Genomic DNA, 72,089 nt, shown 5'->3' on the forward strand with positions numbered 1-72,089 from the left:
TTAAAGGCTTGATTTGGCCGAAAACCTGTTCCAGGGGGATTTCTGTAGGGTTTTGGGGGTGGATGGGCATTTTGCGGAGCTAGGTATGGACTTTGTGGAGTCGGCGCACGCCATTGTGCGTGAGCGAGAGGTTGGGTATAGGTTTGTGCGTGATGGACAGAAAAATAGGGATCGGGCGGTGGGTAGTAGTGTTGTGGTGGACTATATGGAGTGTGGGTGTAAGTTTGGTGGTAGGGTTGAGGCGTGTTTTAGTAACGTGGAATGTTCCTCGATCCAATCCAAAACTCCCGACTCAATTGTAGCAACATCCTCTTTCTTCTTGTTCCCGAGTACACCTCCAGTACCGTTTTGAATGGCCTGGGTGGTCACTTTGATTGCTGAATAACTCATGATTTTGTTGGACTTGAGTCCCTCCTCAACCATGCCTCCCATTTTTACAAATTCATTAAAGGACTTGCCTACTGCTGACACCAAGTGACCAAAATAAGTGGGTTCCAAAGCCTGCAAGAAATAATCAACCTTCTCACTTCTTTCATCGGAGGGTCAACCCTCGCTGCTTGCTCTCTCCAATGGAATTCATATTCCCTAAAGCTCTCACTGGGCTTCTTCTCAATCTTTGTCAATGACAGACGGTCTGGGATAATTTCAAGGTTGTACTGAAAATGGCAAGCAAAAGCTTGGGCCAAATCGTCCCATGTGTACCACCTTCTATGATCTTGTCTGGTATACCATTCTAATGTCGAGCCACTCAAACTTTGGCTGAAATATGCCATCATCAATTCATGTCTTCCACCTGCTCCTCTCATCTTGCTACAAAATCCTCTTAAGTGTGCAACTGGGTCACCATGCCCGCCGTACAGATCAAACTTGGGCATTTTGAACCCTGCTGGCAACTGAACATCTGGGAACAGACATAAATCTTTATAGGCCACACTTACTTGACCTCCCAATCCCCTCATATCTCTGAAAGATTGTTCTAAGCTTTTGACCTTTCTGATCATCTTTTCATGCTCGGGATTTTTGGGTGGCTTCTCGGTCTCTGCTAGGAGATCAAGATGAGGGGTGCAAGAATATGGTTCTAGAACTTTGAAGGTGGGTTCAGGGGGACAGTACTGGTTGTCATGAGTTTGGAACAGAGGTTCACTGGAAGATCGGTGTAGTGTAGCAGGTGGAGGTGCCACAAAGACAGGTGTAATTGGTGGGGGAGGGTATGGGACTTGTTTGGGTGGTGGAGCTTGAGAAGTATGGGAAGTGGCGTCATAGCATTGTTGGTAGAGAGGAAAGGCTAGAGATGAGTTCACAATGGGAGGCTCCGGAGGTTGGGCTAATGGTGGGATATAAGCAGTATTGGCGGGATAAACCGGTGGTGGATGCCCCTTGGCCCAGGCTTGGTACATTTCAACCATCTACTGCTTTAACTTATACATCTCTTCCTTCATTGCATTAACATCTAGTTCTTCCACCTCTTTTGACGGGTCAACAATACTTGTCTCCGGTTCTTGGTTGGTCATATTCAGCCTGTCTTTTGATCGGGTGTTGTATGAGTGAGTTGCCAGAATGCAAATCAACTAACCACCTGCCTGGACTCAATACATCAAACAACAACCTTGTTAGCGATTAGGCTTTAACAGATTGGTAACCGCACATTGGGCATGAATGCACCGAAACAGTTAACCATCTCTATTATGTATTTGATCGATTGCATGCGTCATCCCGGACTCTTTTCTTACTCTCAATTGCAAACTTCCCCCTTTTCTTTTTTCTTTTCCTTCCTTTCACTCTTGCCTCTGTTCTCTCTTTGTTTTTATTCTCTCTTGATTTCTTATTTTCTCTTTTTTCTTTCTTGTTTTTCCGCTCTTTTCTTTTCTTTACTCTCTTGTTTTTTCCTCTTATTTTCTTTATCTCTTTTTTATTTGGTTACGGTCGAATCCTATGGATACTGCCTACGTATCATGACCCCACATGAATTAGACCAAGTGTAGTTCTTGGAGATAAAAATAATAAAACATTTTTGGAATTTTCAAAAAAAAAATCATAATAAGACTCGGAAATAAACTTAAACAAAACTAACAGACTCTGATGAAGGACGAAATACAGACTCGAAAAACAAACAACCCACATACTCTGATAAAAGAAATACAGACTCCAAGACAAACTGGCAGACTTTAATAGAAAGAAAATACAGACTCAAGAAATCACGAATACATCAGTGCCTCAATTGGCCCCGGAACCCGCGGGGAATCATTCGGCCTCGTCGCGGGCCGACTCGCTAAATCCCCTTGGAGGTGGTAGAGATCTTCCATTACCCGGCGAACAAAAATCATCACAGTAGCGAAGAACATAGATCTAGTCATATCCTCAGAGCTACTGCACTTCATCACGATGTAGTTGGTGACCCTTTTGACTCGCTCTCTTATGACGCCCTTCTCTTGCAACAAACGCCCAATCTGTTCGGTTCTGGCTTCCAAAGTTTGTTCGGCTACCTGTTTCTGCTCTTGAAGTTGTTGCAAGTCTTTTTCTAGCCGTGCCATTAAGGCGTAAAAATGTTCTCTTTCAGCCTTAAAATTTTTGGCTTGTTTAGCCATTTCACCCTCGAGGTTGTCAATTGCCTTTTCCTAACCTGTGACCCTTTTTTCATATCTTTCTTTTATCTGTTGAACGAAAATTGCACGCCTTTCGGTGGTTTCAGCCAACCTTGTCTGTACTTTTGCTAGTTCAGACTCAGCTTTCTGCAGGTCATCTTCATAGTCACGTACCTTTTGAGTAAGGTTATAAATGAGCCTTTCATCTTTCCTGCTTCGGCCTGGGTTCTCGGCTTCAATTTTCAACTGTCGAACCTGAGCTCTGAGAGCTTCATTTTCTCGCACCAATCTTCTCCTCTCACCTTCGACCTCTTGTGCCTGTAAATCATTGTTGAAGGTGACATTTCTCAACTCTTCTCGTAGATTATGGATGGTGGCCTTATATTCCTTTTCCTTCTCCCCCTAGGCTAACCTCTCCTGAATTTTATCATCAAAGGCTTGAACATGAGGCCTTTTTAAGGGCCTCTCGAGATCTGGCTCGTTATTTACATAAGACATTTTTTCAAACCAAGCAGCATAATTTGGATCTACTTCCCCCTTGGTGATGTTTGGTACCTGGGTGCCATTTTTTAGATACCGGCAGCTATTCCAATCCTATTGAACTACAGCCTCGGGCAATGCAGCTTCTGGATGTAACTTTATGACCTGGGTGCTTAGATCTTCATCTTCAAGCACAATCGGATACCTTCCCAATTGCCTCAAGACCCTCTGCGGTGCATACGGCTGAATACTCCTTACGCTTATTAACCTCAGGTAGCCTTTGGTAGCAGTCATATAGATGGCTTCTGTCCTCGGGAGTCATCCTATAGTCTACTCGACCTGACCTGCGTTAAGAACTTTCAAGTGAGAGATCTGGTGTGTTGTAATCTTTTACCCTCTCCTCGTAACTAGTGATGAAGTTATTCGGGCTCGAACCATAACTCATGAATCTGGGATGATGGAGAAGGTGCTCGATCAACCACATTTGCAGAAGGATGCTGCAACCTTCAAAAAATTGAGCCCCTGTTTTGCATAAAGTCAATGCTCGATAAATATCTGCCAGCACCAACGAGACAAGTGTATGATCTTCCTTGGTAGTGAGGATTTGTACAATTCTAGCCATACGAATATCCGTCGTCCCTTTCTCATTTGGAAAAACCATTATCCCCAAGAATGCCACAATAAATGCGAACCGGCGATGAATTTGCCAAAGGCCCTTGTCTTGTTTGTTGCTCAGACACTTTTCATGCGTTTCAAAACCAGTAGAGTGCCCAAACCTGAAGTATAAGAAATAGAAAGCACAACACCCATTGCTCACACGTTCTTTATTTTTCTATTTACTGATATTCAGGAGGTCAAAGAACTTGTGCACCGATGGAGCCCTTGGAAATATAAGTTGTTGCTTCCTCAAATCTCGTCTGAATTCAATGTACCCAGCTATCTCCTCCAAAGTAGGGGTGATCTCAAAATTCGAGAAACGAAAGACATTGTGGACAGGATCCAAGAAAGTTACCAAAGCCTTGATCAGATCTTCCTTTGGTTTGATCTCAAAAATGTTTATAAGAGCACCCAATTGCTTTTTCACCCATTTCTGACCATCTTCATCTACATCATTCCACCACATACGCAAGTGCAACTAGGCATTTTCCCTGACCACTTCTGGCGGATCCTGGATGGTATTCATTCTGTTCCTGTGGAAGGTTAAGGTTAGGGTTAACTCGAGTGGATCATTTTGTAAACATGTTTTTAAAGAAGAAAAGAAAAAAAAAAGAGAGAAAAGAAAAGAAGAAAAGAAAAAAAACAAATCAAAGGCCCATGATTTCTTCCCCTATATGCCAATTTTAGTTGAGTGACTGTTTTTGCAAATGCGGCCCCTTCCCAATTTCACATGAATTTTGAGGGAGGGGGATTATTTTATGACCCTTCACAAACTTGTCCATTCTTTTACGAAAATAGCCTTTCGACAACTGAAAAATACTCTGAGGCTATCTCGGCAAGAACGGTTTAAGACATTGCCGAAGCTGGATCGGCTTATTTTGATCAAGAATCCATACTACATTCACTCGACCACCGACTTTCTTTTCTTTTTTTTCTTTCTTTTTTTTTCAAAAATAAGGCCGAACCTTATGTAGGTTGTCTATGTATCCAATATCCGGTGAGAATCAGACTTGCGTAATTTGGTCAGTTTTGACATATTTGAAAGAACACAGTGTTTGACTCTTTCTTTTCTGAAAAATGTTGGCAGAGCTTCGGGACGTTTTTTCAAATACCGGGGTTTTCTTTAGAATCGGGCTTTATTTCCTTCCCTACATCACTCTTGGTTTTTCTTTTTGCTTTATTTTCCCTAGCCGGTCAGCATGCAAGCCCAAACAAATAAATGTACACATAGCACATAGAATGCATCATGATGGTCTGTTGTTCCGGGCACACCTGTCCTAGACGGACCCAACCCCTGTGTTAAGTCCCCTAAGCCAAATGCACATGATGCATATAAACGCTCTTATTAGGGATTCGGCATGAAGCTGTATTTTTCTAGGTTTATCTCCTGGGGTTTTGGTCTAGACTTGGGTACCCGAGCGGACAACTGGGGCCGAAGAGGGGGCGACGTACCGGGAGCACTAAAGTCTACCCGGCCTTGTTGCTTGCCCAGCCTTGTTCTATTTGGTATAATTTCTACAGAAAAAGTGGGTCACGCGAACGTGTGCACCATTTTTAGAAGACTCAGAGAGGTGGCGTAAGAAAACATTTTTAAACAAATAACATTTAGCACAAAATATTCACAGAATACAGTAATATTAACAATAAATGAAGCCAAGTAAAAATCATTAACAAGCTCGAATTCTTGAACCCTAAACCAGAGATTCTGGGTTCGATCCCCAGCAGAGTCGCCAGAGCTATCACACCTCCTTTTACCTACCCCCGTAAAGGGGTATATAAGGCAGTTTTTTATCAAAATAAAGTGACAATCGAAACGGGATCGTTTTATTAAAAATCAGAGTCGCCACTTGGGATAATTTTATGGTGTCCCAAGTCACCGGTTTTAAATCCCGAATCGAGGAAAGTTGACTCTATTTACGGTCTACGAACACAGAAATCCAGGTAAGGAATTCTGTTAACCCGGGAGAAGGTGTTAGGCATTCCTGAGTTCCGTGGTTCTAGCACGGTCGCTTTGATTTTACTTGGCTTATTAAATTGTCTAATTACTCGTTTTAGAACATATGTGCACTTACCTCTTTTTAACCGCTTCTAATCACTTGATTTATTCGCAATTAAAGAATTGAGTTACACGTACGTATACTCCTTTCTTTTGGCGCGTCAGAAATCATGTCACGCGAACGTGTCCACAATTAATAACACTTGTTTATTTATTTAAGAAAAATTTGGTTGAAGTTGCGCGAACGCATACCTCGAGTCTTTTAAGAGTTTAATTTGCAATTATGTTACGCGAACGTATACATAATCGCAATACTAATCTAAATTGGGCCTAAAGCAAACTACGAGTGTTTGAGGTTATTTTATACTAAGTTAATATTAATGCAAGGGCCATGAAAATTTGCTAAATGGTGCACCTCGAATTCTAGGGGTCAAACGAAGCTAGTCAAAACGAGGACCGAGCAATTGTTGTTTGTTCGCACACCTCGACTTCCAATTTTAAAAAAGGGAATTTCAACTACACTTAAAGGGCCATAAACTATTTGATTTCGAATGGCATGTTTTCACTAATTAAATTAACTAAATAAGACTTAAGGGAATCATAGCTACTTGTTAAAACACAACTGAATTTAAATTGTGAATCTAAAGGAGCTAAGACTAAGTTAAAATTACTTCATTTTATTTCGAAGCTTGGGCTTGGCCTAACGTGAAGCCCAATTGAGCCAACAACTGACTTCAATCCAGGATGGGCCCGAAGGAGCCCAATTCTAAAAATAAAATTAGTGTGCCAAACTTGGGGACTCAAGATCAAGTCCATTCATAGCATCAGGCAGCATACATTCGGGGTTTAAAAACACCAGCTGACCCATGTCGGATTTTAATTCAAATAAAGCAGCGAAGGGTGAAGCATCGTCAAACCACAGCATCATTGGAAATAAAAATTGCTTAAATTCGGCTATTCCAATAACAGTAGATGCACAGTATTCCATTTTATTTAAAGATCAAACTAAATGACAACCAGCTATAAGCCCCCATTCTCCAGAACCAATAATTACACAAAATCGACTAAGTGCAAATCAAGCAACAACCTCATGAGACATGAAACTGAATTAATATTCTACTTCATTTCTGAATTCTGACTGTCTGAACACGTATCAATTAGCCAAGCATTTTGATAGTCTAAAACACTCTTTCCAACTTAAACATGCTCAAAAACATATCAAGAGTAAATCAGTGCAACCTTTACTCTTAGGCTCTTCTGTTCTTTCTTCATTCACAAAAACTGTGTATCAACCACAACATAAAGTTCATTCCACCATTCACTTTACAAACAAAATGCTATTTAACTAAACACTTATGGCAACAGTCTTAAAGAATCAACAGGTAGAAAAGTTCAGGTGCAGTACATTATCATTACACTATTTTATAAGGTTAGACTTACAAGTTCACTATCCTATGCATATTACCCAACAACTAGTTATGAGACATCCAATGGAAAATTGGATTCCCCTACTAATTTTAAACCAAATACAGCTCGCAACATGGTATTTGTCAACAGCTAACAGAATGCCACGTACCATAAAACTAGGAACTAAGCAAGTAAGCAAAGTAAACTAAGCTATGAACAAAATTAATTGTGACTAAAACTCAAAGCTCCAGATTTCCATTTCGATTCTAAATCAGGACCTACATTAGGTAGGTGCAGAAGTGTGTACCTGAATAACAGCAAAATAGACCAAACTTAGTCTGAAACTAAGAGGAAGCAGCAGTAACAACAAGCCAAATGAAACAGGAAAGTGACAGCAGAAATCAGCTCAAGATGAGCAATGGAACAGTGTTTCCCAGCAAAATCCAACCCAAAATTTTATAGAAAAAGAGACCCAAATTCAATCCATTTCAACCCCAGAAGAATCAGAATTCACTTCAAAAATCGAAAACCTCAAGAATTACAGAAGAAATTCAATGGAACAATGATTTTTTTTAATATTTCCAGTCGTTTCAGTTTTTCAATTTTTTTTATCTCTTCCAAACCTGACTTGAATATCAAGTAAGATGCCTTTATAGGTAAGGCACTAGGGCAGCCTAAAGAAATCAGATTTTTCATTTTGACCCTTTTCATATTTTCATTTTTGCTCAAAAGCCCTTAGTTTAAAACATCAGATTTTATATAAGTCCCCACCTCACTTTCCTAGAAGTTTCTGAATTCTATTACTCAAGATTCCTCCCACCTACAAATCCTAAATTACCCCTTTAAGACCTGTTTTTTACTCTGAAAACCAAACCCAAAAATGGGTCAGAATTGACCCAATAACCCAAACCAATTTGGACGGGTTGCTCTTTGCTAAATGGACCAAAGACAAACCAAAGCCCAAACGAACACTTATCTATTTGAAGAGGAAATCTGCTAGTCATGATAACATGAAATGATTTTAAAGCAAACCAACTAAACTACTGATCAATTAACACGACTAGGCAGAAAATTAACTAAGTTATTAATTCAGAAATAACCTAATTAAACTAATGAGGCTAACATAGAATGGGAGATACTCGGAGGGAACAGAACAATTCAAACATCAGAAAATCGGTGAAGTTTTCAACCAGAGAAAAGGAGAAGAAAAGAAGAAGGATGAAAAGTGAACTAAAACCACAAATAGACACCAAGATAGATAGAAACTCACCGATCGAACTCGAAGTTACACTTGATGCCCTGATTCACACGAAACCGATGCTAATCACTTGTTCTCTATTAAGAACAAACGAACAACTTCAGTTTTGCAATGAATCAACCTTTTAGTCATGAACAACGAAGGCTTGAGTCGATGCATGCCACCAGATTCAACAGGAATTGGTTTTGAACTTTTAGGGCTCGAACTCGAATTTAAGATTCGAGGAGCATTGAATAGATTCGAATGAAACCAACGGTGGATTAGGTGTGAGGGGGTATGGTGGTTATGCGGTATTGATTTGGAATCGATTGGGTGAGTTAGAGTTTTGGTCTTCCTCTTCGATTTAATATTCGAAGAGTTCCGCTAGGATTCGAGAGAGGGGTTTTGGAGATTTGGGAAGAGGAGAAGGAGAGGGTTCTAGGGTGTGAATTTTGGGTGGATTGGGGTGGTTTACGGCCGCGCCTCCACCGGATATAATGGTGGGTTTTTAGGGCGGCGGGATCTAGGGTTCGTTACTGAAAGAGACGAGGGAGACTGAGGAGGGGGTTTGGGAAGGGGGTGGTCTGTTTCGGACACCTTTATACGGGGGAAGGGCCAGTTCTGGTCCGTTGGATCTAGTTGATCCAACGGTTGGGATGAGATAGGGCGAAACGGCGTCGTTTGGCTTAGAGGGGGCAGGCCGGTTTTTGGAGTAGGTTTTGGGTCGGTTCTGGACGGGTAAGGGGTGTTTAAGACTTGGTCCTGGGGGAAATTTAATTATAACATCCCAAACTTGATTTTCTTTTATTTCTTTTCTTTTTCTTTTTCAATTTCAAATCCTTTTTCTTTTCAAATTAAAAATAACACCTAAATTAATTTTTAAACTAAATTAACCTACCCAATTAGGTTAATCATTCATCATGGCATTTACAATAATTAATTAAATCCTAAATTTAGAGAAAAACTATAAAATTCAAAATTAAAGAATTAAAATGCAAAATGAACTATTTTTGTGATTTTCATATCTTATAAAACAAACTAATTTACTAATTAATCTAAAAAAATGTAAAATTAAATCCTAAATGCAGATGCAGCATATTTTGTACTTTCATTAATTAAACAAAAATAAAAATGCACAGACCAATGCAAACAATTATTAGAAAATGCCACAAAATCCACAAGAATTGCAAATAATGAAAAGAAATTATTTTATTTTAAATTTATGGGATTAATTGATGTATAGGGCAAAAATCACGTGCTCACAGTACTATCCCTTCTTGTCTATATTTTCATTAATGTGGTGCTTATGCTTTCCTGATCCGACAGTCTATTTGAAACAGTCTCTCTATCCTCACAAGATAGGGGTAAGGTCTGCATACACACTACCCTTCTCAGATCCCACGGTGTGGGATAATATTGGGTATGTTGTTGTTATATACACTATCAGTATAAAACAAAATGGCACCATCAAATTGAGCTGACTTGAATTTCTTAACATATCTTTGAAGTTCTTCTTCATCTTCATCATTAATATAATCTTTAGTATGTTGATCCTCTAAGATGTTCAAAACTGCCAAAATATCCTCTAAAAGCGGGAGAATTCAGGGAGAAATTTAAAAATAGCCAGATTTACAACTGGTCGTTCAAAAATAGCCAGATTTACAAATGGTCGTTCAAAAATAGCCCAGTTTTAAAAGTAATTGAAATTTAGCCACTTTTCATGTAAAGATAAATCTGAGCGAAAACACTATTCAAAACCCGGAAAATACGCCAGTATATTATAAAGTATGCTGGAACTCCAGCATAATATGATGGAGTTCCAGCATAAGTACACTAGAACTCCAGCATAATATACTGGAGTTCCAGCAAGTATAATTGTCCAGTATAATATACTGGAGTTTGGAGCACCGGTGCTCCAGTCTCCAGTATATTATATTGGAGTCAGCAAAGTATACCGGTCCAGCATAATATGCTGGAGTTCATACACAGGTGCACCGAACTCCAGTATATTATGCTGGATCGGTCTCTATTGCAACAAAATAGTGGTTATTTTTCATTGACTTCGTAAATGCTGGCTATCTTTGAATGACCAGTCCGAAAACTGGCTATACCGTGCTATTTTTACGAGAATTCAACGATTCAGCCCAACTCGACACCGACCTTCACTTGAAAGGGCCTGAAAAATATTAGCCCAACTCATTTCTCCCCGGTTGGCTCGCAGCATTTTGTAAAAAAATTGAGTGAAAAAAGATTTCGAAAAGATATGATAAATATGGACGAGGTTTCAATTTCTTTACTGTTAGACAATTCATTCGAAGAGCTAGATCTGTCAAATTTCTCTTTAAAGACTCCCCAATTACAATACATTACTAAAAATTCTGATGAAGCAATGTACATATAGGGGCGGAGCTAGAGTGTCGAGAGCGGGTTCGGTCGAACCTAGTAGCTTTGGTTCGAACTGTTAAAAAATTTATTGAATATGTATAAATTATTAATTTAGAGCCTAGTAACTTAAGGCTATTAAACTTCCGAACTCATGAGCTTGAAATTTTGGCTCCGCCTCTTAATGTACAACATTTCTATTTGGTGAATCTAGAAACCAACACGTGAAATAGTAGCCCTCAATGGCGAGGTAAGTACCTAGAAATCTTCAAAATTTAGAAAAAAAATAGTATTAGACAATTTATAAATTCAAAGAAAAAGTATTATGAAATAGCGACTGATTAAGTTTTTATTTCAAAAGTCTAAATAAATTAAGACTAACTAGACAGTAGACAGTCGAAAGCATGATTTAAACCCAAAATAAATTTTCAAATCGATTTGGCACAACGAAATACATATAACTTAGAGATCCATGCATGGGGAAAATGACAAGCAAACTAATCATATTTTCTTGTCTCTATTATTTTACGGAATTAATTACATTAGTTATCTCTGTCTTTCTCAGCCCTTCCCCCACCCTAACGAACACACACCAAAACACACTAATTAATTAACAAACACAAAAATAGAGTAACTTAAATCCCAAGCAAGTCATGACCAGTCTTCATCGAAATCCAATTTGACTCTTTTATTTTGGTAAGGCGTCTACCAAACACATAACGAACTAGGCTAGCTACCTCTCTCAAACGTTTCTATCATTATATCTCAAGCAAATAACGAAAACCTTGCATTTTCAATTCAGTAGTGGCAATTGACACTCAATCAAATAAGAATTGAAGTTTATAAACGCCGGCTATTGGGTAAAGCCAATAAAGCACATGTTTTATGCCCCTAAAATTTTGGGGTGGGGGGTGGGGGAACTTTTTATCATTAGGGTTATATGTTTAATTAAAAAAAAGTACTTTCAATTTGTTGATAAAGATCACAGAAAATGTTACTTAATTAAGTGACTGAATAATTATTTTTCTATTTTAGTCCTAATTTTTTGTCTTTTGATGCTTCTTTTCTTCACTATCATGTATTTCTACAAGTTGATGAAGGATAAATTCTCTAAGAAAGCAAGTAACACAAGTAGATATTTACCAGAAATACGTGTAACACCATGCATGTCATTTTTCCTTAATTAGCACCCTTATGGATAAGTGATTAAACACAATTATATTCACTATTTTATATGCTTATTACTATATATTATGATTTTGGCTGACTTTGTAAATTGCTGAAGATTTACCTTGTCCGGACTTTTCGAAAATATCGTCAGATATGTATCGGATCTGTCAAAAATAGTATATTTTTGAAGAATCTAACAAAAATACGATAATATTTTGAAAAGTCCGCTGAACATAGCTGAAGATAAAAGCTAGGATGATGTTGGCATAGATCTCTTCGTTGAGTATCGTTGGAAGGAAGTGAAATTTAGAAAGAGATTTTCTGAGTTATTTTTATTAGTATTATTATCCTCCTTCCCCGCTAGCTGTCTATTTTTTTAGTCTCAAATGTATAGTTTTTCCGTCTCAAATAAAAGAAAAATGTGATTGGTTGAGAAGTAGAAGCAAGCTGGTTTTGATACTTCAACTATCTTCCTACTCCCTCTACAATTGTTGAAAAAACAAAACATATATAACAAGAACTGGTCCCTATCCTTAATCCTACTATTCAATATTCAAAGTCTTCTAATTAAGATATTTGAAGAGAAGATTACGATCAAATAGAATTAATTAAAATTTGGTTGTGACATACTTGAAGATGTCAACTAAGAAACCACCTTTTACTGTAAATAAAATATATAAATAATATTATTCCCGCTTATCATTTATAATATTATGAGTAGAAAAAAATACCACGTCAAAGTTTAAATTTTGAATGAAAATCATAATCAATATTATATACTAAATATTTTTGTATGTTCCAAAACATAAAATATTTTTTTACGGTCATTCCCGTGGGCATATGATTTGACCATCCATCAACCATATAATAATTTATCTTTCATTCTAGAACGGTGGAGTCCACACCAGGTAGTTTGCGTTTGCACATCAGATGATGACTAGTTCTAATTAAAAAGATTGACAAAACATAGAAATTGTCTAGTGCAGTGAATAATGCGTTTCAGGAATATAATTATGCACTGAATATGCATTTATAAAGTATAGTTTGGATATATGATTAGTTGCATGAAATGCAAAATACATGGATTTGTTAGCGACGAGATTAACATTCATTAAGGGCCTTACAAGTATATTCACAAGCCCTATATTTAAAATATCGTAAGAACTTATCCATATTCGATTTTTACTCCAAATCAACTAACTAATATATATTCTTATTTTAATTTGAAACTGCTAAAATTAAATTATGTGATTTAGATGTAAACATCGAATACAAGCAAATATTCCAGTATAATGGCATCTCTCCCTTCGTGAGGAAAAAAAAAAAAAAGAACAACGACGCAGAATGTGAAGTATTGCTAATACAAATTGTCAAATGTGTTAGGAAAAAATTAATTACTGTCAAATGTACGTAGTCCCTGACCAAGTAATCTAATTAGCTAAGTACTAGGCTGTAACTTGTAAACCCCATCGATAACTTACTGGTATCAAAGTCCTATTTTCCAATTAATAATTAAAGCTTGTCATTAGTTGGTTGGTACGTGTGAAATGGGATAATATTCATACAAAGTTTGATTACCTTAATCAAGAAAATTGCCATATTCATACGAGGATGAATAATGTACTTTAACTGTTAACATATATATAATATTTCATTTCTATTTAACCCAGGGGCGGCCAGATGAAGCCCTTACCTTAGCCCCCAAATATTAAGGGCCCCAAAATTATAAAATACTATTAGTATATTAGTATTACATATAACATATAATTTATATAATTATTATTAACAAAAGATTTCAATTTTTTATATTTTTTAAAATTTGCCTGAGGTTGTATGACTAAGTGAGTAAATAATTACAAATTTCCTGTCTTATTAAATTAAACGATTTATTTACCTTCCCATCAATTCTAAATTTTTTTATGTACACTTTTTTTCTTCATGTTTTTGACGATTTCACTCTTTAATTTCAACTCGCATTCTCTGAGTTAGCTATTTCTTTTTGTCATATTTGTTTGATCCATATATCATAAAGCAAGTTCTTTTATATATGTCTCATATTTTTTAGCTAAGAAATTCTTGAGGGCAGCGGCACAAAATTCAAATCGATGGATAATGAGTCTGCTCATCTGCCCTTTTTTACTTAAATACCATGCTATTGTCCACGAGAGAGTTCGAAATCGTGATGTGAGCCTAATCTCATCACGTGTTTCACTCTTACCACTAGATCAAAGTCACGTAGGTTTCTTTTATGTCTCACTATAATATGGAGTTTATGAAAATTTAAGGGCCTTTTAATATATTTTGGCTTTAGGCCACAAAATTCATTGAGCAGCCCTGATTTAACCCCTTCTGTTTATGCCACTGGATTATATATATATCAAATGACGCAGACTAAGCATAATGAAGCATTTGTAAGCAACAGAGTGAATAACACTTACTTCAATAAAAAAAATTATATTAAGTTAGTCTGGACTGAGTAAAAGTCCCTGCGCCTCTATTAGCAACAAAAGATCGATAACAGAAAAGAATACGTAGAATGCTAGCTAGTTACAAATGTCAATATAACCTCAACTACTTAACGACAATTGAAGCTACCTAATCTAAATAAAAGAAGCCTAAGAAACGACCGAGGAAAAAAACTTAGAAAAACAAATTAATAGACGAAACAGTTAAATGATGTTCCTCAATACAAGAAAAATCCTTTAAATTATATGTCTATAAGCTATAAAGTCTTATTCAGTTTAGTACTTATTTGATGGCCAACTCAAGCTGTTCTATAACGAACCTTTGCGAAATTATTAATTATCTACAAATAATTTTCAAAACACATTTTTCAATTGCATCACTTTGCCTTAAACAAAGTCTTTCACGCAATCGTGGAAAAGTTTGGCAAATAATTAGATAAATCAAGACTACATATGGAAAGCGAGATTAGGAAACTGAGATGAAATACGTAAAATTTAGCTAGCTAAGACATAGGATAAACAATTCCACAAAAAGAAGAAGAAATAATGAAGAAGAAAACAAATAATTGTATTACGTACATTTCTTAATTAGAAAATACTGCCGCCTGTGGCTTTTGTAGGTGTACAAACTCCTCCTTATATAAAGGCATTCATTTCTCATTTTCTCTTCACCAAATTCTTCAAGTTCTAGCCTTACAATTGAATTGTAGTATATTTCTTTTTTTTTAAAATCAAATGGCGCATCATCAGGTTTTCTTGTTTGTTTGCACTATAATAGCTCTTCTAGCTTCTTACTCCTCATTGGCTTCAGCTGCAGTTGTTGAGCATTCTTTTCATGTACGTAGTAATTATCTTCTTTATTTCCCATGCAAAATAGCTAGCTCGTCAACTCTTCATAGAACATTACCTTGTTTAATTTTGGGGCGGATCTAGAGGGCCGGTTATGGATTCGTATGAATTCAATAGCTTTTTCCTAGACCATATATGAAGTTCGGTGCACAAAGCAATCTCGCGTTCACGCAAGATCCGCCGGAAAAGGCTGCCACCAATTAAGGGGTGTAAGGTAGGCAGCATACGTTAATGCAAGAATTAGTGACTGATTCCACAGCTTGAACCAGTGACCTATAGGTCACACGGAGACAACTCCACCATTGTTCCAAAACTCCAGTTCCTCCTAGACCCCCGCATATATATATATATATATATATATATATATATATATATAATATTTACTGTGGACCCAGTTATTTTTATAGTACTTTATCTTGAGGTTACTGTACGAACTCATAAACTTCAAATTCTGGAAGAAATGCGTATAGCAATTCATTTTCTCTTGAACTCTTAGCTTAAACCCTACTTTAAACTATAGTATATCCTATTGCATTTTCAATATACATACTACTCCTACTAAATACTCCGCGCGCACACATACACATGCATATCGAGTGGAACTATTTGTTCTACTTGTTGCACCTCGTCTAATTTAAATAGTTATGAAAAGTGGCAAACGAGAATTACATTTACTAGAACTTCTATTTATTAATTGTGATTTTTTTTTATGATATTGGTTTTTTATAGGTGCAAAACCGTACTATAACGAGACTTTGTCGTAGACAAGTGATCACTGCTGTAAATGGAAGTCTTCCTGGTCCAACCATACGCGTAAACGAAGGGGACACCCTTGTTGTTCATGTCTTCAACCTTTCACCTTATAATCTCACTATTCATTGGTAAGTCCTTCAATATTTTAATAGAAAAAAAAAAAGTAAACACGCAGTTTGTTAACAAAAAATGAGAGAAAGAAATCAAACTAAGAATAAAACAAACCACTTTTTTTTTTGGTTTCATAATGTTACACTCGTGTAAAGTAGTTGATTTTCTTGTCTAAACAATCACAAAAATGCCGTTACGTTAACATAAAAAAAAGTCAATTCAAATATTCAATAATAGTAGTATAATTAATATATAGATAGTTAGTGATCTTTATTTAATATATCTGTGGAAACTATCGCTATCAGCACTATCACCCTCCAATTAGTTAAAGAAAAAGAGTTTAACAAAATTAGTAAAAGCAAAGGGGAGTTGAACGCTTATTAAATAATGTCATTACATATTCATGGAATGACGTGAAAAATAAAACTTAATTATTGCAAATTAATTGATTAATGCAGGCATGGAGTTTTTCAGCTACTGAGTGGGTGGGCTGATGGACCCGAATTTGCGACCCAGTGCCCGATCCGACCCGGACATAGCTACACCTACAAGTTTAACGTAACGGGTCAAGAAGGGACTCTTTGGTGGCATGCACATGTTTCATGGCTTAGAGCCACGGTTCATGGTGCACTCATTATTCGACCCAAAAAAGGAAACTCTTATCCTTTCCCTAAACCTTACAGAGAAGTCCCTATCCTCTTAGGTAATTTTACCTTCTTCAAATTAATTCTTCAATTTCTTAGTATTGTATAGAAATATGAGACTAGAAATATTTATAATTATGAGTTTACCTTGATATATAGTATTTCGTTTGTTCCACTTTATGTGATGCAATTATTAGTTGGAGAGTCAAAGGAATTTTATTTGACTTAGTTGGCGTTTGGACATAAAAATTATAATTTTTTTAAAAAAAATAAGTACTTCATTTGGAGTAAAGTTGACATGTGGGATTATACTGGGTTGTTATTATTGTTGTATTTGGAGTAAAATTGAAAAATGATATTTGAAATTTGAAATTATGTTTGAACATGCATTTAATTTTTTGAAAAGATATTGTAGTTTTGTGAGTAGGAAAAAATGTTTTTCCAAAAAATTGATTTTTTTTTTTTTTTGAAAAACTCATTTTCGAAAAATCTCCAAAAACATACAAAATTTTATGGACAAACGAGTCCTTAGTATTTCATTTGTTCCACTTTATGTGATGCAATTACTATTTGGAGTGTCAAAGAAATTTTTCTTTGACCACTTATTTTTGTATCAGTTAAATATTTTAAATTGTTAATTACTGTAATTCATAGTATTTTTTATGTAGTTTCTAAATATGTGATTCTTTTTTAAAAAAAAAACTTGAAAATTATGAATTTACACCCAAAATTAGATACGTCTGGCTTTTGCACTCTGGATCGCATCACGTAAAGTGGGACGGATGGAGTAGTAAATAGTAACTCATACAGATATTTTTGCTTATGTATTGAGTTACGTACTGCTACAAGAATTGACAAATATATGTAGTGAAATTTACCTATTTATAAAACTAGGAAATGAAGAAGTATGTTGATTTGTTAATGCAGGAGAATGGTGGAATGCCAATGTTGTGGACGTGGAGAATGAAGGGCTAGCTAGTGGTGGTGCACCTAATAACTCTGATGCTTACACCATTAATGGATGGCCGGGAGATCTTTACCCTTGCTCTGTTAATCGTAAGAATTACATACTAATCAGATTTTTAATTAATTTGTGATTTTGTTCTATTTTGTCTTCTTGCTAACTTGGATTTTCCTTTTTTATTTTTGTTTTTATTAGAAACATACAAGCTGACAGTGAAACATGGGAAAACATATCTCCTTCGTATCATCAATGCTGCACTCAATAACCAGCTCTTTTTTAAGATCGCAAACCATAAAATGAAAGTTGTCGCGGTTGATGCTGCTTACACTGATCCTTACGTTACGGACGTAGTCGTCACCGGACCAGGTCAGACGACCGACGTCCTCTTGACGGCCGATCAGGCACCGGCGTCGTACTACATGGCGGCTAACCCCTACGCTAGTGCAGCCGGGGTACCATTTGACAACACAACCACAAGAGGAATTATTATATATGAAGGTGCACAAACATCAACTCCATTAATGCCAATTTTACCAGCCTTTAATGACACACCAACAGCCCATAAATTCTTCACCAATTTAACTGGGCTTGTAACTGGGCCATTTTGGATCCCTCCACCTCGTAAAGTGGATGAGCACATGTTTATTACTATTGGGCTGGGCCTAACTGCTTGTAATAGACAAGGAAATGCAACATGTGGAGGCCCAAATGGACAAAGATTTGCTGCTAGTATGAACAATGCATCTTTCCAATTCCCTGACAAGATTTCAATGTTGGAGGCATTTTTCCACAATGTGAATGGAGTTTACACCACTGATTTCCCAAACCAACCACCACTGAAATTTGACTACACAAATGCTAATAATAGCATGAATCCTGCTATTATAATGACTACAAAGTCTACTAAAGTGAAGAAAGTTAAGTTCAATGCCACAGTTCAGATTGTGTTCCAAAATACTGCTTTGATTGGGATAGAAAACCATCCTATTCACTTGCATGGATTTAACTTCCATGTCTTGGCTCAAGGATTTGGAAATTATAACCCTGCGGTTGATCGGAAAAAATTTAACCTTTTCAATCCACAAGAACGTAACACTATTGGTGTTCCAGTTGGAGGATGGGCTGTCATTAGATTCCGAGCTAATAATCCAGGTACATATATAACACATTCATTAGCTTGATACTGAAAGTTATATTCTTGAGCCGAAGGTTTATCAGAAATATATTTTTTATACATACAAGGTAGCGGTGAAATCTCCGTACACCCTACCTTCCCCAGACCCCACTTGCGGACAGAGGCAAACCTACGATTTAAAGATCGGGGGTATACTTCTGGATTCAACCAAAATTTGTTTTGTATATAGGGTGTCAACTACTAATATATCACTATTTTCTAAAGACATATACATGAATACATGAAATTTTTGCCGAACTTTACGGGTGTTGGTGAACCTTCTCACTATAGCATAGGTCCGCCTCTGCTTGTGGGATTATGTTGTTAGTTGATGATTTATTGTTTTAATTGTTAATTTGGAAATTGCAGGTGTATGGTTGATGCATTGTCATTTGGATGTTCACTTGCCTTGGGGATTAGCCACATCATTTGTTGTTGAGAATGGGCCAACACCATCAACCAGGCTACCTCCTCCCCCACCAGATCTACCTAAATGCTAGATTATTTCCTTAATTTTTTATTTAGTTACGATTACTGAGTGTGATTATATGATTCTTGTTTTATTTCATTCATCCAATTGTATAAGCGAGTCATTTGTTTTTCTGGTCATTCTTTGACTTAGTTAAACAAACATGGTTGTATTTAGTTTTCATTCTTTAAGATTTATGTCAAGTGTAATGTATCATCCTTGTCTGAAATTGCTCTTTGATTATGAATAAAGTTACTGTGAGCCTGGTTGATAATCAAAAAAGAGTAATCCCAACAGAAGTTGTAAACAAGAATGGTTATGAACATTTGGCAATACTATGCAGCTAATCTGCACTCGTAATAATATCGGCAGAACAAAAAATTTTGCCATTGGGACTCATTTCGTCAGCAAAGGTAGGAATTTCTCCTCAACGGTGGGAAACAGATGCATCCTTTGGCAATGCTTCTGAACCAGTTAATAGATTTTCTGGCGATTTAGACCTTATTAGTGGTCGTCGTAAAAACCTGAGTGGCCATCTTTTAGAATTTATCTGTCCCAACAGTTTCATCTGCTCCCTTCTAAACTTTCTGTTTGCGTACCATTTTCCACCTCGCCAACCCAAGCCATACCTAAAAGCAAAGGCACAAAAAGCAAATCAAAGGGCGTATTGAAGCAGGTTTTGAGTTCTTAAGATTTTCTAGCTTCTTTCCACAAGTTATGAAAACTATACAGAGAAAGAATTAACAGCAGCATACACACACGCGCGCACACACAAAAAAAAATGGCGAGAGGAAACGTGACAGGCTACAGCTACTCATGGAGGAGAGGGATCACCAACATCAGTAGCATTCAGAAAGTAAAACAACAACAACAACACACTGTAATCCCACTAGTGGGGTCTAGGGAGGGTTGAGTGTACGCAAACCTTATAATGGCTACAAGAAGGCATTCAGCAAGTAAAAATTGGGTAATGTAATGGCTAATAAAACCAAATGTACAGGAAGTAGACAAAAAAATTCAACAGTTCACCATCATAAGACAAGAAATTAACCACCATCATACGACAAGAAATTAACACAAATTCCATCTTCTTTTCCCCAGGTAAGTTCTTTTGCTCTCATTAGAGGATATTCAGAAAGCGATTCTGTTTGTCAGACTATAGAATTCGACATTTTTCCGAAAACAATAAGAAAGTAACGAAAACTACTCATCAATAAAAACACCAAAAAAATAAAACTAGAATGGAGGCAGCAAAGACTACACGAAGCATGGCCATTTTTCTTGTAATTAACCAGCTGGGTAAAGGGAAGAAAAAAGAAAACAAAGCAAGAACAAGGTAACTGAAACAGAAAGAAAAATTCACAAACCCGATAATCAGTGTGGTTCCAGCAGTTGCAACACAAGCTGGAACAGTAACGGAACCAGACACAAGCTTCTTAAACTCAGGATCTTCAATTTGATAATTATTCTTCATCTGCCATATAGAAAAGGTCAAATCATATAGTATGCAATAAACAACAAAAGGATTAACAAAATTCAAAAGAATTGCTCGTGGCACGTAAGAAAACCAACGTGCTCCATGGAAACTGCTAAAAGAAGACCGAACATGTGTGAGGACCCAAATGACTTCTGCTCATATCAGCAGCTTCGAACACATGAGACGGTGAGAGGGCCCAAATGACTTCTGCTCATATCAGCCGCTCACACCAGCTGAAGCTTCTGAAACCTCTCCCATAACCTCCATTAGGTTTCACCCAGCCCCACATCCCCAAATTCTCTTTTGTTAGCACTTCTTTGCCCTTTTTCCATGTTCATGAAATATTAATATCTTGGTATACTCTATTGCCATTTGCCGAACACAAAGCCAAACCTTCAGAGTCCAGATAATAAACTTTCTTAAGCTAACCTATTAAAATCTTGGTATTCATATCTTGGTATACTCTATTGCCATTTGCCGAACACAAAGCCAAACCTTCAGAGTCCAGATAATGAACTTTCTTAAGCTAACCTATTAAAAGAACATTATTTAGCCAATCAAAAAGGAAACAGTGATTGTTTTGGAGCTGAATAATATGTTCACAAGGATACTTAGGGAAATGACATATATTGATGTTCAGCTACTCGAAAATCAATCATATCTTTTAGAGTTGGGATAATAAAAAAAACTGTGGGTTAGCCGGCAAATCTCACAGGTTTGATAACTCGTGCGAGCATGGGCCCGCCCCTCGCCCCTCTGCTCTCCTCCTACTTTAGTCAGCAGAGCCAAATTCGTGACATCTACCTACCACACATCCTGTATTGTATTTCTTTTAGCATGCAAAGAAATGGGGGCAATAATCTATGATAATTAGTTTGTGGATTTTTATTTTATTTTTTCATAGATAAGTACAATCAATTTGTAGAAGTTTAAAAAAAACCAAGTGGCGATGGTGGAGGATGTTGGAGAACGAGCGAGGGATCAAGAGAGGTAGGAGAACAAACTAGAAACAGATGAATGGAGAAATACTAGTCGCAGGGTGACAGAGAACAAGATTAGCGATTGAGCAGCAAGAAGAAGTGATCATTGAAAGAAAAAGAGATAGTCTTGATGGATCAAATCTTTGATATTGGTATCTTCCAGATTACTTTGGCCAGGCCAGCTCCCACTCACTACTTCTGCATGCCCACGCACTTACATTCCTATAAGAAGCGATGAGTTACTTATGCTAGGTTTTCTAGGAGGCAAGTTGCACCCTAGGCCGCTAGGGAGGTGAGTACACAAGCTGGGGAAGATATAAAATACTAATTCACTCCAGTCCGTACTCCACACCATGCTTAATAATAATTGAATCTTAAACAATGGACTCCATATCTATAGTTGTACAGAGAGGTCAAATTCCAATTCTTTTCTCTATATACACATTAACCAAAGAAGACACAACTGCGCCACATGCTCTCATTGCCCTGGGCTATAAAGGAAGTACTTTAAAGTTTAACAGAACACTCAATTATCAAATATTTCTAGGTGGTACTAATTTTTTTTTCAAACTTCATGTATTTAATTACATTAATTTGTAAGGGCATATTCTCGAAGAATTAATCCCAACAATTAACACCACATTTGCTACTAATACTCTATTCTAAACCAATTTACATCTTTTCTTTGCAGACGAAATTTTGTACTTTGTGATGCTGAGATGTCTTAACCAACATATCTGCAACAGGTGCTTTTGCGATTCCAAGCAATATCAGGACTAGAGGCTTAATTTAAAGAAGTGTGAGGTTATTCCAGTAGGAATAAGTAGACAGTATTGCACAATTAGCACATGTGTCTATTTGCAGAATGGGACACCACTGATGACTTATTAGGGTTGCCATTAGAGCATAACATAAAGACTGCAAATTTGAGACCAATAATAGAAAAGGATGAGAAGAGGCTAGCAAGGTAGCAAAAGAGGTACCTGTCATCAAAGAGAACCCCAACATATCACATGTCTCTTATGCATGCACTGTTTATTAAAATCTAAAAGTTTGAGAGGCTTTAAAGGAAGTTAATTTGGAACAACATGGGGGATAAGAAGACTTCAGTAGAAACATCAGTTTTAACGTTGGGAAGGGAAATTTGACTAGTGTTTGGAAGCACACGTAATGTGGCAACGACAAACTGAGAGTTATCTTCGCATATATCTATTAACATATCGAGCCAGAAGGAGATGACTACATCTATCACATCTACAGAGCAGAACATGCCTGAGTTCTTTGGAACTTGAGGTTCAAAAGGAATTTACAAGACAGGAGATAGTTATATTCTCAAACTTGATGGAATTACTCTATAAGCATGACAAAAGACGGGTATATTAGCACACTGGGAAGTGGAACAGAAAGGGAAGCGGATCTTTTCTGGAAAAGTGCTATTAGCATACAAAGTTCTTACATCTATCAATTTGGATCACAGAATATCCACAGAAGTATGCTTTTTCACGTGCATAATAACAAAGAAGGGGGCGATTCTAAAAGCTGAAACCTAAGGGAAAGGAAGACGACATGTGTCAACTGGTGCTTCATCTGCAAATGTTCAGGAGAAGATGTGGATCACTTGCAACTGGACTGTGAGGTAGTAAGTGGGTTGAACTGGTTAGAATACAGTGATGCATAGCTAGGTCTTCGTAGCTACAATAAACAGTCAAGAACTTGATGCATAGCTAGGTTTTCAGAAGAAGGAAGGAGACACAGAGCATGGGATGTCAACTCATTTGGCTCTTACATGGGTACCTAGGAGGAAAAAGAATGGAAGAACTTCTGAAGGAGTAGAAATTGAATCTGTAGGGTTCAGAGCCGGTTTTGCGTTTTGGCTAACTTTTGGTGCACCCATGAGATTCTTGCCAGATTGGTAATTTGGTAGCTTTCTTAGACAAAAATCATATCTCTGTGTATGTTCTTTACTTTTTTTGTATACCACTTGTATACGAGGTGTTCTCCCACATTAACAAATTATCGTATAATCTAAAAGAATTTACTCCATTCTAAAGTCTAGACTGGACCATTCCTCTCTACACAACCTATGCACCACAAGCTAACCTCTCCCTCCCCCACCCCCTCCTTCCTGTATAGCACTCCAACAAATCCCCTTGGGTAGCATGCATCTTATTCTTTTGAGCAGAAAAAGCTAGAAGAACAACCATGAGGCAACATTATTCTGCAGTTAAAACTTACAGCTTTCTCTATAGATTCAAGACGATGGTCAACTCTTGATTGATGAACGTGTCGTAAAGTATAACCTGCAAAAGTCCAAAAGAATCTATGGAAAGGAAAGCAGATATTATAAATATACAATGAACAAGAGATTAAGTGCATGCACTTCTAGCATGTTCTCAGCATATAATTCTAAAGAAAAATCCAATTTTTTCACCAAACACTTCACAATATAGCCAAGGGTTCGAACCCAGATAGACTGCACATCATATAAGCAGACAAGGGAGAAACTCTTGCGAAAAAACACAATTGACACCTTCAATGGAATGGTGCTCTGTGAATATATAAGAGAAGCATCAAGCCATCAAAGAAAAGCAAAGCCAGACACAATGAAGTTGGAGGCAAAAAGTTACTTTTACATATTCGAATCGATAGGTCATATGAGCATGTCTGACAACCAACCTTAAAATCTCATTCACTCAACAGTCAACTGATCAATTAATGCGAAATAACAATCTCCCAGATCGGCAGGATATCTAAACTTATTATTAAGCCATATTCAATGGATCAGCATTCTCGCATATTCGAGAAAACACTCAAGTATGCTCGCAGTCAGCTCGATTTATTAAAAATCAAAATTTTAACCGTGTTTATACAGTCAATAGACATATATTCATTTGTCAAGAAATGGAGAAATTATATGAGTTAATTAACAGATGAGCACGTTGGAAAGCAGAACGCATTTCAAGTTGCAAGCATAATGGTGGCATTATGCTTGCAACTTTACATTGGACGGTTAGCGTTTACTGTTTAAAATTAATAAGACATTGTAGTTGATACTATTAAGTAGCTGAAGTTCTTCTCGTTAATCAATCTATTCCAGTTGGTAGATCAGTCAATAGATAATTCTGGCCACAAAAACAGACAGTTATACGCATTGCAAGTTGCGATACTTTGTACATAACTCGAGGCTCAAGCAGTGTGTATTATGCATAGAATGAATTACTCTCCAAACTTCCCTCTAGCTCTTTCTTCATTTTCTCTATAAATGATTTGATTTTGCATATGAGTACAAGGAATTTTGTCAATAACACCTTATAAGATAAAGAATAACTATTCTCTTACACATCAAAACCTTTTCAGGTGGCAATTCATTATACAGAATGGAAAACAATACAGAATTTCATAACTGAAATAAATACCCAAATCTCCAACAAGAATTGGCAAGCAAGTCAATGAAAATCTGTGAGGACAAAAAAACATACAATAGACATACCGAACCATGCTGTAGCAACTGATGCTATAGACGTGGAGATTGTAAATACCACTTTATGCCTCTCGAATATATCCTATTTCCCAATAATATCATACAAAAAAAAAAAAAATTATACTTCCGTGATTAAATGTGTTTATGAAAAAAGAAACAACTTTAACAAAACTTCAAAAGAATGATTGTACCTTTGTTGAATAATAAGTGTCTTGAATAGCAGACCAAGAATTAGAAGCTTTTCTTTTCAACTGAGGCACAGTAAGACGGTTAATAATTGAGGAGCCAGAGGTTCTAAACCGCTGCAAACCTCTGTACATATACATGGCTTCCACCAAAAATTGGAATTTTACTTTGCAAATTTTAGGAGAAATGGGTTTTATTTCTTCGTACTCACTTTGGCGGGTGGGAATTTGGGACACAATTTATTAATGTTAATTGCGTAGAGTTGTCTTCACTCTACAGCAGCTTAACAATGAGTGATTAACTTGCGGAAAGGGAAAAGTCCATTTGAATAAGAGCCGTCAATTTAGGGTTTGGCTGAGGATATTGCATCTGGGCCGTATATTTCAGCTTCTCGATTTGGCTTCATCTTTTTCGCATACTTTTCTTCTTTTAAATTAGGATTGTGGGAAAAATAACAAAAATCGAATTGTTTATTAGTGAAAATTGTACTCATGCCACTAAGATTTATTGATTTCTCATTAAGAAGGATTTCATTTGTGTATAATTAACAATAAACTTTTGCATATACTAAACAAACTTTTGCGCATTTGCTATTACCTTGGAGTCATTTGTAATTATTAATAAACGAGTCTTAGGGTACGCACGTTGCGCGGGTACCCATATTACAATCAAAATCTTTATAAAAATCACATAAATATTATTAATCTTGATATAGAATTTAAACTAAAGGAAATCGTTAACTTCCTAAAAATATGAATGTTAATTTTGTTTAACTAATTCTATAAGAAAAGAAACGTCGCCCCACAAAGTCCTGATATATTTTATTGGATTTCGATACATGAGCTTTGTATTTAGTTTACAAGCTCAAAATAAGCACAATGTGTTAATTTGTATTAGCAATAATCTCTAAATTTCTTTATAGGAAACAACTTAAAAGGTTAAAGTGAATGTAACAAGCTTGTATTATTCTAAAAAAATGAACAATAAAGAGGATACCACAATTATATAAGGAGACATGAATATGCTATAGTTTTATTTATTATTCATTATTAAACAACTTTATATTTTTGTATGTATAATATTTTGACGAAATAGTACATCATTGACGAGTATTATGATCTATTAACATTATAAAAAGATATGTGCATCCATAAATAATTATTGTGTTATAATATTCTTACTTTTGGAGATAAAGACACATTAACTATAATTTTATAAAGAAGCAAGGATGGTTCGTTTCTTACATTGAATTATATGAACTTGACACTTTCCAAAAATAATTTATATATATGTTCAATATAAAAACATAACATTTTTTAAAAATAAAATGTTAGGAATAATTAAAAAGGTAAATAAACCATCCTTAAGTTTTTGTTTGATAAGTAGCAAAGTTGCCGAGAATTTGGAATGGCAAAAAAATTGATTTCTCCTTGAAAAGATATTTTTCTCTTTTATTTACCTAGATTTTAGAAATTAAAGACAAATTGATTCCTTCTTGAAAACTATTTTTCTCATTTATTTATGGTAGGAGTTCTAGGGTATCTTTTACCTTCTTTTTTTATTTATATTAGAATTTAACCATGTAAATCAAAGTATATTTCATAATTTATTTTAGAAAAAATTGTAATTATACTCAAGATATTTCTTTTTTATATAAATTAGGAATTGTTAAATACTTTAAAGACAACTTTGTTCCTTCTTAAAGAGATAATTTTCTTGTTTATTTACATTTAGGATACTTTTTTTCTAAAAAATTATTTCAAAGGAATCAAATTGATAATAAAATTTGCTAGAGATCCTTGGCTGCTGCGTGGTTGTCAGAAACGAGCATCTTTCAAAGGCGAAAGTAGATACAATTTCCTTCCTACGCATTTTGAATAGTTTAATTCAAATTAATTTTTTTCTTTTTCTAATTTTGAAGTACGTTGTTTTTTATGGGTAAAAGGATCTAGAAATGTCAAAGTTGTTAATTTATAGTAAATTTCAATACTTCTAAATATTATGAGCTTCTACATAGTTCAAATAAGGAAAGATTTAATAAACAAAATTTTATTTAATTTTAAAATCTTGTATATTAGGAGAATAATTAAATTACAATTTTGTCTATTGTGAAAACTATTTTTAAAGGATAAAAAAGACGAACGAAATTTTGCTAAAGGCATTCGTATAATATAAATATGTTCAATTATTGGTAAGTATAATCTCTTGAAAAGGCTCAATACATATTTTATACCCCAACTTCAACTTGTACCAAGGTCTATTATTAAAAATCAAGACAATAATGCTCCTGTTATTGATTTAGAAATCTTGGATAAACTTTTAGCTTTGGAAGAGATGGTGCAATTTTTTCATTTAAAACCTTCAAGGCATCTGGTCCGGATGGAATTCATTCTTTTTTTTATCAAAGGTATTGGAACATAGTTGGTGATTCTATTATTAAATTATGTCACACGGTTTTTGAATTTCAATCCTTTCCTTTGGATATTAATAACACTTACTTATGCCTCATACCCAAATTTAATAATGCTACTGATCTAAAAAACTTTAAGCCTATTGGTCTTTGTAACACGACTTACAATATTATCAAATTTATTGTCAATAGGCTAAAACAATTTCTTCCTAGCCTAATTAGTCCAACGCAAACTAGTTTTATAAAAAATAGGAGAGCTAGCGATAATGCTATCGTTATTCAAGAACTTATCAACAATATGCGGATCTCTAATAGCTCAAAATATGATATGTTATTGAAAATCGACCTTGAGAAGGCGTTTGACAAATTGAAATGGGATTTTATCCATAAAACCTTTATCTTCTTCAACTTTCCCCCAAAAATTTCCAAACTTATTATGCATTGCATCAAGCCATATTGGAATTCTAGTTAATAGAACCAAGACCAAGTACTTCAGTCCTAGTAGAGGAATTTGCCAAAGAGATCCTATGTCTCCTTACATATTTATATTATGTATGGAACTTATGTCTAGAATAATAGAAAATCAAGTAGATACCATGCTCTGGGATCTTGTTAGAATTAGCCCTAGGGGATCCTCCTTCTCTCATCTATTCTTTGCGTATGATCTAACCCTAGTTGGTAAAGCTAATCAGAAAACGAGTAACTGTATTAAGCGTTGCCTAAATCTGTTTATAAAATAAACTGGCTTGTCTATTAACTTTGCTAAATCCAGGCTTGTCTTCTCAAAAAAAATGTCATCCAGATATTACTTCTTATTTTGCAAACTTATTCAATATAAAATTAAACTTTGAGTTTGGAAAATGCCTTGGATTTTCCATTTTAAATCAAAAACCAAAGCCCAAGGATTTTCAATTTGTAATTGATAAAATGAGTAATAAACTCTCCCTCTGGAAATCTAATCTTCTAAACATAGTTGGTAGGTTAACATTAGCAACCTCCAGTCTTGGTTCCATACTTTCTCATTTAATGCAATATACCATGCTCCCTGCAAACATCTTGAGTCAAATAGATGAAATACAAACAGATTTCATATGGGGTATCATTAATACTAAGAAAAAGCTTCACTTAGTAAATTGGAAGGTTGTTACTAAAGATAAATTAGAAGGAGGGCTAGGGATCCGCTCAGCTTTCAAAAAAAAATATGGTTATGTTCGCTAGCCTAACATGGAGACTTATTAATTATCCGAACAATCCTTAGGTTTAATTAATTTCTAGTAAATATACCCAAAAAAATCACTATAAATTCTTCGTTTATCTGGCAACCCTAATAAAAGGTTGAAAAATCTACATGCAAGGGACCTTGTGGCAACTTAGCAGAAAATCTAACATTAATGTTTGGATCTCTAGATGGATCCACAATGCCCCTAGCCTTAGAAATAGTATTGAAGGCCCCCACCACCTATCGGATTATAGTATCACTCTACAACACCTCATAAATGTTGATAACTGAGATTTTTTTTTTTAAAATCTCATTTGATCTCCCCAGCTCCTTAATTAAAACAAATTAAAGCCACCCCTATCCCTAGCGACTTAAATGGTAGTAAGAATTATATGACTTGGGATATGAGTAGTAGTGGTTTGTTTACCTCTAAGTCGTGTTATAAGCTCCTACAAGAAAATTACTCGATCAATCCAGAAAAGAAGCTGATTACAAATGGATTTGGAATCTCCAGTGCCCTAATAAAATTAAGTTCTTTATCTGGCAGTGCATACACAATAAAATACCATGTAGATCATACCTCCACCATATTGAAATCAATATCGATGCCAAATGCCCCATTTGCAAAGAAGGGCCAGAAGATGCCACTCATATCTTCATTAATTGTCCTATAGCTACTCGTTTCTGGTTAAATCTTGGATTAATTCTGGAAAAAACCGATGATGATACTCATTGGCTAATTACCCTAAAGAACTCTAACCTACAAGGCAGTAACCAACATTGTCAATGGATAAATATTTTTCCTTTTGCTATTTGGAACCTTTGGGAAAATAGAAATAGTAATAATGTGAACAACCATGATCTAGATCTTAATGTGAATCTAGTTCTTTATCAATCATGGGAATATAACTTCTTTATTGAAAAACCTCCCTCCAACAATCAAAAATCAAAATATACATTCATTGGTCAAACCCCCCCACTATCAAGCTTAATATTGATGGTACTTTTTAAAGGACAAATTTACATGCAGGTATAGGAGGAGCCTTTCGTAATAATAATGACAATTGGATTATGGGATTTTACAAATCTTGTTATGCAACATGTCCTTTGCAGGCAGAGTTACTAGCATTGGAGCAAGGCCTTAAAATATCTTTGGATATGTCATTCCCTACATTAGAAATTGAATCGGATTCCTCAGAAATGATTAAAATGATTAACGAAGACAATGCCCTTACTAACAATACTTTACTTAATTGCAGGTTATTGATGCACCAGTTAAAAATACCAATGATCAGACATAACTTCAGGGAAGGCAATACAGTAGCAGATCGACTAGCAAAGGAAGCTATCAAGAACTTCAATCCTAATAGATGTTTTTACCTTGCTCGTCCACCTCTTTTTGTTGAAGCTGTTTTGGAAAAGGACAAGGTCTTTGTTTTGGATCAAAACTTTTAAGTACGAATGTTTGTAACATCCTAGTAGTTTTGAACAATAGTAATGTCCTTAGAAACTATATAGTAACTATGTAAGTCTTTTACTCTATTATTAATATAAGCTTCCTTATCGATAAAAATAAAATAAAAATTGTACCCAAGTCTCTTTGATACATCCTCCTCCATGTAATAATATGACACACAAAAATTTCCCAATTAGTTTTTTTGTATTTCATTAGTGCTTGATTAATTTTCCGAACAATAAATTAACATATCCAGTGTGACATGTTTTATTTTATTAACTTAAAGAAATAAAAATAGTCGCGATTGCTAAAACTTTTTTAATCTAAAACAGTAAGAGTTTGTTAAATATTTAATGAGTATCAAAACTATTCACTTTTGGTAAAATTAAAGAACCAAAATTATTCAAGCGTATATTTAGGGGACTATTTTTAACTTACTCCAAAACATAAGTGATCATTTTTGTCATTTTACTTTTTAGCTTCTCCAACATGTTGTTTCCCCACATTTTCAGATGCCGCTGAAATTGAATTGTATTTGTTGAAGACGAAGAAGAATAGGAGAGAAAGATGAATGCTCCAGATCGTTACGAACGATTTGTCGTTCCTGAGGGCGTTAAGAAGTAACTACTCTATTTTCTCACTTTATAGTGTGTGTTAGTTGAACAATGGGTTAACGATTTTCTTAAATTTAATTAGGGTTTCGTACGAGAGAGACACAAAGATCATAAATGCAGCAACATTCACCATTGAAAGAGAGGAACACACTATCGGAAACATTCTTCGCATGTAAGTAAAAACAACTTGAATTGCTCATTTTTCTCTTTTTCTGTTAAAGTTTCATTCTTTTTTCTTCGAACATTCCTGCACCATTGTAAAGACCCTGATTTTTTGGTAATATTCACATGATTATTTTGAACATAACAGGCAACTGCATAGGGATGAGAATGTATTATTTGCTGGTTACAAGTTGCCTCATCCTCTTCAGTACAAAATCTTGCTCAGGGTTAGTATTAATCCTGTATATTTTCTTGTTTGTGCCTCTTTCTTCAGTTTTTTTTTTTTGTGTTTTTTTGCTCGTATAATTGCAATGCATTTAAGTGCTCGTTTGATTGGTTGGTATGGGGAATTAATCACGCTATAAAACTCCGCATTGTTTGGTTACTAGTTTGTTTTCCCTCATAAATAAATAATACTTGTATAAATTATGCGGGAAGGTATGTATTTTTTTATGTGGGATAGGATGTGAAATAACAATACGGGTATTAGCAATACATAGATTAAACGGCAAAGGGCCAAATATATCCATGTACTTTCGAAAATGGTTTAAGAATATCCTTCGTTATATTATTGGGCTATCTATGCCCCTGCCGTCATACTTTGGAAAAAAATACCCTTATTTTGGATGGAATGTCATGTGGCAGCACCGGATTAATATGACTCATTTCTTTTTTTACCCGATTCCTTTAAAAGAAACCCACTACCGGACCCAAATTTCAAGAGTTGTGGACTGGTTGTTGTGCACGTTTCCATATCTCTATTCTAGCATTTCACAACCATTTCAACTGATACGTATTTACAGAATAAAACCAAAAGAAAAGCCAAAACAAATCCATGCTAAGGAAATAAATATTGGCCAACTAATAATTTGCACGTCAATTTCTCTAACATGCTTTCTAAATAGAAATAGACTAGGTACGAGAAAAATAAAATTGGAAAACTGCAACTAACATATATATGCAAATCTGGATAATTAGCCAAAAGTAAAACTGGAAATCAAAGACTAACGCACTTACATAATGTACCAAAACTACATCACACAAAAGGACGTAATTTTGTATCTTCTTTGTAATACCTATTAACTCTTTTTTCATCTCACTAAAACCAACACAAAATAGTTAAGAACTATAACTAAAATACTGGAGAACACAATTCAAACAAGGCTGCATATTTCAGCGCATTGAACCCCATAAAGGTACACTAAAAACGGCAAAAAACAAGTCCAAAACTAAGAAAACAACTGCAGCAAAAAGTCCACACTCTTGAAAACAGTCCACAACTCTTGAAATTTGGGTCAGGTGGTGGGTTTCTTTTAAATGGATAGGGTAAAAAAATAAAAGAAATGAGTCATTTTAATCTGGTGCTGCCACGTGGCACTCCATCCAAAATAAGGGTATTTTTGTTCCAAAGTATGACGGCAGGGGCATAAATAGCCGAATAGTACAACGAGGGGTATTCTTAAGCCATTTTCTAAAGTATAGGGGTATATTTGGTATTAACCCAGGATAATCTCATAAAAAGGGGAATTTCTCTGTGCTCAAGATGTTTTCTGTGCGGGGAAAATGCTGAAACTGTCACACATTTGTTTCTACATTGCAAGATTACAGACCAACTATGGAAAATCTTTATTAGTCTTAGGGGTATTTCATGGTCAATGCCATACAGGCTTAAAGATGTCCTTTATAGCTGGGAAGAAGCTGGAGCTGAAGCAACTAGTAGAGATAGATGGAGGACTGTCCCGGCTTGTATCTGGTGGACAGTTTGGAGGGAAAGGAACAATAGATGTTTTGAAGATAGAAGCAATCCAGTGCAGAAGATCAAACTCAATTGTATTCTTCTTTTTTGTTTTTGGTGCAAACAGATTTACATAGAAGATACATTGACAATCATAGACATACTAAGATCTTGCTAGGTCTCGAATTAGAACATCTACTAATCCTCTCCATGTAAATCTGGTTTTCAGTGCAACCTATGTACTGATGTTTTTAATATATACAATAGTTACCAATTAAAAAAAAAAACTAATTCCTAATTCCTGCATAACTTCTCTTTGAACCAAACAACCCCTTAAAGTAAGACAAATGTGTATATTTTTTTATGTGATAATTGTGAGTGCGAAAAAAAAAAAAAAGATGGCTTGGAGCAACTAGGAAATGTCGTAGCTTGTTGTATTGCTCACAAAGGATAGCAAGATGCACGAGTCAAGCTAGTTATGTTCTAAAGGTGCACGTAACAGAAAGAAGGGCAGTGAGTATTCACAAACAAGGATGAATACGGGAAAGATAGGATTGTATTCACTAGATAAAACCTGTTCCTATTACTTATAAGAGTAGTTGAAGAATCTGAATTGATTGGGATGGGAAAATAAAGCTATGGAAGCTGGAAAGATGTGTCATGCATTTAGTATAGTAAATTAGAAGGGTAATTTCAGTGCCCCGAAAGCAAAGTAATACGGTTACATTTTCAGTGCTTGCTAAGTGCAGATAGCTAGTGTATGGTTTTCCAGCTAGTTGATCGCTTCGGTGGATATTCCTCTGCAGAAATGACCAATTTAGATTTCAAACTGAGAAGTGAGTAGCAAAAAAAAATCAATTATTGACAGTTAAAAAGATTCTTTGACTCCTTTTCTTCATTCCTGTAGAAGCTTTCACGCTTCAAGACTTTCCTTATGCTATCTTGCACCTTGAATATGACTTTAACAATTAATAAAAGAGGTGTTAAATTTAAATGGAATATTTTGAGCGGGTCGTAGGTGACAGTGGAATAAACTACAAAAATCATGTATTACATGTGACAAGACAAGATTTAACGTTGTAGGTCGGTCATAACTCAAACGAAAATAATGATTTGTTGGTTTTTGAATTACTCACATAAACACTGATGAGTAAAACAGTTGTAAAGCTACAATCTGGTGAAATATACAAAGGAAACAGAAAAAGAAAATCACTAGAATATCCTTATATTTATAAAAAAAACAATATACTGTCTCCTATTGCATACGAAGTCTACTAGAGCCAACCAGCAAAGCCGCTCCTGATAGACCATACAAAATCGGGGCAAATCACTTCCTCCCACGCCAAATCATACTATATAACATGCCACTGCTTCTTTTGCTAGAGGGCGACTAGAGCAGTTACCTTACTGAATTAACCACCTCCATTTATTACAGTGTGCTGTCCACTATTTGTTTAATTTTAAGCATATTAATGGAATGGTAGGAATTAGTTGTCTGGTGATTAGATAATAGGTTGTTAGTCTTGCAGTCCTGGTGGTTGAGTTTTTTATATGTTAGTTTTATTGTAGTTTTTGTTAGTAGCTTATTTGATTTGTTAGGTCTTCACTATATACTCATTTTTCAGAGTTTCTGCGTTATAAGATTCCAAGGTTGTATTTTCTTCCGTAGTGTAGGAAGAATAGAATCTTTCTTTTTTTGAGAATGAAAAAAATTGTGAATATTTTCCCTGTTCAGGGGTGTACGTCCTGAAATGGTTGCTGCCAAAGCAGTCATGTCTTCTGCATTATTGTTTCCGCTGTATTTCTTGTGGATTTGTATAGAATCTCTTTAGGTTCTAATTTGTCTGTTGGATACTATGATGTTTTACTGCAATCTTCTTTGTTTTTATGCACTTAGATCTTGTGGATTTGACCTATTGCTTTGTTTGATTTGTAGATTCAAACAACAAGCCAGTCCTCACCTATGCAGGCATATAACCAGGCTATAAACGATCTTGATAAGGAACTTGATCATCTAAAGAATCAGTTTGAGGTACAGTTATCTTTTAATTTCTCTAGCTTGTTTCAAGTAGATGTTGTCTATGTACTATAATATGTTACCAGCATCAATGCAGGCATCATTTTTGGCTTCGGATTTCAAGATGTTCAATAATGTTTAATTGTCATAAGAAGAAAAAAAATCAAAAGAGTTAAAATATGTACTTAGGAAGTTTTAAATATTTCGAAAATCTAAATAGATAATCCAGCTTTACTTTTGCAAGGTTACCTTTTACTTGAAAAAGTGTATGGTTCTTTAGTACTTATTTCCTTTTCTTTTTTTTGGTTGGATTAGTTATGGTTCTCGCTCTTCAGTACTTAAGATGAAGCATTAATTAAAAATCTTTTATGTGGTGTTTTCTTTATTTTTTATATGAAATACTATGGTTCTACACGGGATGGACACAAAGTGTTGAAAGCATCTAGAGTTTAAGCTTCTTTACCTTCTTCTTGGGATACAAAAAATGGTACGGAAGATAACCTGTTAGATAAGCTCTTACAGTTTCTTGTCTCGAACTTGACACTGATTTAAAACTCAATTTAAAAACTGAAATGAGAGATGTTATAGTGATGGCTATTCTTCTAGAGTTCCTTAATACTTCTCAAAATGGACAGTTAGATCCTATGACAATTCTCCTGGTTGAAAATTCTTGAGGGGACAGCTTGCGCTCAAAGAATTTCCCTACTTTTTCCTTTCCTTCTCAAGCACCGTGATGCTCAGTTTAGTCTCGCCATGATTGTCTTCCCTTTTGCCACCTAATGATCCAAAAAGTTATAAACCCTTGAGCAAAAAAAAAAAAGATACCAGTTACCTTTTTCTCCTTTCCTCATTGCTATTAAAGGGGGACTCCACTTATTTGCTAACAGTGAGCCTGTCCATAAGCTGCTCAATTACCCCTGGGAAAAGCCCCATAGGTCTTGAAACTTTGAGAACTGAAAAGCGGTGACCATGGACTGGATTGTCGTTCTCCAACCACTTGCTTTACTTGTTGGTCATTGATGTCATAGGAAAGACAAACAATATTTATAGACTCCATTGCAGAACATACGAAAAGGTCAAAATGATGAAAGAGGAGAGGTGAAAAAATCCTCTTTGTTGGCCACCTTTTTCTTTTTCTAAAACATTTAACTATGAGAATCTTCAAAATCTAGCCGTATAAACAGGAAGATTGAACAAAACGATCATTTTATCACCATATAAACAGGAAGATTGAACAAAAAGATCATTTTATCTCTAGATCTAATATGACAACAGTTAGACAGAAGAGAGCTTATTGAATCTAGTTGCAGGAGAGAGCTGAAATAGAGGGTGAATGAGAGCTGTTGCCAGGGGAAGATCCGCTGGCTAGTCTGATGCTAACCTAAGCCTTCTAACTCGGGGGAGTTTCTAGAGAGAGAAAGTAGAGAGAGGTGACTTAAGACGCGTCCTTGGCTATTAAGCTATGATTCAACCATGTGAGAGGTTCTTGACATGTGATTTGAGAGGACTAGTGAAGAATTTGCTTTGTGAAGTTTGGATATTAGAAGAAAGAAAACAAAAGTTAAATTAATTCTTTACCTTTTATCTTTGATTCTCTAATCACAAACTGTTTGTTGATTAAAAAAACATGAGCAGGGTGAAAGCTAGATAATGAACATGAGTGAACCCTAACCCTGTTATCGCTAATTAGAATAGGAATCTCATCCACAAACAATCCTAGGGAAGCTTCAAAACAAGCCAAAAATTATCTTTAGATATGGTCTAGTCTCCTCAGCTCAGTTATGGAGAGGGATTTCTTATTCACTTCTCTAGCTGATTCTTTTGCAGAATCAGACACCATCGTCAGGGGATGTATCTTCCTTTTCCTTTTCTTTTTTCTTTGTGTTTTTTCCATATCACCCTTTTGCTTTTGTAATAGCCTGGTCCATCTGGTCATTGCATGGGAAAGTATTGCTTCATATATTTGACCTACTTAATATTTGGAGAGTCGAATTCTTAGGGAAGAAGAAGCTTTATAAATGGGCTAAAAAACTTCCTAACAGGTAGGAGTGTCCAGCTCATAAGTTTTGAAGTCGCTCTATTGGCTTTATCAGATTTTGCATCTTCATTTTCGCATGGTGACAAGTGAATGATTTTTACTTGAAACATTTCTCTGTTCGTTCATATTATGATGTTTAGTTTGTTCTCTTGACTGTAGGGCGAATTGGCCAAGCACTTGAGGAACTTATAAGCCATTCGACAGTGATTTTTGGTTCTAAACAATGGTGCCTCGTACAGTTCCTAGTTCTATGTAGGTTAAGGAGTTTGTTTATTCAAGTCTTCATCTGTATGTATGTTCAACCAGCAAATACAGTTTGGCTCGGCAGTAGCCCAGGCTTCGATTTAAACTATTTGCTTTCAATATTGGCAAGCTGTACTTTGAAAGTCTGCTGTATGCCTCAAGTCTATTTCTGGGGGTCTTGAGAAGTACCTTCTTTGTCTTGGATCTTTTCTTTAACATTATCTTTTGCATCAGACTCAATGTTTATCGATATAAAAAGTACAGGTAAAGTCAAGTTGCTTCTCTTCGTCTTCATATTTTTCTCTCTAATCTTGTGTCGTGTAAACCAACAAGGTAATCTTATAGGTGATCAGCAAGGCTGATATCAGGACCTTTGGCAGGCTTTTTGTATCTTTTTGGTTTAGTTTGATTTTTAATTATCTTATAAATATTAAATTTTAATCAAGTTTCAAATTTTTACAATCAAAAGGAGGTATTGTAGAATACCTCTTTTTCTTCTGCTCATTCTCCTTCCCCTACCAGCCTTGAACTCTTGACCTAGTGGAATTGAGAGGACTCTCTCAACCATTAGGACAAGAATGGCCGGTGTCTTCCTAACAACAAGCAAAATTATTTATTTAATCTCGTAATATAAAATGGGCCAAGCCAACAAGTTTGAGAATGGTCCATATTCATGAAAAAAAGTCCAATATTGAGTGAGCAGTGTCTTTGCGTCATTGGGCAAATTATTAAGGCCCAAACAGCTAGGCCCACAAGGTAGTGAACACCTCATGTTTTGGGTAATTTGCACAAATAGGACGCTACGATGTCACTATTAATTTTTTAACCCCTCTTGTCTCATGGGCAGAACTTTATGTTTAACAAGTGTTGCTCCTCGCTTGCTCCATAGGCAAAACTTTTGACTTTTGACATTAAAAATTTGCCTGTGGGGCAAGCGGGTCAAAAATCAAAACCATCAACTTTAAGGTCATTGGGTGTAATTTTCTGTCAAGTTTATCTAAACAATATTTCAGATGAAGTAGATGTCATCTTTATATCCTATCTTTTTGGTTCGTAGTTAGCATGTAATTTGTTTGAATATATAGGTACTTGGTAGTTTATAAATTAAAGAGTTATGAAATCATCTTAGTTGATGAAAAAAAAAGGAAATCATCTTAGTCGGTAATTATTCAAAATTTAACCCTTCTTGCTAATGTAGCCATCTTATAGTCCATACTCAACTCAAACTTGGAGAAATTTGAAATTTATTGCGCAGCCTTTTCTTATAACCAAGTTCTTTAATTGACTAGTAAATTCCAGAACTTTAGTGTTAGTTCTGGTTTTTTTTAAACTTTTAGCCCGCGTCAAAAATTATTTACGTTCGGTAGCCAAAAAAGTATATAAAATTTGTATAATTTTTATATATAACATATAGAATGTATGTGTGTGTATATATACACACACAAAAACTATATATTTTTTCAGCTATTATTTTAAAAGAGGTTATACAACGTCATTTTCCCTTAATTCTTTCTATTCATGTCCTCTATAGCAATGTTCATTTTTCAATGGTCGCTGATCTTACCAAACATTGCAACCATGCACATTTCATACCACGTGTTGCGGGTAAATTGGAAATCGTAAGAAACTAACAATTATTGTACTTAAATGTTTAAATGATTTATTTCATAATTTCTTTTTACATCTATTTTTGAAGTTGCTCTAATAATACTACCCATATTTCTTTTCATCAGAACTAACAAGAAGGGTGTAAAGATTCTTTTTTTTTTTAACACAACACTTGGATATTTTATATATATAATAAAAAGGGTGTAAAGATTCAATTGTAACAATAGTAATCAAGGGATTATGGTGATTTGAAAACAAATTAAGTGAAAAAGAGAAGTTTACCCCCAAACTATTGAAGTTTTAGTAATTTATTTCATATTAAAGCTTACTAACTGGATCATATTTTAATGAATTCTACGTTACTTCAAGATGAATGGAAATGGATATCAATATAAGTTTAGAGATATATTCATAAGCAATCAAATTATATAAAAATAACACAATCACAACATTTACTCGATATTGAAAAATAAGAGGAGTAAACAAATTGTCGATCAATGTTCCATATGATCTTAGTACCCACGAATACTGGAATTTCTTGTAACCCATATGATCTTAAATATCACTTTTGATTTTTACTTTCCGTTCATTTGACTCGATAGGTGCCACTTTTTTATGGAGTGTTTACAATATTTTAGTGAGATTGTTGTTACAAGATCATTTCTTCTTCAAGTTATTATGCTTAAGTTGAAGTTTTCTCCCTTATTTCCTCAGCTAGTCTTTCGTGGTAGTACGTAGGGGAGATCCTCTGACTCTTGTAAAGGTGCGAGCTTATTACATCCTATACCTGACGGAATTTTTGATGTTCTTGCTCGTCTATAATTATCCCTATTTACTTACCTCTGCGCCCTTGTGCTCGTAAGGTTGCTTCTGAACTGAAATTTTTGACTGTCTTCCCAGTGGCACCGTCTTTTATTTTCATAACACTTATATGGTACCTTTAACAATCCCAACTCCTATCTGAATATTTCTCAAGGATGACGATGTCATTATATATGCGAGACTGAATTCTCTATGTTGGGTTTCACTACGTTTATCTTGCACGATCTGTTGATTTATATGTATCTTCTTGTCTAGCCATAACTAGACTCCTCCCGATCAACCACTAACTACTCGTTGGTCCATTCTCATATCTATATTATGTGTAATCTTTCTTAGGTTATTTCCTTTGTCTTAAGTTACCTCTCGTAGTGGCTCCTTATGTATCAAGTGTTGATTCGCAACATTTATCAATATCATCTGGTGCGGGAACCCTTACTGCCTCTCCCCGTCATCGTGCTTGTATAATGTTCTAAAGTTGTAACATATCTATAGGGTCTAAATAAATGCAATCTCATTCCTTTCACCTTTTTACTGAATTCTTCCTTTTCTGTTCCATAGTTACCTCATTATCTTTGGCGTCTTTTTACATCTTCAATGACATCTTACTCGCCTTGTGGTAACCCTTATGTGGCAAGGATAATTGAATATCTTACGCACTACGATGACACCTAGTGTAACTAGCACACTTAGTCCCTTAAGCTTAACTCTGCTCACAGTTCTTGCTTTAGATAAGCGTCTTCTTAAATGACCTTTAAAGGTTATTCGTCTGTTGTCCATTCTATTATTGTTGAAATACTATCTCTGTAATTCTCATGATGCCGACTATTACCAATTCTTTCGATCCCTAATTCATGTTTGATTTTTTTAATCTTGTTTACTATCCCATACTAATTTCTACTACTCCGGGGTCTAACTTTTTCTTCTGGTAATCACGTTGGATTCACCAACTCATTTCTCGAAATGAGAATATGAATTTAGGGCTTATATTTTTATTGTCTCGAGGCATATCTCCTCTTGTCTTTTCCTTCACTTGACTATAGACTGTCATTCTGTCATATTTTATTTTACTGTTGTCACGACCCACATCTACGTGACCGGCGCCCGACACACTATCCGACCCGAGTGAACCAATCCATATGATGCACCCAAATCATGTGCATGAAAACCAATTTAACTGCGGAAGCTCCTCGAAAACCATATACATTTTCAAGTTAAATGATAAAATATTTTCCAATTCAAAATCACACATGACACCCTTTCATTATAATAACAATGAGAGTAAGTAAAATAAATATACTTCCATGAATGTCATGTACAACCCCGTTATACAACCTTTCACAACCATCTATGGAGCCTCTATAACAAAGAATAGAACCAACGGTTGGAGAAATTCCAACAAAATAAAATAAGGAAGAACATGATAGCTACCACAAAATAAAAGTGGTGCTTCATAATACCTTGGAAAGAGAGTCATTCTGGCCTGACCGTATGCTATGTATCATACATCATCCTGAAATATGTAAAGTCAGCAGGGCCCTACAGGGCCCCCCTAAGGGTTGAGTATACCACAACGGTACTCAATAAGTGTCATAGACTCTCTCTAACTTAAGTTCTTGGGACAAACTTTATAAAAATAATGCACCAATATTTGAAATAAAACGATAAGAATTTCTATCAATTCATGACCCTTGTCGTTTTGAACCAAAGCCAAGTGAAATATAACCCACAATATAAACTTTTAAAATGCTTACACCAATCCAAGATTTTGGATAAAATCATACAAATTCATTTTATTTGCTTAAATCATTGAAATCACTTTCGGCTCCTTATGCCTAAACATAAGAAAATCATCCTTACCTTTCGCTGGGAATACCATACCATCACCGACATAAGAAGGTCAACTAGGTTATGTACCTAACGGCAAGTATCATATACCCTACTTGATCAGGTCGTCTCATCGTAGTGCCGTACGAATCGACTCAGCCATGCTAATAATAGCACAAAATAGTACTCTCTCGAGGGAGAGCACTCTGCCGTAGTCTATACCACAAAGTGGCCATCTACGCCTACATCGGCACGTGTAATTTTATGACGACGAACACAATATATCCGAAGTCAATCTCGGTGAACACAAGTAACTCCCAAAACATTAGATATTTCAAAAATAGATTCATAGCATAGTAGCTTCAAAGGATCTATTTTTATCAAATCATAGCATTAATATAAAATCTAAATCATTTGAATAAAAATTAAATAAACAACCTTTTACATGCAAAAGCCTTTAATAATTTAACATCAATCTTTAAAAGATACCACAAGGGCTATTCTGCATATCAATTTCCAAAAGAAATACTTTCCATGGAAACTTTTCTTTAACACTCAAATATGTATACTCTTGTCAATACATAAATTTTGATAAAAACTATAACATTTACCTTGAGTGTCATTTAGCCAACAAGATTTAAAATAAAATTTTACAAACAGCATGACACTACATATGCAACATAATATTTTAGTACATGAAGACATCCGTACTTGTTTGTCCCCACAAATATGAAAGCACATTTGCAAACAACTTAAGTATTAACTTGAAACATGCTTTTAGAGAAAGTCCCTCGAGAAGAGTAAGTTTTAATCAACTTACCTCGCTTTCGCTTTATTAATATTACAAGCTTTCAATCCTCTTCTATCATTCCAATGTTGATTAAAAAGCTCAACATCACCAACAAGTTGATATCTACAATTAGATATCTTGATTACATCAAAATATGATCTAAGATATTAAGCAATATGTCACAACCCGGATTTCCCACCTTCGGGAGTCGTGATGGTGCCTACTGATGTGAGCTAGGCAAGCCAATTATTGAACAAATTACTTTTATTTTTACCTATTTTATACACTTTAACATTTATAAAACAATAACGTGTAAACAACAGGAATTTAGGATAAGCGGAAGAAAAGCAATAAAATATCTGAACATGTAACTAATGCAACTGTTTAAGCCCTAACCACTCAGAACTGGTGTCACAGTACCACAGACGATCTAAGAGTGCTAAATACAGTTTGAAAATAAAGATACATTGTTTCCGAATCAAAGAAATGAAACAATAAATAAAGGATAGAGGAGACGCTAGGGCCTGCGGACGCTTGCATGTCTACCTTGGATATCCGCGTGGACTGAAGGTAGCCACCCAATCTACGGTCCAAAAGCTGCTCCGGGATCTGCACATTGTGTAGAGTGTAGTATCAGCACAAACGATCCCATGTGCTGGTAAGTGCCTAGCCTAATCTCGGCGAAGTAGTGACGAGGCTAGGACCAAACTACCAAACAACATGTGCAATTCAACTATATACAGAGGAAAAGAAGAACAAAAATAAACAGTCAAATATGAGGGGGGAGAGGGTTGCATGCTGCGGGGGAGATATCAATTCAGAATAGAAAGACAACAGGTAATTGAAAGAAACAACATATCTCGGATATCAACAAAGAACCAGAATCAATAAGTGCATGACATCACCTCTCATCCTCACCAAAGCAATCAAGTGATGAAAATGTGAACGGCTTCACCCTTCGTGCTTTTACTCTCGCCCTCACCGTATAATCAATATAATCGTCACGAAATGGTACATCGTGCGGCATGACATCACTTTTCTTGCTTTACACTCTTTCCTCACAAATCATACACGGCATCACCCTTCGTGCTTTAACACACTTCCTCACCCAAACAACAATCACAAATAATAGAGCAAAGGAATAAATGAAATTATAATAAGAATCCCGGCAAGGGAACAATAGATCAACAATCAAGTCCCAGCAAGGGAATGATATCAAAAGAAGCATCAACATCCTGGCTAGGGAGATAATCATCAAAAACAACAAATTCCCGGCAAGGGAGATAATATAATGATTCTCCTATCTTTTTCACTTTCACTCCAAAACTCACTTCACAACTTTGAGCCAATGCTCTAAAAGGTTCAATTTCCACTTATACTTTCACATTTCATTGTACAACTTGAGCCAACGCTCCTCAATACTCAAATGTCACAATTACTTCCACAAACTTTGCCCAACAATAGAAATCATCATCAAAGCAAGAATAATACAACGAAGCCATCATAATCACAATATAAGACTCACGGGCATGCTTGACACTAACGTATAGATACTCGTCACCATGCCTATACATCGTACTCGACAGATACTACATAGCAAATAGGACTCGACTCCTAATCCCTCAAGATAAGGTTATATCAAACACTTACCTCGATGCAACGAACACAATTCACGTCTCAATTATCGCTTTACCCTTTGATTCCACCACCAATACGCTTGTATCCAGGCACAAGTTACTTAATTGCATCAATAAACGCTAAATGAATCAACTCCAACACATGAAAATGAGTTTTCCAAGGTATTACCCAAAAAATCAGAAATCGCCCCCGGTCCTACATGGTCAAAACCCAAGGTTTGAACCAAAACCCGATTACACATTCCCCCACGAACCTAAATATATAATTTATTTGAAATCGGACCTCAAATCGAGGTCCAAATCCCCATTTTGGATACCTAGGTTCTACCCAAAACACCCAATTTCCCCCATGAAAATCATTGATTTTGAGTTGAAATCATGTTAAAAAATGTTAATGATTGAAGGAAACGAGTTGAAATTGACTTACAATCGATTTGGAAGAAGAGTTGTCTTTGAAAAATTGCCCAAGAGTGTTTTGGTTTTGAAAGAGTGTGAAAAATAGGAGTTTTTCGGCTAAGTATAGAAATTGTAGGTTGTAGCTATGGGAATTGCGATCAGGGTTCACAATTGCGAACCCCGACCTCTGCTATGTTGGGAATTGTGAACAACCTCTCGCATTTGCGAGATGGGGATTGTGAAGATTGAATCGCATTTGCGACTACTAGCTAGGAGGGGAGGCATCACATTTCCGATGGATTTCCTTGCAATTGCGAGGTAGCTGGCCTGGGCCAATGTTCGCTTTTGTGACAAGGCCTTCGCATTTGCGAGCCAGGCTTCGCAAATGCGAAGCCTGCAGGCCTGCAATGCACAACTGAAAGTTTGCAATTCCTCAAGTCCAAAATCCACCCCGTGGCCTATTCGAAACTCATCCGAGCCCTCGGGGCTCCAAACCAAACATGCACACCAACCTAAAAATATCATACAGACTCGCTCGTGCATTCAAATCACTAAAATAATATCAACAACTATGAATTTAGTATCAAAATCGTGAAATTTTCTTAAGAACTTCAATTTTCCAATTTTCTCAAAAACGATCCAATTCACGTCGTTTCAAGTCCGTTTCTTACCAAATTTAACAGATTTATCTTAAATCACATATAAGACCTGTACCGGGTGTTGGAACCAAAATACAGGCCCGATACCATCAAGGTTTAATCACATTCATTTCTAAAACTCATAAACAATTTCAGAAAATAATTTTCTTTGAAAATTCATTTCTCGGGCTTGGGACCTTGGAATTCGATTCCCGGCATACGCCCAAGTCCCATATTTTCCTACGGACCCTTCGGGACCGTCAAATCACGGGTCCGGGTCCGTTTACCCAAAATGTTGACCAAAGTCAAATTAATTCATTTTATAGTCAAAATTTATCATTTTTCACTGATTTTCACAAAATGGCTTTCCGGCTACGCGCCCGGACTGCGCATGCAAATCGAGGTGATGCCAAAAGAGGTTTTTAAGGCCTCAAAATGCAGAATTCACTTTTAAAATAAATGATGACCTACATCCTCCACCTCTAAAACAACTGTTCATCCTCGAACGGACAGAAGAAGGAAGTACCTGAGTTGGGGAAAAGATGGGGATAACAGCCCTGCATATCAGATTCGGACTCCCAGGTCGATGCCTGAGCAGGCTGACCTCTCCACTGAATACGAACAGAAGGAAAACTCTTCGATCTCAACTGACGAACCTGCCGGTCTAGAATAGCTACCGGCTCCTCCTCATAAGACAAGTCCTTGTCCAACTGGACAGTGCTGAAATCTAACAAGTGGGATGGATTGCCGTGATATTTTTGAAGCATAGACACATGAAACACTGGATGCACGACTGATAAGCTTGGTGGCAATGCAAGTCTGTAAGCCACATCTCCCACTCGATCAAGAATCTCAAATGGGCCAATAAACCTAGGGCTAAGCTTGCCCTTCTTCTTGAATCTCATCACGCCCTTCATAGGAGACACTCGAAGCAATACCTGCTCACCGACCATGAATGCCAAATCATGAACCTTGCGGTCGGCATAACTCTTTTGCCTCGATTGAGCTGTACAAAGCCTATACTGAATAATCCTGACCTTGTCCAAGGCATCCTGAACCAGATCCGTACCCAACAATCAAGCCTCTCCTGACTCAAACTACCCAACCGGCGACCGACACCGCCTACCATACAAAGCCTCATACGGAGCCATCTGGATACTCGACTGGTAGTTGTTGTTGTAGGCAAACTTTGCTAAAGGCAAAGACTGATCCCACGAGCCTCCAAAGTCAATGACACAAGCTTGGAGCATATCCTCCAAAATCTGAATAGTCTGCTCGGACTGCCCGTCCGTCTGAGGATGAAACGTTGTGCTCAACTCAACCCGTGTGCCCAATTCTCGCTGAACTGCTCTCCAGAAATGGGAGTTAAACTGCGTACCTCGATCCGAAATGATAGACTCGGGCACACTATGAAGACAAACAATCTCCGGATATAGATTTCAGATAACCTCTCGGAAGAGTAGGAGACTGCCACATGAATGAAATGTGCTGACTTGGTCAGCCTATCAACAATAACCCACACTGCATCGAACTTCCTCTGAGTTCGTGGGAGTCCATCAACGAAGTCCATAGTGATATGCTCCCACTTCCACTAAGGAATCTCAATCTTCTAGAACAAACCACCGGGCCTATGATGCTCGTACTTAACCTGCTGACAATTTAAACACCGAGCCACATATGCAATGATATCCTTCTTCATTCTCCTCCACGAATAATGCTGCCGCAAATCTTTATACATCTTCGCGGCACCCAAATGAATAGAGTATCAGGAACTATGGGCCTCTTCTAAAATCAACTCTCAGAGTCCATCCACACCATGCATACAAATTCGACCCTACAAACTCAAAACTCCATCATCACCTAAGGTAACCTGCTTGGCACCTCCGTGCTGCACCGTGTCTCTAAGGATACACAAATGAGTATCATCATACTGCCAATCTCGGATACGCTCCAATAAAGAGGAACGAGCGACTATGCAAGCTAGCACACGGCTGGGCTCAGAAAATCCAACCTCACGAACTGATTGGCCAAAGCCTGAACATCCAAAGCAAGCGGTCTCTCACCGATCGAAATATAAGAAAGACTGCCCATACTGGCTGACTTTCTACTCAAAGCATCGGCCACCACATTGGCCTTTCCCGGATGATATAAGATGGTGATATCATAGTCTTTCAACAACTCCAACCACCTTCTTTGCCTTAAATTCAACTCCTTTTGCTTGAACAAATACTGCAGACTCTTGTGATCCATGAACACCTCACATGTCACGCCATATAGATAATGCCTCCAAATCTTCAACGCATAAACACTGGCTGCCAACTCCAAATCATGAACCAGATAGTTCTTCTCATGAATCTTCAACTGCCGTGAAGCATAGGCAATGACCTTGCCATCCTGCATCAACACCGCACCGAGTCCAATAGGAGATGCATTATAATAAACTGTATAAGGCCTCGAACCTGTGGGAAAAACCAACACCGGTGTCGTAGTCAGAGCTGTCTTGAGCTTTTGAAAGCTCGCCTCACACTCATCCAACCATCTGAACTGGGCACCCTTCTGGGTCAACCTGGTCATCGGGGCTGCGATAGATGAAAACCCCTTCACGAACTAACGATGGTAGCCTACCAATCCCAAGAAACTCCGAATCTCTGTAGTTGATGCTGGTCTAGGCCAGTTCTTGACTGCCTCAATCTTCTTCGGTTCAACCTGAATACCCTCTGCTGATACAACATGACCCAGGAATGCAACTGAACTCAACCAGAAGTCACACTTCGAAAACTTAGCATACAACTGACTATCCCTCAAGGTCTGAAGAACCACTCTAAGATGCTGCTCGTGCTCCTCCTGGCTACGGGAATAGATCAATATATCATCAATGAAGACTATCACGAACGAATCCAAGTAAGGCCTGAACACCTGGTTCATCAAATCCATAAAAAGCTGCTGGGGCATTTGTCACCCCGAATGACATCACCAAGAACTCATAATGCCCGTACCAAGTGCAGAAAGCTGTCTTAGGGACATCAGATGCCCTAATCCTCAACTGATAGTAGCCAGATCTCAAGTCAATCTTCAAAAATACCTTGGCACCCTGAAGTTGATCAAACAAATCATCAATCCTCGATAATGGATACTTATTCTTGATTTTAACCTTGTTCAACTGCCGGTAATCAATACACATTCTCATCGATTCGTCTTTCTTCTTAATAAACAACACCAGCGCACCCCAAGGTGAAATACTAGGTCTAATAAAACCCTTTTCAAGCAAGTTTTGCAACTGCTCCTTCAACTCTTTCAACTCAAGCGGGGCTATACGATACGACGGGATAGAAATGGGCTGGGTGCCTGGAGCCAAATCAATATGAAATTCAATATCCCTGTCGGGTGGCATACCCGACAGGTCTGAAGGGAATACCTTAAAGAACTCATGAACAACTGGCACAGAATCAATAGAAGGAACCTCATCACTAGAATCACGAACATAGGCCAAATAGGTCAAGCACCCCTTCTCGACCATACGTCGAGCCTTCATATAAGAAATAACACTATAGGTAGAGTGACCGAGAGTCCCTCTCCACTATAAACGAGGTAAACCCGGCAAGGATAAGGTTACAGTCTTGGCATAACAGTCCAAGATAGCGTGATAAGGTGATAACCAGTCCATCCCTAATATGACATCGAAATCAACCATGTCCAGAAGAAGCAAATCTACACGATTCTCAAGACCCCCAATCACAACTACACATGAACGATGGACTCGATCTACCATAATAGAATCACTTACCGGTGTAGACACATAAATAGGAGCACTCAAAGAATCACTAGGCATGACCAGATATGGTGCAAAATAAGATGACATATAGGAGTACGTAGATCTTGGATCAAATAAAACTGAGCATCTCTACTACAAACCAGAACAGTACCTATGATAACTGCATCGGAAGCCTCAGCCTCAGGCTTGACTGGAAGAGCATAACATCAGGGCTAGGCCCCACCACTCTGAACTGCATATCTGGGATGGCGTGATACTGGTTGGCCTCCACCTCTAGCAGCCTGGGCTCCACCTCTAATACCTTTACTTCCACCTCTAGCACCTCTACCCCCACCTCTAGCTGGCTGGGCAGACTGTGGAACACTCGGTGCCTGAACTATGGCACGGGAACCTTGATGCTGAGAGCTGCTCGGTGCTCGAGGGCAAAACCTAGCAATGTGACCCATATCACCACAAGTTTAACAAGCCCTCGGCTGCTGAGACTGCTGAGACTGACGACCTGAATGACCATCCCGAAAACTCTGAAGCAGCGGTGCACTGATAGGAGCTGGTGGTGTACTATAGGACTACTGATCAAAATATTGTGTATGGGAACCACGACCACCTGCAACACCGTGAGAGACCTGGAAAGTCTTGGGAGGATAGCCTCTACCATACGAATCTCTACCTCCAGATGAGGTACCACTGAATCAGCCTGAATGACGAGGCCTCTTGTCAGACCCCTGACCACCTCCCTGCGACAGAACTATCTCCATTCTCCTGGCCACATTGGTTGCCTCCTGGAAGGAAATCTCACTCCCTGTCTCCCTAGCCATCTGAAGACGAATCGACTGAATAAGTCCCTCAATGATCTTCCTCACCCTCTCTCTCTCAATGGGAAGTATGATAAGAGCATGACGAGCCAAGTCGATGAATATGGTCTCATACTGGGTAACAGTCATAGAACCCTATTAGAGACGTTCAAACTGCCTCCGATAGATCTCTCTCTGAGTAATAGGGAAAAATTTCTCCAGAAATAACTGAGTAAACTGCTCCCAAGTCAAAGTTGGTGATCCGGCTAGTCTAGCCCATCAATAATCTCTCCACCAAGTCTTGGCGGATCCAGACAAGCAAAAAGTAGCAAAATCGACCTCATTGGTCTCAACTATCCCCATGTTCCTGAGAACCTCATGACAATTGTCTAGATAATCCTGGGGATCCTCGAAAGATGCAATGCTGAAAGTAGTAGTGAAGAGCTTGGTGAACCTATCCAACCTCCACAAAGCATTGGCAGACATAGTTGCTCCATCACCGGTCTGAGCTACCAAACTCGGCTGAATTGCTCCAACTGGCTGAACTGCTGGAGTCTGAAACTGGGGAGATACCTACTCTGGAGTGCGAGTAACAGGAGTCTGGGCTCCTACTCCAGCCTGAGAGACGACTGGTGCTACAGGAAGCAAGCCTGCCCGGGTGACACTCTCCATAAGGCCCACTAGACGGACCAGAGCATCCTGGAGTACTAGGGTAGCAATAAACCCCTCTGGGACCTGAGCTGGGCCTACAGGAACTGTTTGGGCTGGAACCTCATCAGCAAAGTCAACCTGAGGTTCCGTCGCTGGTGCTGTTGCTCTGGGCTGAGCTCTGCCCCTACCTCGGCCTCTAGCACGACCTCGCCCTCGCCCTCTGCCCCTCGTGGGAGCTACTGCTGGGGTCTCGGGCTATTGTTCAGTGGATGAGGAAGTGCGTGTTCTCGCCATCTGCGAAAGAATAGAGTAGAAATTCAATTAGAATTGAGAAACCAAACTGCACGATAGGAGAGAATAAATGTGAAGTTTTTTCTAACTTTGTAGCCTTTGGGGGATAAATACAAATGTCTCCGTACCGATCCCTCAGACTCTACTAAGCTTGTATATGAACTGTGAGACCCATGTAACCTAGAGCTCTGATACCAACTTGTCAAGACCCGGATTTCCCATCCTTGGGAGTCGTGATGGTGCCTATTGATGTGAGTTAGGCAAGCCAATTATTGAACAAATTACCTTTTTTGACCCATTTTATACACTTTAACATTTATAAAACAATAACGTGTAAACAACGAGAATTTAGAATAAGCGAAAGAAAAACAATAAAATATCTTAACATGTAACTAATACAACTATTTAAGCCTTAACCACCCAGAACTGGTGTTACAGTACCACAGGCGATCTAAGAGTGCTAAATACAAAGTCTGAAAATAAAGATACACAGTTTCCGAATTAAAGAAATAAAACAGGAAATAAAGGATAGAGGAGACGCCAGGGCCTGCAGATGCATGCAGGTCTACCTTGGATCTCCGCATGGACTAAAGGTAGCCACCTAATCTACGGTCCAAAAGCTGCTCCGGGATCTGCACATTGTGTAGAGTGTAGTATCAGCACAAACGATCCCATGTGCTGGTAAGTGCCTAGCCTAACCTCGACAAAGTAGTGACGAGGCTAGGACCAGACTACCAAACAACCTGTGCAATTCAACTATATACAGCGGAAAAGAAGAACATAAATAAATAGTCAAATATGTCGGGGGGGAGCATGCTGCGGGGGAGATATCGATTCAGAATAGAAAAACAACATGTAATTGAAAGAAACAACATATCTCGAATGTCAACAAAGAACCAGAATCAATAAGTTCACGGCATCACCATTCGTGCTTTTACTCTAGTCCTCACCAAAGCAATCAAGTAATGAAAATGTGCACGGCATCACCCTTCGTGCTTTACACTCTTTCCTCACAAATTATACACGACACCACCCTTCGTGCTTTAACACTCTCTCACCAAAACAATACACGGCATCACCCTTCGTGCTTTAACACTCTTCCTCACCCAAACAACAATCACAAATAATAGGGCAAGGGAATAAATGAAATTACAATAAGAATCCCAGCAAGGGAACAATAGTTCAACAATCAAGTCCCGGCAAGAGAATAACATCAAAAGAAGCATCAACATCCCGGCTAGGGAGGTAATCATAAAAAACAACAAATTCCCGGCAAGGGAGATAATATGATGATTCTCTTCTCTTTTTCACTTTTACTTCACAACTCACTTCATAACTTTGAGCCAATGCTCTAAAAGGTTCAATTTCCACTTATACTTTCACATTTCATTGTACAACTTGAGCCAACGCTCCTCAATACTCAAATGTCACAATTACTTCCACAAACTTTGCCCAACAATAGAAATCATCATCAAAGCATGAATAATACAACGAAGCCATAATAATACAATATAAGACTCACGGGCATGCTTGAAACCAACGTATAGATACTCGTCACCATGCCTATACGTCGTACTCGACAAATACTACATAGAAAATAGGACTCGACTCCTAATCCCTCAAGCTAAGGTTAGACCAAACACTTACCTCGATGCAACGAACACAATTCACGTCTCAATTATCACTTCACCCCTTGATTCCACCACCAATTCACTTGTATCTAGGCACAAGTTACTTAATTACATCAATAAATGCTAAATGAATCAACTCCAATACATGAAAATGAGTATTCCAAAGTATTACCCAAAAAGTCAGAAATCGCCTCCAGACCCACATGGTCAAAACCCGAGGTTCGAACCAAAACCCGATTACACATTCCCTCACGAACCCAAATATATAATTTGTTTTGAAATCGGACTTCAAATCGAGGTCCAAATCCCCATTTTTTGAAACCTAGGTTCTACCCAAAACACCCAATTTCCCCCATAAAAATTATTGATTTTGAGTTGAAATCATGTTAAAAGAAGTAAATGATTGAAGGAAACGAGTTGAAATTGACTTACAATCGATTTGGAAGAAGAGTTGTCTTTGAAAAATTGTCCGAAAGTGTTTTGGTTTTGAAAGAGTGTGAAAAATGGGAGTTTTTCAGCTAAGTATAAAAATTGCAGGTTGTAGATATGGGAATTGCGACCAGGGTTCGCAATTGCGAACCCCGACCTCTGCTATATTGGGAATTGCAAACAACCTCTCGCATTTGCGAGATAGGAACTGCGAAGATTGCATCACATTTGCGACTATTGGCTAGGAGGGGAGGCATCGCATTTGCGATGGATTTCCTCGCAATTGCGAGATAGCTGGCCTAAGCTAATGTTCGCATTTGCGACAAGACCTTCGCATTTGCGACAAGACCTTCCGAAGCCTGCAGGCCTGCAATGCATAGCTGAAAGTCTGCAATTCCTCAAGTCCAAAATCCACCCCGTAGCCTATCCGAAATTCATCCGAGCCCTCGGGGCTCCAAACCAAACATGCACACCAACCTAAAAACATCATATGGACTCACTCGTGCATTCAAATCATTAAAATGACATCAACAACTATGAATTTAGTATCAAAATCATTAAATTTTCTTAAGAACTTCAAATTTCCAATTTTCTCAAAAACGATTTGATTCACGTCGTTTCAAGTCCGTTTCTTACCAAATTTCACATACTTATCTTAAATCACACATAAGACCTATACCGGGTGTCGGAACCAAAATACGGGCCCGATACCATCAAGTTTTAATCAAAATTCATTTCTAAAACTCATAAACAATTTTAGAAAATAATTTTCTTTAAAAATTCATTTCTCGGGCTTGGGACCTCGAAATTCGATTCCGGGCATACGCCCAAGTCCCATATTTTCCTACGAGTCCGGGTTCGTTTATCGAAAATATTGACTGAAGTCAAATTAATTCATTTTATAGTCAAAATTTATCATTTTTCACAGATTTTGACAAAATGGCTTTTTGGCTATGCGCCCGGACAACGCACACAAATCGAGGTGATGCCGAAAGAGATTTTTAAGGCCTCAGAATGTAGAATTCACTTTTAAAACAAGTGATGACCCAAATCGCCAAATAAATTTATAAGCTAGACCATTCAACTTCATCCTTATATTTAAATACCTATTCGAAGTCATTAATGTTACTACATCCATTGTCCAATGCCACTAAGTTACTATTCATCATCTTCCATAATCAAAACTTGCACCATATATAATTCGGATGATTATTTAGTTGATCACTTCCATATTTTGCTTACAAATAATTTCATAGGTTCATTGTATTCAATCAATTTCATTTCCAAGATTCACCATTCATCTTCTCTCTTATTTCCTTAAAAGTACTATTCATGCCATGAATTAGATATTTATATTCCAATCTTTCAATCAATAAAACTTGTAACGAATACTTCAAATACTTCTAACTACTTATAATAAACAAGTTTGAAGCATTGGAATTACCTATAGTAGATCAATCTTGAAAAATCACAACTTTGGTGATTTTTGTGTTCTTGAGGATTTGATGATGAAATATAGAATTTGGATGTTAGAATGATGTTAGAACTCATGTATATTGAGTAATATAAACCCAAAACATCATTAAAAACTTACCTCGGTTGATTGGACTTGATTTGAGCTCAAAATCGCCCCTTCACCTCAAGAACCCTAACCCCCAATACTCAAAATACTCTCTCCCCCGACTTGGTATTTATAGGCCCGGATTTCTGGGCTTCGGACGTGACCTTGGACGCTATGGCAGCACTTCACTACCAGTCATTCTTTCGGACGCGGCTCTGGATGCTTCGCATCCGCAGGCTCCTCTGCCAGCCTTTGATAATTTGGTCTTAACTTCTTGTAAGAATATCCAAATTACAAACGGTTTGAAGCGTTAGAAACTAGACTCAAATACTTTTCATTTGATAGGTTGTCCATCATATAACTCTTTATACATATGTAGATATACTCGTCCAAATTTAGGTTTTGTGCGTACTTATTTGGAACTTTAGTCTACCATGTAATTTCCAACTTGACTTGGACTTAGGGCTATCCTTAGACCCCACATCACTTATAATATACCTCGTACACTTATTATCATATTCAATTAATATCCATCATATTTGTTGATACCCAATTTTTTCCTATATATTTTCAAACTAGCATATGTGTGCATATATGAGCACCCCAAAAGATTTTGGCATTTTAAATAATTTTTAAGACCAATTTATGGCCTATTGTGCACTATAAAATCCATTAATTATTCCCAAAACTTGCAATTTTGGTAAATAATTTATTTCACTCTCACATTTACGTCAAAATATAATTTACATGATTTTTGCATAATTTTACAAGTCCATTGGGTATTTTTGAACTAAAATTGCATGAAATTGCAATTTTAGCCTACTTCTAGATTTAATAGCAATTTTTATTACAAAATCAATCATAATATTTTTAAATTAATACCTACATATTGTTTATCAACCCAGTATTTTTAATTTGATTTTTAACATCTTTTACTATTTTTATAAATTCAAAAGGGTAAAATGGCTATTTCAATTTTAGCCTCTTTTTGATTTAAATTACAGCCTAATTCTACCCCCACCCCAATTCCCAACCCAATTTCATTTCTACCCGACCCAGACCCAATTAAACGAACCCGCCCGGATCCCATTTTAAAATCGTGGCCGTTGATTGTTTTAATCAACGGCCCCCGTTTGCCCTTTCCTTTTTAACCTAACGACCCCCAATCCCCTCTCATTCACTCACTCGTCTCTATCTCTCTATCTCTCACTCTCTCTGGAACCTTCCACCTCCTCGCCTCTCCGATGAGCTCCCTTCACCTTCTCCGGCCATCTCCGGCTCATCTCCGGCGTGTCTTAGCCTTATGAGTCCATCCCGACTCGGACCAGCCCCTTTTCTAGGCCTTTCTCATTTTCTAGGGTTTCTCTGAAACCCTATGACATTTCGAGGTTTTCTTGTTTCTCTCTAGATCTACTTTAAATCTGTGCTATTTCTGAGGTTTTTAAAATATTTCTTACATCATTTCAAGTTTTTGCTTTCAAAACTGTTCGTCTTCTCGAACCTAGGGTTTCCTTGATTTTTACTTGTTCTACTGTGATTTCTTACCGTATTTTACTTTGCTGTAACTCCTAAGTGTTTTCACTATGGTTTCTATGTATTTTTCTTTTACTGTATTTCCTCCTAGGGTTTGCTAGTGATTTCCTTTACTGTGTTTTCTTTCATTATGATTTCATGAAATGTTTATGTTCCTTGGATTTTCTGAGTTTACTTTGCCTGATTTTCTGCGCTTTCGTCTTTACATTTAATCTATGGAGGAAACCCTAGATTTTGGGGGTTTTCAAAACACTTGTGTGCGATTGTTTGCTTCCTGTGTCTAAACTTGTTTGATTTCAAAAACCCTAATTTCTAAGTTCGTCTCATGTTCTCTAATTCTTGCTAAGCTTTGCAAGAACTTCTGATTTCTCTTATGCTATCTGACACTCTCTTCTAGCTATGTTCTTCTACTCTTGATTGCATGACCACTCTGTTTGTTTAATTCCAGCCTCGCATGTTTAAAGCTATGCACTCTTTATAGTCAGACCTTTCCCTCTCGAAATAACCCTAATTTTGGGGATTGATTTCAGACTACCATTATGTGAGCTTGTTTGATTCTTTCTTTGTCTAATTTGGACCTTTTTCTGACTTGGTTCATTATTGATTTCGAATCCTTGATTCCTTGATTTACTATGTACTAGTTGATTTACTTCTTACCTTATTTACCTAACCGTGTATTTTTAAACTTCCCTTATGTATTTACCCTTCATTGCCCAATGTGTTACTTGATTTTCTTTCCTTAAATAAAACTCTGCCCTTTTACCGTTCAAATTTGGACTCCTTAATTAAAGGAATCCCCTTCTCCTGATTGATTCTAATTGATACTGAATTATTCTTTGCCTTGCTTACTTGCCTGGTTTTTAAACTATAAATACCCTGCTCTTTTTTCTTTAAACACACGAACAATAGAGTTCAAAAACACACACACACTAAAAGCTCTCTTCTCTTTACCACTATTAGTACTACTGCTGTATCTAGTCGGCTGAAAGCCAAGGCTAGACTATAGAATCTCGCTTGCTTTTCTCAAGTGTTTGCTGAGGCTTGAGTGGACTCTCTGGTTGTTTTCTTGCTTTGTTTGTTCTGCTGTTTGAAAGTTGCAACTGATATGTCTCCATAAGTTAAATAACATTCTCCAAAACTATGTGTTTACTTCTCCCTTTCACATGTCCCTCAATATATATTTGTATTGTGCTTTCCTGCATTCTGTAGCTATACTTTAGTCTGTTATGTTCTTTCTTCATGTTTCTGCACCTTTAAGTTCTGTTATGCTTCCTTGTCCTTCCTTGATGTTTTTCTATACATGTTTTCCATGTGAACCCTTTCCCTTTGACCCCTTATGTGTGAGTACTGTTCTAGGTTAGGGTAGCATCCCATTGCTATCCATGAACTGGGACCAGGTTCTCTTGAACCTTACTCAAATCAGTCCCATTCTCTTCTTCCCCCTTTTTGTGCTGAGCCTTGACTAGAGTCTGGTAGTGTCCTAATCACCATCCAGGCTCAAGTCTAATTTTAAAAAGTCTGCTCTTTATTTGTTAGGATCAAATAAAGGGTCAGGGATGTGCCAGCCTATACTCCTAGTATCTTAAGTTTTGCCCCCCTTTGGTAAGCCATGCTTTGGGACCCTTGAGCTCCCTCTGAACTTGGATGCCTGAGGGCTGGCATTTCCACACTGCACTACTCTGTTGCTATTATAATTACTCAGAGTGTTAAGCATTGCTGGAGTTCTTAAGACTCCTTGGAACTTTGAAAACATTCTGAGTAAGGAGAAGGCCTTGGATCTGGAATCCAGGTTGGTGAAACACATGTTATTGGATATTAAGATTGAATTAGGCTGCTCGGATCTGGCTGTAGGCTGTGATGTATTTTTAATTATTTTCCTTTCTTTCTTCTGGTTCTGTAATATTTTTGTAAAAAGAACTTGGGAGTATTAGTAAAGGGTGTGGGAGGGGTTTATGTTGCCTGCATAAATCAAAAGGTATAGATCATGCCTATAGGTCTTTTGTGCTTTAAATTTTACTAGAAATCCTGCCTATAGGTTTGTTTAATGTTCTTAATTCAGTCACCTAGATACCATACCTATAGGGTTTAACATTTAATCATATTGCAAATCACTAGAGATCCTGCCTATAGGATTCTAACATTCATGTAATCAATTGCATATAGAAACCATGCCTATAGGAAATGCATATGTGTTAGGCAAACCGTAGGGTAATCAAATACTCATTTCCTTAACGTTTAAAACAGTAACGAGTCTTAAAAAATCAAGGTATAGATATCCTGCCTATAGGGTTTCAGACTCGCCTAAATCTGCGTAAGTGATAACCAGGCCATTGGCTTCAGCGTTTTCAAACAAAGCTTGTCCAAACTTGTCTGCAATTTTCCTAAACTTGCATTTTCTTTTTTTTTTTTGAAATATTTTCAACTATCTACCTGAATTTTTATTCATCTCATGAAGCTCTCTTTAAAAACAACTTTCAAACTCACTCTTCTTTTAAAAGCATTCTTACTTCTGAAAACTCTACTTTACAATTTCACCGTACTTCTACTTAAACAATTCTGCTGATTTTTCAAGTCATCTCTGAATTCCTACAATTTTCAAGCTTCTGTCTTAAACTCTTCTGCATTAGGTGCTTAATCAGTAACTTGTTTAAAATACCTCAACTGCTGACAATTGGATCCGGTGTTGAACCAATCTGTCCGCTGTTTAATTTTTTAAAGACCAAATCAGTACACGCAAGACATGCTAAACTAGTTGCTATGTGATTTATGGGGATTATATGAGCCTTTTGTGTGTTTGTTTCATTCCCTATTCATTTGCTATTTGTTTTGATTGACGCCCTAGTATTTTATCCTTTTGCAACTCCATATATGCCTATACTTCCCTTCCTCCTCCCCTTAGAATTAGAAGTCCTAAAACCCCAGGATTGATAGGTTGGGATGGGTATTAGCATGCAATAAGTAAACGAGACTAATCGCGTTTAATACCTTAATGGGGTGGGAAGGGTAGAATATGGATATGATGACCGGTGCACTAATATCTCGTGTGAGAATGATTGCTGGGTATTGCACCAAGGTGATCCATATTGTATTTAAACCTAGGACTTTTTTTTTATTTATACGATGTGATGTATTCTTAAAAGTAATGTTTTCTTCAATCAATCTTTTCTTTCCAAAACCACTTATGTCTTTTTTCTCTCTCTCTTTTCTTTCAAAACTTTCAACTTATTTGTATTCCTTATGTGCAAACATTGTCTGTTACTTCTACTCTTCTTAAAGTCACAACTAAGTACGGTCGGGAACCACACTAGTGGATCTTGAGGGGTGCCTAACACTTTCCCCTCGAGATAATCTCAAGCCCTTACCCTAATCTCTGGTCTCTTCATCTCAAACCCTTCTTAAAGTGTCCTAATGCACTATAATCATTAGGTGGCGACTCTTCAACTTCCAAACCCAATTCTCGAAAGGGAATAAGAGTTGTTTTGTCCATAATGTCGTAAAACCCGATTTCGCCTTAGGAAAAGGGGGCGTCGACAACATGGTGACTCTGCTGGGGATTTTCTTTAGGCTTTTACCATTGCATGTTACTTGTGACTTTATTATCTCATTAATTGCTTTATTTACTGTCTTTTATTCTTTCACTACGAAACTAACTTGGCTCTTCATGTTTTTCTTTCCTTTTAATTTCTTCTTTTACTGCCTTAGTATTTCAATTCTATTGTAGTTACTAAGCGTTTATTGTAATCTTTACTTTATGAACATGAAAATACATGTAATTTGTGTCATTGTTATAACTGCATTCCTCAACATCATATTCCACTCGTGCCAAAACAAATCCTATAGCAACGCTTATAATGAGTGGTTGCGCCCTTCCGATATTATAAACCCCCTAAATGTGGCAAAGACATATTTGCGGTAAAACCAGTCGATCAACGGTGTAGTCGACGGTTCCGCGCCTTTCCCTCTTGAGTTATCCGCTCAAGGGTACCTTGTCTAGCACTTCAAAAGTAGAAACCATATTCCCTTGAAACTGTTCATGCATCATGGTCAACCCTAGCCGAGTCAGTTATGTTGTCCACATAATGACTCCTTAAGATAGCCTAAACCAAAGTCCATCGGGTTTCCTGAAACCCAAACGGACACCTCCACGTTTTGTGCATTTATTTGGAGAACTAAATGCCTTTTGCTAATTATTGATTCAAATAGTCGAGTCTGGTGGGGTTAAGGGCCTAACACTTTGTTTTGCAGAAAATGAGGCACGAGGTCCCCAGATTCGGTATGGTATCCAACATTCATCCAAGGCTGCTGAATTGGTGGGAAGATCTTCACTCTAGTGAGCAGACACTCATCCGCAAATACTTAGGGAATCTGCCTTCTCTTCTAGAAATCCAGCCTGACAACAAAATCATAGAGGCTGCGACACTGTTCTGGGATAGTGACCGGTCCGTGTTCCGCTTCGGTGAAGGGAATGCAGGCGGACATTTGGCCCAAGCTTATCTGCTGCTAGGACTGCGCGAGCTGGTGAAGCTGTTCGAGGGGGATAAAGATGCCAAATCTGGGGAAGGTCCTTCTGGGACCAAGTAGTTAGGAGTCTTTTAATGATGTAATAAGGCCAATGGCCACTAGTGACATTTTATTTTCTTAGCATCATTGTGAATTCGTCTTTTTTTTATCAATAAAATGAGGCATTTAGCATTATAAGCTCTCCAAATTAATTTGTCGCTAGGCCTACCTCAGGCACAACGAGGCACCCAAATTAGGACGCGATTTATATTCTTGCACAATGTGTTTAAATATTGTAACAATTTTCTTCTCATAACCCGCACTAACTTGTTACCTTTTATTTTTCTTTATTTTTATTCCCCTCCCTAAAGGTTAGTTCGTGCATTCTGGCACCATCATCATATAGTAAGAGATCCAATGCTCAGTCAACAATTGGTCAATCAGGACCACCAGTGCCCGGACATCTTCGGGGTAGCAAGGCTGAACGAGCATCATGCATCGCATCTTTATTTTCTTAGTTGCTTTTCCTTCCTGCATTGTCTTTACTTTCCAAAAGAGCTCTGATGTCTCAAACGATTATGAATTTCAATTAAAGCATTTCAAATCCATTATATATTGCACTCTTATTACTTTTCTCTATCATTTACTTTATTTTACACAACGTTACTCTTACATATCTTGATGATGAACCAACAACTGTGACTTGCAACGAGGCAATGCAACAAACGGATATAGATTCAGAAGAGGATGATATACTAGAAGAGGTTGTCAGAGAGGTCGAAAACTTTGAGAATAGGCCTAAGTCTAATCTAGATGAGACAGAGGTCGTTAATTTGGGTGATACTGAGAATGTCAAGGAAACACGTATCAGCGTGCACTTGTCGCCGTCAGAAAAGAAAGAATACACAGAGTTCTTAAAAGAGTATGAGGACATCTTCGCCTGGTCATATGATGATATGACTGGTCTCAGCACATCCATTGTAGCTCACAGGTTGCCAACAGATCCTACATGTCTGCCGGTAATGCAGAAGCTCAGGAAGTTCAAGCCAAACATGAGTTTGAAGATTAAAGAAGAGGTTACTAAGCAAGTCAAAGCCAGGGTTCTCAGGGTGGTAGAATATCCGACATAGTTAGCCAACATCGTGCCGGTACCAAAGAAGGATGGGAAGGTTAGAGTCTGTGTCGACTACCGGGATCTCAATCGGGCCAGTCCCAAAGACGACTTTCCTTTGCCGAATATACACATCTTGATCGACAATTGCGCCAAGCATGAGCTGCAGTCATTCGTTGATTATTTCGCTGGGTATCATCAGATATAGATGGATGAAGAAGATGCAGAGAAAACGGCTTTCATCACGCCGTGGGGAATGTACTGTTACAAAATGATGCCATTCGGTTTGAAGAACGCTGGTGCCACCTACATGAGAGCCATGACTACCATCTTTCATGACATGATACACAAGTAGATCGAGGTATATATGGATGACGTCATCATCAAATCCAAGAAAGCCAGGGATCACATGGCAAATCTAAGAAAGTTCTTCAACAGACTGAGGAGGTACAATCTGAAACTGAATCTTGCCAAGTGTGCATTCAGGGTTCCTGCTGGAAAATTATTGGGTTTCATCGTGAGTCGTCGAGGAATAGTATTGGACGTGATGAGTTTCTTGGGAAGACTCAACTATATCAGCCGGTTCATAGCTCAATCCATGGTCATTTGTGAACCTATCTTCAAAATGTTGAAGAAGGACGCTGCTACCAAATGGACTGATGACTGTCAGAAAGCTTTTGACAGAATCAAGGAATACCTATCAACACCGCCGGTCTTGGTTCCACCTGAGCCAGAAAGACCCCTATTTCTTTACCTTGCGGTATCGGATAGAGCATTCGGTTGTGTTTTAGGACAACATGATGAAACAGGGAGAAAGGAGCAAGCCATCTACTATCTCAGTAAGAAGTTCACACCGTACGAGGCCCGGTATTCTCTTTTAGAACGCACTTGTTGTGCTCTGACTTGGGTCGCGCAGAAGTTGAGGCATTACTTATGTGCTTACACTACTTATCTCATATCCAGAATGGACCCTCTAAAGTATATCTTCCATAAGCCCATACCCACTGGCAAGCTCGCCAAGTGGCAGATCTTGCTAAGTGAATTCAACATTGTTTACGTAACCCAGAAAGCAATCAAAGGGCAAGCCTTGGTGAACCATCTCGCCAAGAATCCCATAGACGGAGAATACGAGCCCCTAAAAATGTATTTTCCCGATGAAGAGGTATCTTTCATAGGAGAAGATATTGCAGAATCCTATGATGGTTGGAGGTTGTTTTTCGACGGAGCTGCAAATTTCAAAGGAGTTGGCATAGGAGCAGTCCTGGTATCAGAAACCGGTCAGCATTACCCGGTATCCGCCAAGCTTAGGTTCCCATGCACCAACAACATGGCCGAATATGAAGCCTACATTTTAGGGATTAAACTGGCCATTGATATGAACATTCAGGAGTTACTAGTAATCGGAGACTCGGACCTACTCATACATCAGGTTCGAGAAGAATGGGCAACCAAGAATCCCAAGATACTCCCTTATCTGCATCACATACATGAATTGAGAAATTCCAGCATGTTCCGAGGGTACAGAATGAGTTCGCCGATGCACTTGCCACTTTGTCATCTATGATTCAGCATCCAGATACAAATTTCATTGACCCCATCCAGGTTAATATTCATGACCAACCAGCTTATTGTGCTCATTTTGAGGAAGAAGACGACGGGAAACCATGGTTCCACGACATCAAAGAGTATTTGACCACAGGAGAATATCCAGAGCTTGCCAATGCTACCCAGAAACGCACGCTTCGGAGACTATCTAATAATTTCTTTCATAGCGGAGGAATCCTGTACAGGAGGACTCATGATTTGGGTTTACTAAGGTGTGTCGATGCAAGGGAAGCAACCAAGTTATTGGAGGAAGTACATTCAGGGACCTGCGGACCGCACATGAATGGTTTTGTTTTAGCAAAGAAGATACTCCGAGCAGGATATTTCTGGATGACTATGGAAACAGACTGCATCCAGTATGTCTGAAAGTGCCATCGCTGTCAGATACATGCAGATATGATAAAAGTGCCTCCAAAAGAGCTTAATGCAACAAGCTCACAATGGCCGTTCGCCGCTTGGGGAATGGATGTTATCGGTCCAATCGAGCTTGTCGCGTCAAACGGGCACAGGTTCATCTTGGTAGCAATTGATTATTTTACTAAATGGGTTGAAGCAGCATCATACAAAGCAGTTACCAAGAAGGTGGTAGCAGATTTCGTCCGCGACTGTATTGTTTGTCGGTTCAGAATTCCAGAGTCAATCATCACCGACAACGGTTCCAATCTTAATAGAGACCTGATGAAAATAATGTGTGAGACTTTCAAGATCAGACACAAGAACTCTACGGCTTATAGACCGCAGATGAATGGAGCCGTAGAAGCGGCCAACAAAAACATCAAGAAGATACTAAGGAAGATGATCGAGAGGCACAAACAATGGCATGAGAAGTTGCCATTCGCCTTATTGGGTTATCGTACCACAGTCCGCACATCAACCGGGGCAACTCCCTACATATTGGTTTATGGTACAGAGGCGGTCATTCCCGCTGAGGTAGAAATTCCATCATTAAGGATCATACAAGAAGCCGAGTTAGATGACGTAGAATGGGTAAAAGGTCACTACGAGCAGTTAGCCCTCATAGATGGAAAGAGGATGAATACAGTCTGTCACGGTCAGTTATACCAGAACAAAATGTCCAGAGCCTTCAACAAGAGAGTTAAACCAAGGAAGTTTACACCAGGACAGCTGGTGTTGAAGAAGATATTTCCACATCAAGACAAAGCCAAAGGGAAATTCTCTCCCAATTAGCAGGGTCCATACATGGTTCACCGAGTTCTAACCGGAGGAGCCCTTATTCTTGTAGAAATGAACGGAGAAGTCTGGCCGAAGCCGATCAACTCAGACGCAGTAAAGAGATACTACATTTGATCGTATGCTTTTCTTTATAATGTAATTTGAACTACGCCTGACCTGATTCCCGTTTAAGAGGGGATACGTAGGCAGCCCTATGGGTTCGGTCACATTTTAATAAAAATTTCATTTTCCCCGCTATTGGAACTAGGGCAGAATTTTGAGGAGGATCCTCAAAATTCCGAAGTCAGTTTGTCGGCTTTCGCATCAACATCAACACAGTAAACGGGGTAGAATTTTGAGGAGGACCCTTAAAATTCTGGAATCGATCCGCTTTCAGTTATTCAGCACAGCCGTCAGCAGCGCCAGCCCAGTGAACTAGGGCAGAATTTTGAGGAGGACCCTTAAAATTTCGGAGCAAGCAAGGTTGCCGTGTCTTGAACCACGTTGCAGTTGTTGGTTCATCCAAAATAAAATCATTCTTTTATATATACCTACATTACATTTACTGAATCATGCATAAACATCATTTGCATCACCGTCGTTTAGCAATGCTACCCCAATGATACGTAACTTCAGGAGACAAGGGATACAAACTAACCTTCCCCCTCTACAGAACTCACGATTTTCTTTGGATGTAGGAACTCAGATCGCAGTGCAAAACGCATTCACTCTTCAAAGTCGAAACCCTCAAAACAATCACTCAACTCACAAAGGTCTACTATCTACACCCAACATTCCCCAGCAGTCATGATATCGCAACCGCCTATCAGCTAAGAAAATTACTACTATTTGCTCATTGACATTCCTGCATTTTGCATAAGGCTACTTTCTGCCTTTCGAGACTAAGCTCTGTCTCCATCTGCATCTTGCATAAGGCTACTCTCTGCCTTCCGAGGTTAAGCTCTACCTCCATATTGCATAAGGCTATCTATCTGCCTTTCGAGACTAAGCTCTGTCTCCATCTGCATCTTGCATAAGGCTATTCTCTGCCTTCCGAGGTTAAGCTCTACCTCCATATTGCATAAGGCTACTTATCTGCCTTTCGAGACTAAGCTCTGTCTCCATCTGCATTCTTGCATAAGGCTATCTGCCTTTCGAGGTTAAGCTCTACCTCCATCCTGCATAAGGCTACTTATCTGCCTTTCGAGACTAAGCTCTGTCTCCATCTGCATTTTGCATAAGGCTACCTTATCTGCCCTCCGAGGTTAAGCTCTACCTCCATCTGCATATCTTTGCATTGCATAAGGCTACCTTTCTGCCTTTCGAGGCTAAGCTCTACCTCCATCTGCATTTTGCATAAGGCTACTTATCTGCCTTTCGAGGTTAAGCTCTACCTCTGTAAGCACGTGATTTTTGACCCTCCCCGAGAATTTTCACATTTTTAGCGTGAATATGTGAAATTGGGTCTAGTATAGCTATTTTAACTATTTTTACTTTATTTCGTTGCAAAAAGAAAATTTCAAAAAAATATATATATAAATTTTAGTTTATGTATCTCTCATAAACTTGAAAAATACAAAAATTGTACTTTATTTTGGTACTTTATATAAATTCAAAAATTAAAAAAAATATAGTTCTATTAATGTTTGCAGTCATTATAATTTTGAAAAATACAAAAATATTACTTCACATTTTTGTCTTTATTAAAAAAAAACGAAAATTACAAAAATAGTTTTATTAATATAGTCATTTTAACTTTGAAAAATACAAAAATATTACTTCATATTTTATCTTAATATTTAAAAAACGAAAATTACAAAAATAGTTTTATTAATATTTTGTAGCTATTTTAATCTCGAAAATATTAAGAAAATAATAATATAGTTTTGTTTTAAATAATTAGTCTTATTTAGTAGCTATTTTGCTTACATAATTAGTTAAGCAACGGCGTGTTCCTATTTCTCGGGTCCGGGCAAAAGAATAATATTCGGATTCAAACTACCCGATTTTAGGCCTAATTCCGGACCTAGCCCATAATAATTCGAGCACACCACGCATGGGGGACACAAGTCTTGGACCCCTACACACGTGGGGCCCAATTTTTTGAACAAGAAGCAAAAATGCACGGGGGACAAGGGCAAAGGGAAGGGGGAAATTTAAAAAAAAAAAGATTTTGAAAAGTGGGGGAGCACGTGAAAAGGGATGGGAAAATAAAATAAAAAAAAAGCAAAACCTTTGGGAAAGGGAAGGGAGAACGTGAAAAGGGGTGGAAAGATTTTAAAAGGCAAAAGAATCTTTTGGGAAAAGGGGGAGATTAGAGGAATTTTTGACTTCTGGGTCAGAAAAAAAAAGAAAAAATAAAAACGAAAAGGAAAACATGTACTGCTCATCTTCTTCTTAAAAAGAAGAAGAAGCAAATACGCAGGAGGAAAAAAAGGAACCAGGGAAAAACCCAAAGCTAAGCCCGTCACCTTCCCCAGCCCGCGAGCTCCAGCTCCATCTCCGACTCAAACCACCACCAAACGACCACCCGTCCCCTCCAAAACTCCAAAAAACCAGACCCATCGCCGACCACTGCCACAATGCCATAACCACCATCCGAACGACCACTCCTCCAGTCCGTCGACCTCCATAACTTGTTGCCCCGTTTCGTCGACCACGACCACTCCTCCACTGCTGCCGCTTCTACTCCCTACGTCCAAGCGACTGCCTACAACATCCCGCCATGGACGACCCTTCCCCCCTTTGCCATGGCTGACTGAAAAAACACACACACACACACCGGCTGAAGCCTAACTGAAAAACGCACGAAAAGGTAGCCCAGAAGTGCTGTCCGGGGTGAGGTCCGTTGAGGTCGTCTTTGGTTCGTCGAGGTCCGATACGTCGAGGTTGTTGTCCGAGGTTTCGTCGCGGGTCCAACGCATCGGACGATAATATCAAGTAGGTCATCTCTGTCCATGTCCTTCATATTTGTTGTTTAGTAACATGAACATGTGTTCGTTGAGATACAAATCCTAGTTCATGCGAATAGTATGCAAATGAGCGAGACATATTCACATGATGTTTGTAAGTTGCTATTTCTTGTTAATTAACTCCGTATGATATTGAAATTTGTTCGGGAATGTATTTCTTTTGTTCCGTCATGTTAAGTAGTTATTCGGCATTTTGTTTCTTCACGCTCAGATTGTTGTTATCTCAATGTTTGTCGTAATAGTTGTTTGTACATGTAGTAGCAATGTTAAAATCATAGTAGTAATTTAATCCCGCGGAAAAATACTCATTTCATCAAATAAGTTTAATCTACGATCCATGACCTCGCGAAGTAACAAAGAAATGTAGTCATTTTAGCCTTGTCTTTTTTTTTTTTTTTAAAAATAATAATATATAAAAAATATATATATGAAAATAAATAATAAATAATAATAAAAAAATAAAAAATAAAAAGAGACGAGCTTCGCTAAATAAAAAATGTACAAATTGTGGAGCCCTCGCAAAATATATGTATTAAATACTTAGATTCTGGGACGGGCCGTTTAGCAAATTTCGCGGCCCCACCAAAAAATAATAATGCGCTAGTTGCTTTAGGCGCGCCTTTAATAATGTTATCTCCCTAAACTCGGGTGCACATTTATGTGACCCAAATCCAAATCTCAACGGAGTCGAAATATGTCTTTAGTCACGGGCGCATTGATTGTGGCGTGGCCCGAGATGCATTTCCATGACGTTGTAAATTCCTTTTAATAATAAATGAGACGAGCCTCGACAAACAAAAATGTAGAAGCTGCGGGGCCCTCTAAATGCATATATATTAAAAATACTTAGAATTCGGGACATGCCGTTTAGCAAATTTTACGGCCTTCCCCAAAATAACAATACGTTAGTTGCCTTAGGCGCGTCTTAATAATTTATTTTTCTTAATTCGGGTGCACATTTATGTGACCCAAATCCAAATCTCAACCGAGTCGAGATATGTCAATAACCACGGGTGCATTGATGTAACGTGGTTCGAGACATGTTTTCACGACGTTGCAAGTCCTATAAAAATAACAGTGAATGATAAAAGCGGTTAAAAGATAAAATTGGCACATAAGTTCACGTTTGTATAAAATCAGATAATCAAGCCAAATATAACAGTTGAGCGACCGTGCTAGAACCACGGAACTCGGGAATGCCTAACACCTTCTCCCGGGTTAACAGAATTCCTTATCCGGATTTCTGGTACGCAGACTGTAATATAGAGTCATTCTTTTCCTTGATTCGGGATTAAAATTGGTGACTTGGGACACCCTAAATCTCCCAAGTGGCGACTCTGAAATAATTAAACCAATCCCGTTTCGATTGTCCTTTAATTGGAAAAAACTCCCTCGTACCCTCACGGGTACGTAAAAAGGAGGTGTGACAGCTCTGGCGACTCTGCTGGGGATATAAAACCCAGAACCACTGGTTCAGGGTTAGAAATTCGAGCTTAAAATAATTGTTATATTTGGCTTTATTATCCGATATATATTGCATGTTTTGACATAACATACTAAATGTTGTCTTTTACCGCTTTGATATTATCTGAATTGTATATAAACTGTGCCGAAACCCTTCTCTTCTTACCTCCGGGGATGTGCTTACTGGTTGAGACTCCCTATTCTGTTAGTGTCATACCCTAAATAAAAGAGGCTCGGAAAGTTTCTAAGCCGGCTGGCCTTTTGGTTCCCGGAAAGGAGCTCCTTCCTCAGCTCGAGTTGTCCGCTCGGGTACACTGTCTAGAACACCGACCCAGGTTTTTGAACCTAGTATAACAAAGCCACATGCCGGATCCCTAGTAGGAACGTTTATTTGCATCATGTGCATTTGACTTAGGGGACTCAACATAGGGGTTGGGTCCGTCTAGGACAAGCAACCTGAAAATAATAGACAATCTTTCGGCATCCTATGTGCTACATGTTGTATTTAGTCAAGGGCGTATGGGTCATTTGGTCATTTCCAGCATGATGTTATTTTAATCAAAGCATGGGGAACATTTGTGGAATCCAAGAAGCCTTGGAATTCCCTATGTCCCCCACGCTTGCTTTTTGGGAAAGCACATGGGGAACATTTGTGGAATCCAAGAAGTCTTGGAATTCCCATATGTCCCCCACGCTTCATATGTTGGGAAAAGCGCATGGGGAGCATTTGCGGAATCCAAGAAGTCTTGGAAATCATTATGTCTCCCATGCCACATTTTTGAAAGAAATAATAAATATAAAAAATAAAATTACAAATAAAACAAAGCATGAAAATTCAAAAAGATTTTGTATGTTTTCATTATTTTCCACAGATTAAAAAAAAATCGTGAAAAAGAGGAGAAAAAATGACAGTGTAGAGATATAACTACTTATTTTTAGAGAAAAATCAATGTCCGAGTAGTATCGAAACTCTGCCGAAATTTTGAGAAAATGAAAAAAGGTCTTATTTGTTTGTTATATTAAAGGCAAAGAAAAATAGAAGAAAAAATCATCATTGTTCTGTCTTGTTTTTTTTCAAAAAAAAAAGAAAATGGTTTGTTGTGCCATTAAATGAAAATCAAAATGAGTCTGGTTGTTTAAAATGTTTTTTTCTTATTTTGGTTGTCTATGAAAATGCCAAAAAAAAAAAGAGTCGAGCGTTGAACGTGATTTTATTATTTGTTCCAAAATAAATATATATAATCCAAAAAAAAATGCAAAAATATTTTGACTCTTCTTTAAAAGTTCAAGCATTTCTTTTATTAAAGGTAAAAACTCCAAAAAAAAAACATTTTTCTTTTTCTTTCGGGTCCAACCCCACCTTCTCAAAAAGAAGGAATGTTTTATGTTTTTCGTTAATTCGTTTGTTTGTTATAAATGAAAAATAATAGAATAATAGTCTATTTGATTGTTGTGAAAATAATAATAATAAAAAATAAATATAGAAAATGGAAAAGGGTCTTCTCAATAATAGTTTATTTGCCCGAACTATGCGGGTTTGATTCTCACCGGATGTGAGATACGTAGGCAACCCTCATCGGGTCCAACCCCACCTTTTGCTAAAATAGCCAAAAATCAAAAATTTTAATCTTGTCATAAATAAGTCGGGTGATGTCCAACCCACCTTTTGCTAAAAAGCCAAAAAACAAATAATAATAATAAAAATATATATGTCAAATTTCAATTTTTGTCATAAAGAAGTCGGGTGACGCTGTTTTATAAAGACATAGCCGAATGTTCCCGAAAGGGACGCCGGAAGGCTGACTTTGCATAAAACAGCCACCTTTGGGTCATTTTTTAAGATTTGGTCCAGTTGACCCACACAGCCTTAAAAATCCTCGTCCCCGAGACGTTGAAAGGCCGTGTTTGCAATATTGAGTTTTCTGATTTGAAAAAACGAAAAAGAGTCATAAATAAGTCAGGTGATGTTGTTTTGTCATAAATAGCCGAATGTTCCCGAAAGGGACGCCGGAAGGCTGACTTTGCATAAACAGCCATTTTGGGTCATTGTTTTAGATTTGGTCCAATTGACCCACACAACCTTATAAATCTTCGTCCCCGAGGCGCTGAAGGGCCGTGTTTACAACGCCAAGTCTTTTATTGTAATTTTGAAAAGAAAAAAAAAATCAAAGAGTCAGCGGTCATGTGAATACCGTCTTTTGTCATAATAAGCCGAGCCAGCCTCGGCTGCGTCTTAAACCGTTCTTGCCGAAATAGCCTTAGAGTATCTTTCAGTTGTCGAAAGGTTATTTTCGTAAAAGAATGGACAAGTTTTAAAGTGTCAAAATAATCCTCCCCGGCCTCAAAATTCATGTGAAAATTGGAAGGGGCCACATTTGCAAAAAAATAACCATTTGGTTGCATTTGTCGAACAGAGAAAGGGAGCTGGAATTTTGTTTTTAAGTCTACCAATCTTTTGATTAGAACATGCGGGTTGTTTAATTTTCAAGCTGGTGGGTAATCTTTAAATCCTTGAAACCCAGTTTGTTTTAAATTTTAAAAAAAAATGTGTGTTTAGTGTTGTTTATCTTTTATTGGTCCGAACTACGCAAGGTCTGATTCATGCGGGGTCATGATACGTAGGCAATCTCCATAAGATTCGACCACAACGAAAAATGGAAAAAAAAGAATGAAAAAAAATGAAAAAGAATGAAAAAAAAACGAAATGAAAAATGAAAAAATGAATCGAAAAAAAAGAAAGAAAAATGAAAAAGAAAAAAACATCAAAAAGAGAAAAGAAAAAGATGTTGTTAATAATGAGGACCGACTGAGTCCATTCTAACCTGTTTGTTTTGCAAATAAGTTAAGGTGGTAGGTTTGTGGTAAGCCGGACAATGACACCCAGAATCCTTTACTTGCACATCATGGTGTGCACTTTGCTGGGATCGGGCCGATAACAGAAGCACTCAAATCCTATTGGGAATTTGCTGACAGAGGACGATGATATTAAAGCTGGTAATAGTCTTGGTAGTATTGATGCGAAGCTCAAGTGGCTAAGATGCCAATCTTGATAAAGTGGAAGGACGCTCGTTCCTTGGTCAGCAAGAGAAAAGCTTGTGGTGGCTTATTCTGTTGTCATTTCTGTTGTTCGGATTATTAGGATTGTAATTCGGATTTGTTTTGTGTCAATATCTTTCCGCTTATCTTTCCGTTTTGTCATAGCGGTTTGTTTAAGTTTTGTCCAAGTTGTTTAGGATTTTATTCCAGTTTGCTTTGTTTTTAAAACCATTTGTTCAGTCTAATGGAAAAAATTCAGTCTTTTATTATTTCCATTCATCTTCTTGTTTAGTCCTTTTATCATTTTGTTCAAAGCCGATTCTAGGGACATGACATGCGCACACACTTTGGGCCTAGTCTTTAAAGTTAATCATAAAACCCCGAGAAGGTGATCAGAACATTTAAAGAAATAAGGACGGTTGAGATTATTCAGAGCTCGAGTCATGTGGAACTGGGGCAAGTTAAGCACAAAGAAAACCGTTAAAAGCAAGATTCG

General features: G+C 37.4%; 3 protein-coding genes across 3 annotated transcripts; 2 read left to right on the forward strand and 1 right to left on the reverse strand.

Annotated features, from left to right (window-relative positions):
• Nucleotides 1-15,059: 15,059 nt before the first annotated feature.
• Nucleotides 15,060-19,459, forward strand: LOC104213167 (laccase-7-like). Its single transcript, XM_009762607.2, has 6 exons — nucleotides 15,060-15,213; nucleotides 15,955-16,106; nucleotides 16,548-16,792; nucleotides 17,661-17,789; nucleotides 17,893-18,849; nucleotides 19,241-19,459. Exons 1-6 carry the CDS (start codon nucleotides 15,112-15,114, stop codon nucleotides 19,369-19,371), a joined length of 1,716 nt encoding a protein of 571 aa, XP_009760909.1. The 5' UTR covers nucleotides 15,060-15,111; the 3' UTR covers nucleotides 19,372-19,459.
• A 100-nt stretch (nucleotides 19,460-19,559) lies between these two features.
• LOC104213165 (uncharacterized) lies at nucleotides 19,560-25,838 on the reverse strand. The gene is made up of 5 exons (XM_009762606.2): nucleotides 25,470-25,838; nucleotides 25,288-25,360; nucleotides 24,033-24,097; nucleotides 20,708-20,814; nucleotides 19,560-19,969 (listed from the first exon to the last, which is right to left on the reverse strand). Exons 1-5 carry the CDS (start codon nucleotides 25,602-25,604, stop codon nucleotides 19,768-19,770), a joined length of 582 nt encoding a protein of 193 aa, XP_009760908.1. The 5' UTR covers nucleotides 25,605-25,838; the 3' UTR covers nucleotides 19,560-19,767.
• A 5,167-nt stretch (nucleotides 25,839-31,005) lies between these two features.
• LOC104213168 (DNA-directed RNA polymerases II, IV and V subunit 11-like) lies at nucleotides 31,006-37,632 on the forward strand. Its single transcript, XM_009762608.2, has 5 exons — nucleotides 31,006-31,169; nucleotides 31,246-31,335; nucleotides 31,474-31,552; nucleotides 34,997-35,092; nucleotides 37,275-37,632. The coding sequence occupies exons 1-5, from the start codon at nucleotides 31,117-31,119 to the stop codon at nucleotides 37,305-37,307; spliced, it is 351 nt and encodes a 116-aa protein (XP_009760910.1). The 5' UTR covers nucleotides 31,006-31,116; the 3' UTR covers nucleotides 37,308-37,632.
• The last annotated feature ends 34,457 nt before the right edge of the window (nucleotides 37,633-72,089 follow it).

This window comes from Nicotiana sylvestris, chromosome 7, assembly GCF_000393655.2.
Source record: "Nicotiana sylvestris chromosome 7, ASM39365v2, whole genome shotgun sequence".
Lineage (NCBI taxonomy): Eukaryota > Viridiplantae > Streptophyta > Magnoliopsida > Solanales > Solanaceae > Nicotiana > Nicotiana sylvestris.

What these genes read in the sequence shown, in the direction of transcription:
- LOC104213167 (XM_009762607.2), top strand. Translation starts at nt 15,112, where the DNA reads ATGGCGCATCATCAGGTTTTCTTGTTTGTTTGCACTATAATAGCTCTT. An exon ending in TTGTTGAGCATTCTTTTCAT is followed by an intron (nt 15,214 to 15,954) that starts GTACGTAGTAAT and finishes GGTTTTTTATAG; the next exon opens with GTGCAAAACCGTACTATAAC. An exon ending in AGAAGTCCCTATCCTCTTAG is followed by an intron (nt 16,793 to 17,660) that starts GTAATTTTACCT and finishes TTGTTAATGCAG; the next exon opens with GAGAATGGTGGAATGCCAAT.
- LOC104213165 (XM_009762606.2), bottom strand. Translation starts at nt 25,604, where the DNA reads ATGTATATGTACAGAGGTTTGCAGCGGTTTAGAACCTCTGGCTCCTCA. An exon ending in AGTTGCTACAGCATGGTTCG is followed by an intron (nt 24,098 to 25,287) that starts GTATGTCTATTG and finishes GGACTTTTGCAG; the next exon opens with GTTATACTTTACGACACGTT. An exon ending in GGAACCACACTGATTATCGG is followed by an intron (nt 19,970 to 20,707) that starts GTTTGTGAATTT and finishes CTTTGCTTTTAG; the next exon opens with GTATGGCTTGGGTTGGCGAG.
- LOC104213168 (XM_009762608.2), top strand. Translation starts at nt 31,117, where the DNA reads ATGAATGCTCCAGATCGTTACGAACGATTTGTCGTTCCTGAGGGCGTT. An exon ending in AGTACAAAATCTTGCTCAGG is followed by an intron (nt 31,553 to 34,996) that starts GTTAGTATTAAT and finishes TTTGATTTGTAG; the next exon opens with ATTCAAACAACAAGCCAGTC. An exon ending in ATCTAAAGAATCAGTTTGAG is followed by an intron (nt 35,093 to 37,274) that starts GTACAGTTATCT and finishes TCTTGACTGTAG; the next exon opens with GGCGAATTGGCCAAGCACTT.